This window comes from Eptesicus fuscus, chromosome 6, assembly GCF_027574615.1.
Source record: "Eptesicus fuscus isolate TK198812 chromosome 6, DD_ASM_mEF_20220401, whole genome shotgun sequence".
Classification (NCBI taxonomy): domain Eukaryota; kingdom Metazoa; phylum Chordata; class Mammalia; order Chiroptera; family Vespertilionidae; genus Eptesicus; species Eptesicus fuscus.
In genome coordinates, this window is record NC_072478.1 from 28,906,311 (window position 1) to 28,977,399 (window position 71,089).

Consider the following 71,089-nt stretch of genomic DNA (forward strand, 5'->3'; position numbering starts at 1 on the left):
TGCAAGCAGGGCTACCGTCCCACTTGTCTGGGCCTCCGGATGGTACGGGCCGGGCACTGTGGCAGAGACCACAGGGGCAGTACCCCTTGGAGGGGTCCCAGCTCCGGAGGCACCGGAAACCTGCCCCGCCCACAAAGGAACGGCCTCCGGCAGTGTCCACAGTGCTCCCGCAGGTGGAGCCTCTCACAAAGGAATGACCCGCAGCTCCCTGGGCAGAAGGCAGAGCTGTCTGGCCCAAGACTCATCAAGAGTTCTGGAGACTCACCCTTTGCACTGACCCCTGGGCAGCTTTAAAGGGATCAATCCAGTGGTTTGGACAACGGGAAGCCAAGGGGTGGATGATCGTGAGCGTGACTTGTGGGGTCAGGATGTGTGGGGACACATTTCAAGTTGCACATGAAAAAGAACAAAACAAGAAAACACCCATCAACCTCTGAGTCAAAAGACATTGTAATAGAAGTGAGACAAGTTTCATATAACTGTACAATTAAGTAAACTCAAATGTAGCAAAATGCATGCAGTACAGATGAAGGGGACATAGGGGGGTAATTGTATCTTAAGTGTTCACAGCAGTAACACAAACTAGAAATTAACACACAGGGATCCATCTTCCGGGTGAGGCACTTATAAGGAAAACCGTATTTGTAACAAAAGATTTCTGTACTGCCCTGAGTTTTCATGCACAAGCTAAGTAAAGATCTAAACATTTCCCACCTACTTTCCACTCTCCAGTGTCTCCTCAGTGATGAGGTTTTAAGGAAAAATAAATACAGTCCCGTATTCAGAGCTTCGGTCCAGTGTGGGTCCTCCCATGTCTTCGCAAGGACGCGTAATGCTTGAAGGCCTCGCCACATTTCGGACATTCGTAGGGTTTCTCCCCGGTGTGTATTCGCATGTGTCTTTGCAGGGCTGAGGGACACCGGAACGCTCTCCCACACACCTTACATTCATAGGGCTTCTCTTCACTGTGTGTTTTCACGTGCTCGCGAAGGGATGAGGAATAATCGAAGGCTTTCCCACATTCTGTACATTCATAGCGTTTCCTTTCACTGTGCATCTTCACATGTTTTCTAAAGTATTTGGGACAACGGAAGCCCCTCCCACATTCCTTACACTCGTACGGTTTCTCCCCAGTGTGCGTCCTCACATGTGATTGCAGGGATGGTAGGTGCCGGAAGGCTCTGCCACACTGCTGACATTCATAAGGTCTCTCTCCAGTGTGCATCCGCACGTGTTCTCGAAGGTAGGAGTAAAATCGAAAGGCTTTCCCACAGTGCTGACATTCATAGGGCTTCTCCCCAGTGTGCATTCTCACGTGTTCTCGTAGGTAGGAGTTACAGCTGAAGGCTTTCCCACATTCCTTACATTCGTAGGGCTTCTCTCCAGTGTGAGTTCTCACATGTCGTCTGAGGTGGCACCCAAACATAAAGGCTTTCCCACACACTTGACACGTGTGGATCTTCTGTCCACACGGACCTCTCATATGTCCCTGAAAGGATGAGTAGCAAGTGAAAGCTTTTCCACATTTCTTACACTCGGTAGAGTTTTCACCACTCGGACTCTGTGCATCTCTCTCAGATGCTGTCCCCGTATCCTGACATCGATGGGGTTTCTCCACCAGGTCTGTTTCCACCTGAGTGCTCAGACATGAGACACACCTGCAGGCTTGTCCACATTCCTCACACGGATGAGGTTTGTGTCTAGTGGGAGATCTCTGTAGATTCTTAAGAAGAGAACAACCCATGCAGGCATTCTCACGCTTAGTACACCCACAGTGCTTAACTCCAGTCGGATGTCGCTCATGCACAGGACGATCTGTGATCTGGTTCCCGGTGTCTCCACCTTGACTTCCTTCATTACTCTCACAGGGAGTCTCCAGCACATGACTTCCGTTCAAAAGAAATAGCACATAATTAGGGCTATAATAAGGGATTTCTCTATTCATAATTTATAGGTGGTTGTTAATGGTTACGGTGAGTATATATTTACCATCTTCAACAAATGGGTATGTTTTCTACGCTGTCTACACTGTGGAACAAGCTTAACGCTCTGGCTGAGCTCAGAGCAATCATTTTTAGTGTTTCTTACATCTGGGGTTTCCCTATCATTGTTTCCAAATGAATTCTGCTTAGACACTCGATATCTACATCACGTTTATGAAAATACTGCCTGGCGATTATTCTCTAAGTACACAATTGTCTACCTAGGTTTATACTTTTTCTTTAATTTCAAGTTAGTCTAACACTCTGCCTAGATCCCCCTTCTCCTGTGGGAATGGTACTCACCTCAAATACCTCTCCTGGGTTTGGTGCTCATCTATGATATTACGAAATGTCCACTTTTCTCCAAAAACAGACCAGGGATCATTTCTTGTGAGTCTAACTCTATTGTCTTCACTGGATATTTCAGTCTTCAGGTTTTTCCGTCCAGGGCTTGATCCACTGGTTTTGACTTGAGTGCAACAAGCTGCAACAATGAAAAGCACGTGGGCATATCATGTTTTACTGCACTGTGCTTGATTGTGCTATGCAAATACTGCCTTTTCTACAAATTGAAGGCAAGAACCTCCGTCAGCAAAAAGATTATGACTTGTTGAAGTCTGGGATAATGGTTAGCATTTGGTAGCAATAAAGTATTTTTAACTGAAGCATGTAGGTTTTGTGGATTTTTTTGACATAATGTCATCGCACACTCAATAGACTACAGTATAGTATAAATTTAACTTTTAAAAATCCTCACTAAAGGACATGCTCATTGATTTTAGAGAGAGAGGAAGAGAGAGAGAGAAACACTGATATGAGAAACATTGATCAGTTGCCTTCCCATATGCATCCCAACTATGAATCAAACCTGCAACCTTTTGGTGTACAGGATGATGCTTCAACAGACTGAGCCACATGTTTTTTAAAATATGTTTTTATTGATTTTAGAGAGGGGGGAGAGGGATAGAGAGATAGAAACATCTATGAGAGAGAAGCATTGATTGGCTGCCTCCTGCAGCCCCTAGGGGTATTGAGCCTGCAACCGGAGCATGTGCCTGGAATGGGAATTGAACTGGTGACCTCTTGGTCGACCTCAACCACTGACCCACCCTGGCCTGGCAATAAAAATATATTTAAAAAAGAAGTACTTCTAAAGAAATGGAGACTAGCCCTGACCAGTTTGGCTCAGTGAATAGAGCGTTGGCCTGCAGACTGAAAGGTCCCAGGTTCTATTCCGGTCAAGGGCATGTACATTGGTTGCGGGCACATCCCCAGTAGGGGGTGTGCAGGAGGCAGCTCATAGATGTTTCTCTCTCATCGATGTTTCTAACTCTCTATCCCTCTCCCTTCCTCTCTGTAAAAAAATCAATAAAACATATTTTATTTAAAAAAAGAAAGAAATGGAGACTGGATTTGAGGTAAATGTTATCAGAAAATCAAAGTAGGACCTGGAGAAAATGCACGTGCCCAATGGTCCCTTTACAAGAGGAGATACAAAAAGTCTTCCCAAGTGAGTGAGGAGGATGAAAAGTCCAACAGGGAAGCCACATGAAAGACAAATGTCACCCAACTCAAACACAGACTGAGGCATGTTTCTAAGTGATGTGTTAAATACCATACCCTCGTGTGGAATCTGTTCCTCCTGAGGGGTGTTGCTCTCCTGGTGTTCACGGACACTAAGGCCCTAGATGAAGTATTCCTCCCAGTCCCAATGCCATTGGGAGGTCGGATAGGGTGTGGCTCCTGGAGAAAAGCTCATCATGAGAGAGGATGGAGGGCAGTGCACGTTTCAGGACATGGGCCGGTGCTATGATTTTCAAGGCTTTTGGTGATGGGTGAGCATGGCTTTAATTGTAGCAAGATTACCATGTCAAACTTGTACTAACCACAGTGTAACGTCCTCAGGGTGAAAACCGTAAGGCTGCTCCCGCTGATCCAAAACAAACTGGAGAGACTATGGTCACACTTTTAAAATTATAGAACCTCAGGCTTTTATTTTTCATTTATTTTTTAAAAATATACTTTTTTATTGATTTCAGAGAAGAAAGGAGAGGGAGAGAGAGACAAAAACATCAATGATAAGAGAGAATCATTGGTCAGCTGCCTCCTACACACCCCGGACTAGGGATTGAACTCACAACCTGGGCATGTGCCATGACCAGGAATGGAACCATGACCTCCAAACTTCATTTTTTTTACAAAAAAATACTTTCATTGATTGAATAAGCACTGACATGAGCCACACTGAACAGGCAAGAACCTCAGACTTTTATTTAAGAGAAATAAAACATCCATTTAAACATGAAACTTTCTCATGGGAAAGCCATCTGACTCTCGGTAAGGTCCACGAAGGCTTGAACTGTGTCTGTCCTCCTTTCAACCTATTCTTTGGCCCCAATGAGGAATGGGTATTGTATAAAGTATCTCTTCCCTAAACTCTAGGATGATCCTTACCCACGGAGGCCAGGTTCCTGCAGGTCTCCAGCATCACTTCTCTGTAGAGCTTCCTCTGAGCGCCATCCAGCAAAGCCCACTCTTCCCCGGTGAAGTTCACAGCCACATCCGCAAAGACCACCGCGTTCTGAAACATCCCACGTGTTCTATTTCAACAAGGCACCTCTTCACCAGCATGTGCAGGAGGATGGGGGAGGCTGACAGGGAACGGAACTCCATTCCTAGGACTCCTGAGCTCACATTCTCATGAGAAAATGACAATCAGTAAACAAACAAAATGCAGTGCACTCAGTGATGATAAATGCTTGGAACCTTGAAACCAAGTGTGACAACAACTGATAGGAATTTATACACACATAATTAAAAAGAAGGATTTAAATGAGATACAGCAGATTCTGCGGTAAGCTGAAGACTGAAAAATAAAATTATCATTCAGATAAATGGAAACGAATACTGGGCTTGCTCAAAGGTGACTTCCTTGTGGCCTCCAAGACCCGAAGCCAGCATGTCAGCAAGTCATGAGCACTCGAGATTCCCAGAGCGGCTTGATCTTAACAGTTCTTGCCTTGGAAGTCAACAGCGTCAAGGAGCCTGATCTAGTCCTCTCACATCCAACAGAGGTAGAGACAAGACCCCTTCCAGGAGGAGGTGGACACTGTGGGCACTGACCTAGGCCAGGGCTCAGGGCCTGGGATACCTGTCGGGTAAGAGGCGAGCCAGGTTCCTAAAGAATCGGACAGGCCAGCGGAGCCTCGCAGATCAACAATGCAGTGCCTGAATTCAAGGCAAATGGTCATTCAAAGAAGAGTCACTGAACCCAGCCAGTGTGGCTCAGTGGTTGGGCACTGACACAGGAACCAAGAGGTCACTGGATTAGATTCCAGGTCAGGGCACATGCCCAGGTTGATTCATAATAGCCAGAAAGTGGAAACAACATTAAGTGATTCGGATAAGCAAAATGTGGAAATATTCATGCAATGGAATGTATGTGACAGTAAGAGAAATAAAGTTGTGATTCATGGCACAAAATCAATGACCCGTAAGTACATTTTTACCAGGCTTCACGAAGACCACAGACAGTGTGGTACAGAAGCCCATCTATAGAGACAGAAAATAGATGAAGCATGGGGGGACGGGGGGATGGGTTGCAGACTGGATGCGGAGTGACTGCCAGTAGACACAGGTTTCTTTATGGGGTGACAAAAATGTTTCAAAGGAGACTATGGGGGTGGGGGTGCAATTCTGTAAATGAATGAAATACTGTTATGTTAAACAGGTATACTTTATGGTATTTAAATGATATCTCAAAGCTGTTGAAAAATAGTTTTGACAAGCTAAAAATATATTCTTCTTAAATTAACAGCAATTTTTCTTCAAAAACAACAGAATTCAGGAATACAAAAGGGTGAAAGGAAACAATTCAATTCTAGTAACATTAAAAGCTCATTCACCAACACAGAATAAAGAGAATGAAAAGATAAACCACACTTGGAAAAAAATATGAACTCCACCTGCACATGAAAAGGGGATTCCTAGCCCAGAGGATCTAAGAAAACATCAGACATCAATAAACATGGAAATGAATGAAAGGCGACCACAAGACTGAAAACTGATGCACAGAAGATGAATCAGAAGACGAATCACGATATACCTCAGTGATGACCAGTAAAAACCTGTGTCACCGTAAGATTCTGGATCACACATTACATGGACAAAAATTAAGTTAGATCATTTAAGTGCTGGCAAACATGTGGAGAAAATAAACACACAGGGAGGAAAGGTGTGTGTGTGTGTGTGTGTGTGTTGTTTACTCCTCTTTAAAAGCAAAACTTAGAAAGCTTCCAGATGGCATGGTGGGAGCCTTCTCCCTATTTGCACAGCCCATGCCCGAGTGCACAATCCCTTCTCCCCCACCCCTTGGGATAATTCTTTTGAGTGAAAGTCTCTGCTTACAAAGCTTGGATTTTAAATTTTCCAGGGGCTTGACCCAGTGTTCAAATTTTCCCATCTTTTATCCAGGCTTCTGTTCTCTCAGGCCCAGACACTGCCTCCCTCCCTATCTGAACAAGCACTGACATGCAGACAAGGCTGTTGACCAGAAAGAGGCCCTTCCTGCTCACCCTCCTTCCACAGAACAGAAAGCCCTTCTCTGTCTGATTGGAGACGCGGGCACACCTGACATCTCAGACTTGTCCCTGTTGCAACAGGCTCCCCTCCACCTCCAGCCCCCAGCCCGACAGCCGGCGCTGGTGACCGTTCGCCCTCCGTCCGTCCCACAGCCAGACTCGGGTCGGGACACCGGGACTCGCACGCGGGGACGGGATTGGACGCCGGGACCCACTGCAGCCGAGGGCGGGGAGTCGGGTCGGGACCTTCCAGGGACTTGGGGAGACCCGGCCCACGCCGCTTCCCTTCGCATCGGGTCGTATGAACCAGCCCCTCCCGGAATTGGGGGCAGGACCAATGCGCTCACCATCTCGGGGCTCAGCACAGTCCAGAGAGTCCACCAGCGGCCCCGCAGGCTGGGCGGGCGGGAGCAACAGGCACGTGTAACCAGGAGCCCCGGGGAGCAGTTACCGGCAAGCGTTGCGTCACACGGAGGGAAGTCACACGAGGTCAGCGAGAGGACCTGCCCCGTGCCCTGATTGGACCATGTTTCGGGTTCCCGCTGCCTGATTGGTCGGAACTCCTGGCTCACGGAGTGGAAAGGGGGCCAGGCCTTCCTACTGTCCCCGGAGTGGGCAATTCCGAGGCCCCGCCCCCGCGCTGCCGCCCCCGCCTCTCTATTCCCTGATAGGACCGCTACGTTCTGAACCCGAATGATAGGCGGAGGCCGGGTCACGTGACCGAGCCGGGCGGAACTGCCGGTCCTGGGCCTCGGCCCTTCCCTGCCTGTCCTCTTCTGCTGACCCGGACCTGCCCGCCCTGAACATCAGTTCTCAGCGGAACGCGCTCCCGGCGGGATGAACCCTGCGTCAGCCCACAGGGCTGGTGGCCCCGCCTGAGCGCTCCTCCTGGAGCGGGGCGTCCTGACTCAGTTTCCCATGGAGCATCCCCTGCACGGAGTCGAGACTGGGCAGGACTGGGCAGACTGTCCTGCTGACCTTCGAGATCAGGGATCCGTCCAGGGGCAAGTTCACCTTGGTTCTGTGCTCTTAAAGAACAGAAACACACTAGTGACGCCAACAAGTGCAACAGAGTCCATTACAGGTTTTGATGCATGACTTTTGACACTGGGGGGCCCCCACCCTGCATCTGTACCCCTCAGTTGGGGCTTAAGGTGGATGGTGACCGTCCTTTGCCCAGTGTAAAGGGCGACCCGGCGACCCCAGTCTATGCGCAGGACTCCTCTCAGCACAGACACTGGTGTGACATGTTAGAATTCTTGTGTACATTTTGCTGCAAAGAAATTTATGTCCGATCAGGTTCTCCGTCAGCCCACAGAGAATTTTGAAATGTAAAAGGCAGTATTTCCTTATATAGATTATATAGTGATATTTCTCCAGTTTGTGATGTACAAACACCACTGAGTTTTACGCTTAAAACTGTGAATGTTAGGGTATGTGAATTAGTATATCTCCATTAAAAATTTTTAAGGCCATAATAGCCATGATAAATAACCCTACCCCCTGGCTACCACTAAAATATTTTGTCTCTTTGAATTTTTTATATAAATGGTGTGCACGAAAAGGGGCCACTTACTAAACATGACAAGCTCAGGGGAGGCCTGCATGGTGGGCTTACAAACTAAAATCAGTAAAAACATATCCTCGGGTGAGTATTAAAAAAAAAAAAAAGAAACTGTGGAGTATTGGCTTAGAGTATTGGAGATGTAGGGCGTGTCAGTAAGAACATATTATTAGGACATAGGGTTTTTGGACAGATTTGGATATATGTCCAGCATTTAAACTTGTGTTAAAGGACTTGAGTGTTAAAAAGAGTATCCTTTTACACTGGAGTAGATGCTGTGGGGATGTGAACAATTTCATGATTGAATACCTTAACTGTTCTTGTCTAAAAGCAGAGTGAAGTGTGCCTAACAGTGATTGGAAAAGAGACACCACTCACATTAGCAAGAATTGGTGCATTTTTAGTTATCGTTGTGATTTGATTCTGTTTCATATTTCATCTTTTAAAGACATGATCACAGCATGCTTTCCCTTTGCATTGCTCAGGGAATTGCCTCTGGTGATGGTGGGAAAAGTTGTTTTGATGTGAAAAAAATCCCAGCCCAGCAGTGAGGGCCAGGCCAGCTTCCAGTTATCTGAGGCTGCATTGCCGTTCTCATTACTATGTAAACACTGAGATATTTCTTACTGTGTATTAAGCACCATTTTAATATTTTATATACGGTAACTAAGTTAAGAGACAATGTTGGGCAAAAGTAGGTTTACAGTTTGTATGGAAAATACAATCTATAATAATAAAAGCATAATATGCTAATTAGACCAGACATCCTTCCGGACGACCTTCCAGATGAAGCTGGGGCTGCCAGGGAAGCCCGGGTCCCAGGTGCCAGAGGGAAGCCGGTGCCAGCAGCCAGGGAAGGAAGGCCTACTCTTGCACAGATTTTGTGCATGGGGCCTCTAGTAAATAATATAAGAAACTGTGTTTTGCATACTCACAACTGTAAAGCTATTTTTGCCACACCCTGTTTATAAATATTCCTCCTCACCAAACTCCATAACCTACATAATTTATTGTCTCCTTGGATGAGTTAACTGTTGACTATAAATATTGGTAATTCCTCAAAATAAAAATAATCCAACATGGGCCACTTTTCAAATCAAGCCTTTCTTAGAATCCACACTCACTGTCTGATGCTAACTTCTGGACATCCCTTATGTGCCTTACACTTTAGGCTCAAAACAAATGATTACTCTCCACACGTACAAGCACTGCAGGCACTTGCCCCTGGGCCCTTGCCCTCCGCTCGCTATCAGCTTGTTCACACCTGCTCCTTTGACACTCCCCCGGCATCACCCCTATTGTGCATAGAGTGCATGTCTCTCTAGGACCTCAGTGTAAACAACTGTTTTCCTGAGCCTTCCTGTGCCCGCAGGACTGGCCATACCCTAAAAGAACACAGGGCACCTGCCTATCAGTCTCCTACTTGCACAGGGACACATGCATATTCATAATCTCCAGACCCTCAGCCCTCCAAAACTTCAGATTCCGAAGAGCACTGCAGTCAAACCACCTCAGCTGCAGAAGAAAACATCCTGTGTGTGTGCACAAAAATTAACTGTGCAGGAAATGGTTAAAAGGGGGGACTTCATGGTTCTGATGTGAAAAAGCAAGAATCCCAGGAAAAGGTCACGGATGGACTCTTTTCTGCTCATGGTGGAATCCCACTGTATAAGGCTGTGATACACACCTTGCATGCTGTGAAAGTTCAGTGAGACTATACGAAGTATTAGTGTGTTGGTGTCCCTATGAATAACCATATTCATTGGTGAGTCGATGACACTAGACAGCAAGGCCCATTCTGACAAAGGGTGGAATTGCTTAGGTACAAGCTTCCACTCTGGAAAGGCTGGCTGTACAGGGATCTTTACCGAACATTTCCTCTCAAGTCCTTCAAGGACCAATCACCTTACTCCCAGGATGCACAAGGACAGAGAAGTATGACTGGAGGACATCTGACACAGACAAAAACTGAGCTTTGCGCCTTGGGAGCAGATCAAAAAAACTTAAATGAACTGAGTGACGAGAAAAGATCGGTCCATTCTTTATCCAGTGAAAATATAGAGACCATAAGTGGGCAGTAGCATTATTTAATTTTTTAACCCTCACCTGAGGATATGTTTTTAGAGAGAAGAAAGGATAGAGGAAGAGAGAGAGAGAGAGAGAGAGAGAGAGAAAGAGAGAGAGAGATGTGAAAAACATCCGATTGGTTGCCTCCCCTATGGGTCCTAACCAGGGATCAAACCCACAACCTGGGTATGTGCCCTGACCTGGAATTGAACCCACAACCTTTTGTGTAGCAGGCAATGCTCCAAACAACTGAGCCACCCAGCCAGGGCATCAGTAACATTATTAATCAATTACTATACAATATAGGAAGAATCATCCTGTCAATATTCAGCAAAACTACTAGCAACAAAACGTAAAACAGGAAGCTATTTCCATTCTATTTTTGATTTTCAATTAAGTATCTAAGAGGTATTTGAAAACACCTAGAAGTAGCATTTCAGAAATTAGGAGAGTTTCCTCAAGGCACTGACACCTATAAACTGAAAGTCCATCTCCTAACTCATTCCCACCACAACTAAGGCGCTCACCTGGCCTAGAAAACCTTTGTCCTAATTGTCCCAGAAAACTGAGGAAGACACATGTCCGGTTTCCCCTCCACTCTGTGGAGCTGCAGAAGCATGACTCCTCTTGTTCTTTGCCTGGTGACCATTGATGTAAGCAACATTTAGGTTTTCACTGTTCGGATGATTAGGTCTTGTTAGAGAAAGAAAATGGTAGCTGCATAGACATTGAGGAAAAATACACCAAAAAGAAAAATGCCAAAAGGTGTATGTCTTTAGTACTACCACACTAGAACATATACAGAATATTGACACAATTATATGAACAGTTAATCCTTCAGAATGGGATATTTGAATAGATCCTATTAAGGAAACATAATAATACTTGCAAGTATACAACTGATAGAGAAACCTACATAATTGTTTTTCAGAAACAATGTAGAAAACAACATTTAACCAAAAATGGAGATTGTTTGAATCACATTTAAAAAATGAAAGAATGGAACACTGGATAATCACATGTAAAAAATTGAATGTAATGAAACATACTGGGTTTATCATTTAGATAGCAGTCAGCTGTAGGAAAAACTTCCACTAAGTGCCAAATGTAGTCACAATGCTTATTTCAGTCCTGGAAATACCCAGAATGAAGAAATGCAGGGTCAGCGCAGCCTCTCGGCAATGCAACCTGGGAACTGAATTTGCTGCATTTATCAACATTAAATGTATCAGTGAAGCATCCATCTTAGATAAAAACTGCAAGTTTTTGTTTTCTCTTGTGAAAAACGCTGCCCCTATCCATCCTATTTCAGTTTCCAGTGCCCATGAGTAACACATTCTCTATACCTTGTAGAAAAATTACTAAGTTGTAGACTATGGATAATTTAAAATTTACAGGAAATGCCAATTGAGTGTATGAAATCATCTTCCCACCATTCCTGCATAAGTTTCTTTATTCTACATGCTTGACATTGGCATTGCTGAACTTAATTTTTGCCTTTTCTAGTACCATTTAAGACGATGAAAAAGACAAGCCACAGAACCCAAGGAACTATTCTCGAATCATATATCTGATAAAACACTGTGTCAGGAATACATGAAGACCTTTGGCAAAACAATAATGAAAAACATCCCAATAAAAAATGTGATCTTTTTTGGAAATAGGATCTTTGCAGATGTCATCAAGTTAAGATGAAGCCATTAAGGTGGGTCCTAATCCAACAGGAATTAAGTCCTTATAAGGAGAGGATCATTCCATGTGAAGGCAGATACAGAGGGAGAAGGCCAAGTGATGACAGAGGTGGAGATTGGAGTGATGCAAGCCACGCCAAGCAATGCCAAGGCTTGAGGCCCCCACCAGAGGCCAGGAGGTGGCGAGGAAGGGTTCTACCTAGAGTCCCAGAGGGAGCCCTGCTGCCACACTGATGTCAGGCATCTGGCCTCCAAAACTGTGAGAGTAAATGTAAGCCACCTCGTTCAGTGGTTTGCCTCTCATTCTGGAAATACATGCTCTCTTTTCCAGGTAACTTTTCACAAGTTATAGATGCTCCAGGTAGCCCTAGCCAGTTTGGCTCAGTGGATAGAGCGTCGGCCTGCGGACTCAAGGGTCCCGGGTTCCATTCCGGTCAAGGGCATGTACCTTGGTTGCAGGCATATCCCCAGTAGGGGGTGTGCAGGAGGCAGCTGATGATGTTTCTCTCTCATCGATGTTTCTAACTCTCTATCCTTCTCCCTTCCTTTCTGTAAAAAATCAATAAAATATATTTTTAAAAATGCTCCAGGTAATGATCATCAAAGCCATCTTACATCACAAAAGAATAAACCACCTCCTTTAAAAATATATATATATATATTTTTTATTGATTTCAGAGAGGAAGGAAGAGGGAGAGAGAGAAACATCAATGATGAGAGGTCATTGATCGGCTGCCTCCTGCATGCCCCACACTGGGGATTGAGCCCGCAACCCAGGCACGTGCCTGTCCTGGACTGGGAATTGAACCGTGACCTCCTGGTTTATAGGTTGAAGCTCAACCACTGAGTCACACCAGCTGGGGTAAATCACCTCCATTTTGAGACTTTCAGGCTGATTCAGGAAAAAGACATGAGCACAGGAGGCAGTAGCACACCTGAGCTTTTCAGGCAATACTTTGACAGGTTGGCATGTGGGGGAAGTCCCCCATCGCATGAGACTGTCCAGAGACAAAGGCAAGGGGACCACGCTACCCAAACGGGGAGGGGTGAAAGGAAACTCCTGGGGAGAAGGGAGTCAGAGAGGGGCTCACATGCTTAGGTGATGTCCCTCTGCAGCCCAGCGGGAAGTCTTTGGATCAGAGAGCTCCAAAGGGCAGCACAGCCTGGTTCTTTTATAGCTACAGGGTTTATCTTATTTATGGTTAGCAGCTGCCGGGCACAGTTCTATGGGTATGAAAAGCATGCATGCTTCAAATAGCTAAAATCTGCTCATTTGGGCTATGTCGAAAACAACTGATGTGTGGGAAATTTTGAGTTTAGCGCCAGTGGGCCTTTGAACCAATGCCTTGTGGTAAAGAATGAACCACACAGGACCAATATACAAAGGCTGTTTTTGTCTCATGCATGTAACACTTCCAGATTCTTTGTGCCTCTTGCCGGAATATACAAACAAGCTTTGGATTGTTCTCATCAAAATATCAGATCTGGATATGGTCACCCCTCCAGATGTAATTTACAATTATCTGCAAATATAGGGAACAGAAGAAAGTGTTAAATAATAGCAGGGAGATGCAACTAGAAAACCTATGAAAATTTCCTTGTGATTTATTATATTCCACAATTACATACAAAGAAAAAAAAAAGGAAACTTTTTTTAAGGAGATATAAAGGAGAGAATAAATTTAAATGTATGGATTTTATTGGATCCCAATGCAAACACTCTTAACAGCAAAAGTTTTAAAATTATGTCATCCATTAGGGAAATGGGCCACTGCCTATATATTTGAATATGTTAAGGGATCATGGTTAGGTGTGATAATAGCATTGGTTACGGTTATGTTAAGCAAACAGATATATTCCAAATATTTAAGGATAAAATTATATGCTTAAAAATGTCTCGCCGAAACCGGTTTGGCTCAGTGGATAGAGCATCAGCCTGCGGACTGAAGGGTCCCAGGTTTGATTCCGGTCAAGGGCATGTACCTTGGTTGCGGGCACATCCCCAGTATGGGGTGTGCAAGAGGCAGCTAATTGATGTTTCTAGCTCTCTATCCCTCGCCCTTCCTCTCTGTAAAAAATCAATAAAATATATATTTTAAAAAAATGTCTCAAATTATCCAGAGGGAACTGGGTGTTATAGGGAAGACAGTTGATGGAAAATGGTTGAAGGCTGGTAATAGATATTATGAGATTTTCTGAAACCATTCTACTTACACAAAGTATGAATTTTCCCAAAATAAAATATTGAAAATAAACAATGAAGAACTAACTACTTACGAATGGATCTTTAAAGTAAATTCTCTATAATGATGCTGTGTAATGCAACCTCTTTCCTAAAAGGTGATGTTGTGGATTCATTATTGATTCAAATTTTTCAATCCCCTGAGAAACAGTCTGCTCATGGCAGCAAGACCCTAATTCTTCTCCCTTTCAGTGTGAGCCATGCGACTTGCTTAAGTCAGTGCTAGGTGAGCGAATGCTATAAGGAAAAATCCTGAAATGTGCTTGTGCATTTGGCTTCCCTCTGTGCCCGAGTGACCCATCATGAGGAACCTTCCCCATGGTGCTATGGATTAAGCTTCAGCCCCAAAATGGACATACTTGGATCAGAGCCAGTTCAGCTTCCAGAATGGACTTGAAGACCCATCAGTTGGGTAACCTATCCAAGCCCATGGCCAAACTGTGAGCATGAACAGAAATGTTTATTGCAGCATGTAAGAAACAAAATTGGACTAATAGTCATTTACACAATTATAATAAATTTAACAATTACACAATCGACAAGTTAATGTCAGGCAAAACATGCCGCTTATTAAGTAGAAATTTTCTGTTTCACTCTTGCCACATAGCAGTTTCACTTGGGTGTTTTACAGAAAAACAAGATGGCATTGTATTAACTACATTACATTATATCCACTTTGGGAGCCATTCTGGTGTCATCTGTTCTTTTCCTTTAACAATTATCACAATCGAAAATATTTCATATGACAATACCATTCAGGAGTTCATCTGGTGGAACCACTGTTGGTTAGAAAACTAGAGTAAAAACGCAATATTTGGAAATAAATTAGACTGTGAGAAAAACTAGAGGTCCAAATTACTCCCAGCATATGTCATTCTGTTACCGTAAAAGTAAGCACTCTGTGAAATGTTGGAATTCATGAAAACCCACTAAAAATAACTGAAACTTTCTACTTAAAAAAATGTTTTTAAAATAGATTTGTATTGATTTCAAAGAGGAAGGGAGAGGAGAGACAGAAACATCAATGACGAGAATCATTGATCAGCTGCTTCCTGCACACCCCCTCCTGGGGATCAAACCTGCAACCCTGGCATGTGCCCTTGAATGGAATCGAACCCAGGACCCTTCCGTCCATAGGCTGACACTCTATATATCCACTGAGCCAAATCGGCTAGGGCGAAACTTTCTACTTTTTAATAATTCATCAGAATTTAATATTCTAATAACTATCTATATCTTAAAAGTTAAATACAAGTCACTTGTAAATCTCTGTGGGCTTACTGTATATTTGGGTTTCAGGAAACACACTGAGGAAATACTACAGCCCTGCAGTAAAACACAATCACAAAGGCTCCTGCCATTCAAACACCCGAACTCTAACATACACACAGGGCGACGTGACACAAACTCCGACACACTGACAAAGGTGATGTCTCCAGAGACACACAGCCAGGCCCTCTGCAGCACCCATGTGACAACTCTTACCTCCTCAGGATGAGCCAACATCATGTACTTCTCTCTCCTCCTGGAATGGGACAGGACACTTCCTGAACCTCAACAGAACAAGCCTCTCTCCATCAGAACCACAGGAGGCGGACCTGAGCGAGCAGTGTCAGGGGCCCACTGTGGCTGGGATTCGGACGTTCCAGGCTACCCCTGCAGCTTTAGGATTCTTCTAGAAATGCACTCATCATGTTGACCCTTTGTCACTCTGCTCAGTGAGGACAGTGAAGGCATCCTGCCTTGAGTCCCCTTGGCCTGCTGGTCTCATGTGCCGGCTCCATCTGCCCTGAGCGGCCCCAAATCCTCAGTGAGACAGCGGGCGGCCACTTCTGAAGCTCAGCCACAGAGGTGGCTTTCGCAGGACCCAGGGGAGGAACTGAGCTTCCCTTTTTCCCTATGCAGCCTCTTCTCTGAGTCTCTGCCCCACTGACCTACCCTGCATACTTCCAATAAGGCCGAGCCCCTAGGTATCTCTGCAGAACTTCTTAAAAGGCTGCTGGGTGTCTGCGGAGACTCTGAGATCTCCATTTCCCACAGGCCACTGGGGTTGAGACTATGCAGAGCACAGGGGTTAGAAGTGGACATGGGCAGTGGCAGGTGGCTCTGGAGCCTTGGATGGGTCATGGGGGGTTGTTGTAGAAGATGGGGTCATACTGGAGAAAGGTGGGCCCTAATCCAATAATTACAAAAACTAGGCCATCTGAAAAGACAAGCATGCACACAGGGAGAAGGCTGCCCTGTGAAGATTCGAGTGAAGCTGCCTCAAGCCAATGAATTTCCAGAAGCTGGGAAGCACTGGAACACATGCTTCCCTGGCATTTTCAGAGGAAGCTGGTCCTGCCAACACCTTGATTTTGGACTTCTGCCTACAGAACGAGGAGACAAAAGTTTCTGTTGTCCCAAGCCATCCACTTGATTTTCCTTGAAAATAAAATATACATTGTTTTTTTAAAGTAAACTCACATGAAAGAACTGCACTTAATTCTGTGTAACAGAAACCTCCCCAAAGCTACTAGATGAGGAAGGTGTTTGTTTTCACAAAGAGCTGGGTCAGCACACTTAAAAATTCAATAGATCAACAAAGCCCCGTGTTTCATTTTGCTGCAACACTCTAGTTTTTGTGGTGGAGGCAGGATCAGAGAACCACTGAAAGTATTAAGAACAGTGTTTGCTATACAAAGTAGACTTTATGAACTATGTTACCATCTAGAAAGAGGATGAATCATAGTATTAGAGTCACTTACCATGAGTTTGGATTAGTGGTCTGAACTAATCATAGTATTAGAGTCACTTATCATGAGTTTGGATTAGTGGTCTGAACTAACTAACCTGGTTCTTACAGGTTTCTGGGAAAATACAGGTCGTGAGTACCTGACTACACAAGTGTCTGGATCCTTGATACTGAGCGAGCTCATGGAGATGTCTGCGGAAGGCTGTACCTCTGAGAAGAGTGGAAGTCAAGCACTTGCGTTTCTTTTGATGATACTCTTTATCAGTCGGGCAAAGAAACCAGGGAGAGGGGCTGAAAGCTGGGATCTAGAAGTCCCTATATATCTTTCTATCACACTTTAAAGTGGCTCCAAAAAGTAATGGCTTCTTCACTTCTGCCTTCCAAATCTGATGCCAAGTTCGGCTACTGGTGAATTAGAACACGGAATCATAAAGGATTCTGGGACCTGCAGTTCCCATGGGCCACGTTGACATAGCACAATCCAACAGAACAATCTCAAACTCTCTCTCTCATGGTGATATCACAAGCGTTTCTTAAGTAAATGCCTACTGTCCAATTCCCAATCACAAGCAAGAACAACAGGGACGGGCAAAAGCTGAAAACAACAATTCATATAATTTCATAATTATAAAAACTACTTACAAGAAAAGTGGAAGACTCCTCTGGCCAAAAAGAAATAAAGACTCTCAATAAGAAAGGTAGAAAATATATGATGGTTGATATCCATATCTGCCACATTAAGTCAGTAAAAAACACCCAACAAATAACGAAGTGTAATTGTTCCAATAACCCCTTAGAGGACCATTTAAAGTCCACAAACTAAAGATAAAAGTTTTGTTTACTGAAATGTAAGAAAAAACACTACATGCAAATTTTATGTACTATAGCTAAGAGTACTTGGAGAGTTATTTTTCACCTAAATGTTTACTTGCAAAAGAACTGGAAATATACTACCTATGGGTCCATTTTAATAATGAGATACTCATAAAGGCAATACCATGTTTACAGCTTTCATAAGATTTCCCTCCTGGTGTGAATTTTCTGAAGCACTGTGCATGAATTCACTTGCAGGAGGACTTCCCACATTATATATGCAGTGTTTTTCTGTAATGTGTGTTCTCGTATGTCTTCTTAAGGATGAGGAACAACTGAAGGCTTTCCCACATTGCTTACATTCATAAGGTTTCTCTCCAGTATGCATTCTCATATGTATTGGTAATGATGATGGCCATTTGAAGACTTTCCCACATTCCTTACACTCATAAGGTTTCTCTGCAGAGTGTTTTCTCACATGCTGTTGCAAAAGTTCAGGCCAACTGAAAGCTTTCCCACATTGCTTGCATTTATAGAGTTTTTCAGCAGTGTGCCTTTTCATATGTTTTTGTAAGGATATGTGGCAATAGAAAGCTTTCCCACATAGTTTGCATTCATACGGTTTGTCTCCAGGATGCATTCTCACATGTTCTCGAAAGCAAGCAGGCAAATTGAAGGGTTTTCCACATTGTTTACATTCATAGGGCTTCTCTTTAGTGTGTGTTCTCATATGTTTTCGTAAGGATACGGGCCAGTTGAAACTTTTTCCACATAGAGTGCATTCATAAGGCTTCTCTCCAGTGTGCACTCTAATATGTCCTTGAAAGGACGAGGGATGGCTAAATGCTTTTCCACATTGGTTACATTCATAGGGTTTCTCTCCACCGTGAGTTCTTTCATGCCTTCGGAATGACTGGAGGTAAATAAAGGTTTTCCCACACTGTTGGCATTCATAGGGTTTCTCTCCAGTGTGAATCCTTTCATGTCTTCTAAAGGATTGGAGATAAATGAAGGTTTTCCCACACTGTTTACATTCATAGGGTTTCTCTCCAGTGTGTGATATCATGTGTCTTCGAAAAGCTGAGAAGTAACTGAACGCTTCTCCACATTCCTTACATTTATGTGGTGTCTCCCCAGTGTGTGATATCATGTGTCTTCGAAAAGTTGAGGAATACCTGAAAACTTCCCCACATTCCTTACATTTATAGGGCTTCTCTCCAGTGTGTGTTATCATGTGTCTTCGGAAAGTTGAGGAATAACTGAAGGCTTTCCCACATTCCTTACATTTATAGGGCTTCTCTCCAGTGTGGGATCTCAAATGACTAGTAAGACTTGAAAAATCAATGAAGGCTTTCCCACATTGCTGACATTCATAGGTTTTCTCCGCAGTATGAATCCTTATATGCCGGTTGAGGGAAGAAGTACGAGGAAAGGTTTTTCCACATAACTTACATGCATAGGGCCTCTCTCCTTTGTGGGTTCTCACATGCACTCTTAGGTCTGAAGAACAACTGTAGGCCTTCCCACATTCCTGACATTGATACGGTTTGTGTCTAGTGTGAATGGCAATGTGACTCTGTAGAGATGAATGATGCATGAAGACTTTTGCATATGCACTGCATTCATTCTGTTTTACATCAGTAAAGGTTTTCTGGTACAGATTAAGATTTGAAGTCTGACTGAAGCCTTCCACACATTGATCATTACTTTCACAGATTCTCTCCACCACATAATTTCTGTTAAAAAATGAGAAACGTGTTATCAATAGTTTGACTAATAATGATTTCTTGCCCTAGTGGGCTTTGCTCAATGGTTAGAGCATTGGCCCACAGACTGAAGGATATCAAGTTCAATTCCAGTCAAGGACACAGACCTCAGTTGCAGGCTCAAAGACTCGATTCCCAGTCCCAGTCAGGGCACGTGTGGGAGGTGACCGATCAATGTTCTCCACCCCTCCCCCCCACCCATTCCCTTCCACTCATTCTAAAAATCAATGGAAGAAATATCCTCAGATGAGGATTAACAAAACACAAAAATAAATAATAACTTATTAATATTTATTAATGTTAGAATTTCAGTAAATATGTTGTTTTCTACCCTAAGTAATTTGTTTTAAAGTGGAATGAACAGAATGGATTGCCCACAGCCATTATGAAAACAGTGTTTCCTAAACATGGGCTTTTCTCCTAATTCTTTTCAACTGTTTCTAACACGCAACATCTAAGTCATATTTAATAAAGGTGTTTCTTTTGTGTGTGAAAATCTGAATAAACAAATTTGATCTAGGCTTATGTGGGTTGTTAGTTTGTTTGCTTTTTAAATTTCAAGACATACTAAGATTCCTCCAGGAATGCAACTCACCTCAGATCTCTCCACTGGTTTGTGTGCTGATCTTCAATGCTAAGTTCTTCCCAAATTTTTCCTAAGATGGAGACCCAAGAATTTCTGGTGAACTTCGCTATTTTATCTTCCTTGGACATTTTATTCACATAAATATCCTGCTGAGAAACTGACCCATTGGACCTAAATTGAGTCTCATCATCTGAAAACGGAAAGGGAACAAATGTTAGCCAAATGTGACACTGAGGAGGTTAGCTGTGTCAGGACTTCATCAGTAACAAGTACAAGAGGTCAAAATGGCAAGCAATTTAATAAACAGTAAAATTCTCACAAAGTTACAAAAACAAACTTTACTGGGCGGCTTAATAACCCATGAAACCTATATCCACTGATAACACTTTTCTTACATGAAAAGACAAACTCAGTCTAATACACAGATTCTCATTTTCATGGAGGAGCTATTAGATTCTAGCTCTATGACAGTTATGACAGTGTCTTTCTTAATTATTAATGTATTCCCTTTCCACATTCCAAATCTGGGAACAGTCTTGATATTTAAAAAAAATGCATGTTTCCTAAGTGACTAAGGGAAGGAACACTGTCATTCTTACCCACGGAGGCCAGGTTTCTAAAGGTTTCCAGCATCACATCTCTGTAGAGCTCCCTCTGAGCAGCATCCAGCAAAGCCCACTCCTCCTGGGAGAAGTCCAAAGCCACATCCTCAAAGACCACCGAGTCCTGAAACATCCAATTTATGTGCAGGAGGATGAGTGAGACTCACAGTCCTGAGCAACTGGGCTCAATTCACCTAACATCTAGTCTATGACTCATCATCAGAACCTCATACTCCATGTCCACACTCAAGTTCTCAGAGATTTAAAGTGCCACTAACACAATAAACCTACCTCTACATTTTTACTGTGTTCACATCAAGACTTATTCTCTAACCAAAGGGTTCAGACCACATTAGGGAAATTGAAGAAATTCTATGCAAATTAAACAAATATTCACACTTTATGAACCACCAATCGCATGTGACACAAACAACTTCAGCTCCTTCCCTACTGCGTACCACATCACTCAGTACTATGTGAAGCCCAAAGTAAAACCTGGATGAGGGCTTACATTTAAAAAAAAAATAAATTTATTTTTTAATTACAGTTGACATACAATACTATATTAGTTTCAGGTGTACAGCATAGTGATTAGACATTTATATAACTTACCAAGTGATCACCCTGATAAGTACCCACCTGACAGCATACATAGTTATATTACAATATTATTGACTAAACTAGAGGCCCGGTGCATGGATTCGTGCACATTGATTAGAAGGTGGCCGGCGGGGCAGGACTGGGCGAGACAGGCCAGACATGCCCTGGAGCCAACCTCTCGCAGTCCCTCCCTGGCCAGCTGCACCTGGGGCAGCACCGAGGCTTGAAGGTCATCTGTGGAGTGAGCGGGGTCCCTCTGGCAGGTGGGGTTCCTCAGCCTGGCCTGTGGGGATCGGGCCAAAACCGCCAGTCCAACATCCCCCAAGGGGTTCCCAAGTGTGAGAGAGCACTCTGCAAAGTTGCTGTTGCTCGGCAGCTCCTGCGTTGAGCGTCTTCCCCCTGGTGGTCATTGCATGTCATAGCTATCGACCGGTTGGCTGGTTGGCCAGTCGGCCGGTCACTTAGGCTTTTATATATATAGATTCCCTACGCTATACTTTACATTCCCATGACTATTTTGTAACTACCAATTTGTACTTTTTTTAAAAAAAATTTGTTTTTGTTAATCCTCACCCAAGGATATTTTTCCATTGATTTTTTTTTATTTTTTTTTTTTAGTGGAACTGAGAGAAGAAGGGGGAGGGAGAGGAAGAGAGAGAAAGAGAGAGAGAAATATTGATAAGAGACATGTCGATCAGTTGCCTCCTGTACACACCCCAACTAGGGCTGGGGATTGAACCTGCAACCCAGGTACGTGCCCTTGACTTGGAACAGAACCCGAGACCCTTCAGTGTGTGGGCCAACACTCTAACTCAGGAGTGGGGAACCTTTTTTCTGCCACCAGCCATTTGGATATTTATAACATCACTTGTAGGCCATATAAAACTATCAACTTAAAAATTAGCCTGCTATATTTGGTCCAACATTTAATTAACTCACCCCCAATGCCTTGGCAGGGCCAGACCAAATGATTTCTTGGACCTTAAATGGCCCATGGGCCAGAAGGTCCCCACACCAGCCAGGGCCCAATTTGTACTTTATTTATTAAGGTATTACAAATGTGTCCTTATCCCCCCATTGTCATTTTGTACTTCTTAATCTCTTCCCCTTTTCACCCAACCCCCTTCCCACTTGGCAACGGTCAGTTTGTTCTTTGTATCTGTGAGTCTGTTTGCTTATTTTGTTTTTTAGATTCCACATGTAAGTGAGATCATATAGTATTTTGTCTTTCTCTGACTATTTCACTTAGCATAATACCCTCTAGGTCCATCCATATGGCCACAAATGGTAAGTTTTCATTCTTTTTATGGCTAAACAATATTCCATTGTATCTATGTACCATGTCTTTACCCATTCATCTGTCAATGGACACTTAGATTGCTTCCATATCTTGGCTACTGCAAACCATGCTGCAATGAACATAGGAGTGCATATATCATTTTGAATTAGTGTTTTGGATTTCTCATAAGAGTACTCTTGCTGACCTTGAGGGCAAGGTTAAGAGTCCCTTTTTGCCAAGGAGTTAACAGAAGTAAAAAACATCCAATGGTAAATCCGCCTTTGATTAAAAAGCAGATAAAAGATTCGCCAGTGCCTTCCTACAAAGGAAACACTTCCTCATCTCAAATTCCAGGAGAAAGCTGATTCCCTGCACAATTTAGAGGCTGCACTTCCAATGTCTCTCATTTTCATATCCCTCCCCTCTGAGCCCCAGAGTATGTCAGGCCAACCCCTAAGCTCATGAACCACTGAGCTGCACGCTTCCTTTATTTTATTTTATTTTTTTTATTTTATAATCCTCACCTGAGGAGTGAGGATATTTTTTCCCCACTGATTTTTAGAGAGATGAAGGGAAGGGGGGAGGGAGAGAGAGAGAAACACTGATGCCCCAACCAGGGGTGGGGATCAAACATGCAACCCAGGTATGTGCCCTTGACTGGCAATCGAACCCACAACCCTCCAGTGAGCAGACCAACACTCTAACCACTGAGCCATGCTGGCCAGTGCTGCACTTTCTTTAAACCCTTGTTTTTTACTTATTTATCTATTTTTTACAACATTTTTATTGATTTCAGGGAGGAAGGGAGAGAGAGAGAGAAATATCAACGATGAGAGAGTATCATTGATTGGCTGCCTCCTGCACGTCCCACACTGGGGATCAAGCTCACAACCCGGGCTTATGCCTTGACCGGGTTGGTGCCTAAGTAAATGCTCAACTACTGAGCCACGCCGGGCTTGTTATTTTAAAAAAAGGATATTAACCCACTGCCACCCATGAGCAGGAGACAGAGAAAATACTCAGTCAATTCTGCTGCCAGTACTTACCTATTCCACAGAGTAACAGCATAGTCGGACTATCCCTGTTGTTGGTACAGGGAATGACAGGAGGTCCCAGAGTCAGCTGAACTGCTGTTAGAACACCAGTTATCAGTAGTGTTTCCTCTAATCGATTCCCTTGCACACTGTGCAGAAGAAGAGGTTGACAGCTCAGGCCTGAGCTTTTTATCCTTAGAAACTACTGAGGCACAGCTGGCCTTGGCTGGTGTCTGGGACCTCAGACTCGGAGGTTTCATACCACCCGAACTGACATCCCTCACACTGTCTACACTGACTGCGCAGACAACAGCACTGATGCTGAACACCTGCTTTCCTTCCAGGAGTCTGAGCTTGGAGACACGCTAGCAGACGAAGCTCCTATCATCAGCTGCAGTAAAACTCCCAGGCACTGGGTCTCTGTGCGCCTCCCTGGTAGACAACATTTCACATGTTGTCACAACTCACTGCTGCCGGGTGCACTCCATGTGACTCCTGGGGAAGGACTCTTAACCACCCCCTGGTTTCCTCCAGCGCCCCCCGCCATGCACCTTTTCCCTTTGCTGACTTGTCCATGTCCTTTTGTGGTCACAAATCATAGTCATGAGTGCAACTATAGGCTGAGTTGGGAGACTCCTACTAACAGGGCCTGGGGGTTGTGTTTGAGACACACAAGTAGATTTGCTAGAAAACCCCAACACACTGAAATATGGCAAAAGCACTGTCTGGGGAGGAAGGATGAAGAGGGGGGATGGTACTCTGGTGCCAGCGTGGCTTTGGAGCTGTCCATGGTCTGAAAGAACGGCTGAGTTGCTGTCTGATGGGAGATAAAGTTGACAGAGGTAAACATGAGAGATCTGACTCCAGCAGGGCTGGCTCACTGGATAGGTAGGCTGCTTCTGGCCCTGCTGGCTATGTGAAAAAAAAAAAAAGATAGCCGAGACTGGTTTGGCTCAGTGGATAGAGCGTCGGCCTGCGGACTGAAAGGGTCCCAGGTTCGATTCCGGTCAAGGGCATGTACCTTGGTTGCGGGCACATCTCCAGTGGGGGGTGTGCAGGAGGCAGCTGGTCGATGTTTCTAACTCTCTATCCCTCTCTCTTCCTCACTGTAATAAATCAATAAAATATATATTTTTTAAAAAGATAGTCTTGGTGAGGCCTTTGAGTTTTGTTCTCTCCTTTAGCAAGGAAAAAAACCAAAAACCCTGAGTTCCCAAAGGTGACCTCTGGATGGGCAAAAGTGCTAAAAGTTTGCATTATATCAAGAGAGAAAAAAAGTTAAATCAGTTCCCAGAGTTGGAGCAAACTTTAGATAAAGCAAGGGGAAGGGGGTAGGAGACTCAGCCAGCTGGGGCCGCTGTAGCCTCCTGACCCACCTATGCATTCTGGCCAGGACCTTCCCTGACAGCTGTAATTTTATCCCTGCAAATGCTGAGTTTATAACTAGGGCTTTATTATGGATTGAACTATGTTCCCCCAAAAAAGATACGTTGAAATACTAATCCCTGGTACCTAACGTGGTTATACTTACAAAGCCCTTATTTAACGTGGTTATACTTACAAAGCCCTTATTTCCTTAGAAATAAGGGCTTTGTAAGTATAACCACGTTACAATAAGGTCATTACAATGGGCCCAAATCCAATGTCCTTAGAGAGGAAAATGACATAAGAGGACAGAGAAGCACAGGGGAAATGGCCACGTGAAGAGGAACCAGAGACTGGAACTGCCGCAAACCGGGAATGCCAGAAGCTGTGACAGACAAGGAATGTTCCCAGAACAAGGGTTCTGAGGGGGTGTGACACTATCAACAACTTGACGTTGGACTTGAGCCCCCAGAATTGTGAGAGAACAAATTTTAAGGCCCCCACACTGTGGGTGCTTCCTATGGCAGCCCTAGGAAACTAATAGGGGTGTCAGTGAATCTGCAATGAGAATAAAGGGGGAGGAGATTTTTTACTTAAAATGAGTGATTCCTGCACTTGCACATATGATAAAAACTGGTGCAAATGGTATATCCATATGACTTCACCAGTGCTAGTGGGATCACCCCAATCTGTACAAAGAAAAAGGTATCAGTGAGACACAACTTCCCTGCTTTTTGCCACTGTGCATGGGTTGGAATGTAAACTTTAAGTATTAGAAACGAGATTAGGTCTCCATAACTGATGACTTTTTACTGTGATTTTTACCTACGTTCAAAAAAGAAAGAATGAAAATGAAAAGATAGGCAATCACTAAATGGGAGGTAGACTTTTGGAATTTTAACACATGGCGGGCGGATCACGAGCATTCTCGTGCTTTCATATTACACAGTGTTTTACATAAATGTTAAAGGCATGCCTTAAAATTAAATACCCATTGCATTTTGAAGTTATTTATTACATGTTCTTACAAGCTAATATCAGCTAGCAATAAAACTACTGGTGCGTAATGTATTAAGTAAAAGTTTCCAGTTTGCTAAAGAATTCTTATAAAAACCTATTTCTTTTTAAAAATATATATTTTATTGATGTTTTTACAGAGAGGAAGGGAGAGGGATAGAGAGTTAGAAACATCAATGAGAGAGAAACATCAATCAGCTGCCTCCTGCACACCTCCTACTGGGGATGTGCCTGCAACCAAGGTACATGCCCTTGACCAGAATCGAACCTGGGACCCTTCGGTCCACAGGCCGACGCTCTATCCACTGAGCCAAACAGGTCAAGGCATAAAAACCTATTTCTGATGACCTGTAGAGGCTGACAATTGTCCAGCAGTCAATTTGGACTCTAAGACAGACAAAACAAAAAGGGCTTAAGACCGTCTCATTTCTACTTGCACTTGGGCTACAGCTGTCTGCCCCTGCAGTGTCTCAGCCTTCCTACTGAGAAGAAAAGGTCCTGGTGTTTGATGGCATTCTGAATTCACAACACTTGCATTTACACTTCCTGGACCTGACTGTGAGCTAAAACCCAACAGCGTCCAGGACGGGCTGTTTCGGCCTCCGTACACACTGCGCTGGCCTGAAAGCAGGTAGAAGCTCCACGAACAGGACTTCGACTCTGGAACGTGGGAGATTTCGAACAGCTCTCTGTGAGGCCCTAAACTGTGAAAACCTCATGGATGCAAGTGGGCCTGGTGGGATCCCTTACCGTTGTCTATGGCAAAGGCTTTGTTCTACAACAGGATCATCTGAGACCAAGCTGCTCCTGTCACAACTGTTAGCGTCCACACTGGCAGATCACCTTCAGATGCCCTCTGCACTGTGAGGTGGACGAACGGGTGCCGTGGCTAAACAAAACTGTCCGAAACGGACCACCTCAGCAGTCCCTCTGAAACAAGGACTAGACTGAATTATTGGGTCTGCACCGAGAACTCTGAGCATACAGTGGGGCCTGCTGACCCGGCTGGCTGCCTGAGCATCAACCCATGCACCAAGAGGTCACCAGTTCAATAGCACGTCCTGCTGGGGTGCCCTGACTACTGTGAACTCTGAGTTTCCAGGGGAGCAAGTGTGCCCTCTGGGACTGTACTTCTGGGGTGTGTGTCCCATCAGGACACTGTCTTAGCTGTGGATAAGGCGCTCAGGTCAGCTTCAGCTTACTGGCCAGAGTTGTGCGGTGCGGGAACGGACACCTGAAGCCAGGTCAAAAACAACAGAATACAGCCCTGACCGGTTTAGCTCAGTGGATAGAGCGTCGGCCTGCGGACTGAAGGGTCCCGGGTTCGATTCTGGCCAAGGGCATATAACTTGGTTGCGGGCACATCGCAGGAGGCAGCTGATCAATGTTTCTCTCTCATTGATGTTTCTAACTCTCTATCCCTCTCCCTTCCTCTCTGTAAAAAATCAATAAAAATATATATAAAAAAACAAACAAACAAAAAAAAACAACAGAATACAGATGTTTGAGGAAGACCACCGCCACCCCACGCCCAGCTTTCTAAGACCTTTACGGTTAATGGGATTTACTTGAACTGGCTCCTAAAGGGCATAACGAAAACCAATACTGCAGGTGGTTCTCACCCTACTGTAGAGGATCCTACTAATAATTTTGCTATAAAGGTATCTTGTGCAGCCGGGCTGGTGTGCCTCAGGAGTTGAGTGTCAACCCATCCACCAAGCAGTCACCGTTCATTCAATTCCCAGTCAGGGCACATGCCCAGGTTGCCTGCTCGATCCCCAGTAGGGGCGTGCAGGAGGCAGCCCATTGATGTTTCTCCCTCATTGATGTTTCTATGTCTCCCTCTCCTTTCCTCTCTCTCTAAAAATCAATAAAAATGTGTGGGTTTTTTTTTTTTTTAAAGATGCCTTGTTCAAGGGCCAAGGGAACAGACTGTGCTGAAGTGTTAGCCGAGCTGGCCTGAGAAAGTCCTCAGAAGTCCTGCTTGCGAGGTTGGGCCTGGGCGGGCATGTGAGAACTTGGATGTAGGGAGAGTTCCCAGCACCCTGATACAAGCAGCTCCCTCTGCCTTTTTATACAAACAATCAGACTTCTGCCAAAGACCTGCTCTCCTTTGACGAGTCTGAATTCTTGTTCGGGCCAGGAAGAAGCTGACTACACGACTATCCCCCAGTAAAAACCCTGTTACTGAGTCTCTCGGTAACTGTCCTGGTTGGCTTTTCAAATGTGCTGTCACCCCTGGCTGCTTTGTGATGTCACTAGAGGGGACCCTGGACCTGTTCTCCTTAGTCCTGGGCCTTGGGCACCTTTCTTCTGGGCTGCCTGTGCTTTACTCTGGCATTGCCATAAATCATGGCCATGAGCAAGACTACAGGCTGAGTCCTGGGAGTCCTCCTAGTCCTCACGAATGGAATCAGTGCCCTTGTAACAGAGACCCAAGAGAGCTTCCTGGACCCTTCCTGCTTTGAGGACACAGTGAAGAGACAGTATCTATAAACCAGGAAGCCGGCCTTCAACACACACCAAAACTGTCAGCACCTTGATCTTGGACTTCCCAGCCTCCAGAACGGCGACAAATAAATGTTTGCTGTTTATAAAACCCTAGTCTGTGGTATTTTTGTTATAGCGGCCAGCTGACTAAAACAGGAACTCCCAACACACCCTACTTGAAACCGTCGAATACTTTAACACTCTACAACATTCACTTTTAAAAAGTGCCACGGAGCATTCATTACATGCAAAAAACGTTGCAAAGAGTTTTTATACACATACATTAGCTCCTAGAGCAGTGATGGCGAACCTATGACACGCGTGTCAGCACTGACACGCGTAGCCATTTCTGATGACATGCGGCCGCATGCCGAGGATGAAACATTTGCTGCTCCTGAGGATGAAACATTTGTGACTAGAGTCTTGGAGTTAGTTTTTTCCTCAAAGTGACACACTACCCGAGTTATGCTCAGTTTTTTGGCGAAGTTTGACACACCAAGCTCAAAAGGCTGCCCATCACTGTCCTAGAGCCTTGTAATAACTCTGTAAAGCAGACATTATTAAAACTGGTTCATAATAGAGGAAACGCAGAACAGTCCATGCATAACATCACACAAACGCCTACCACGTGCATGTCTTTCACACGCACCTTACAGCTGTTTTGTTCCCAGTGTGGTAAGGAGAGAAGCTAGATTTCCCGGCACTTTGAGCCAGCAGAAGCATCCTGCTCCATGCTTACATCCTCATGGTCCTTCCCTGGTGAAGCCCTGTATCGATCCGCTGCTTTGTTTGAAGATCTGACCTCTGGCTCTTTCACTTAGTAAAGTTGATTTAGGTTACAGTGACCTAGGTCTTAGTACTTGCAGGCACTTGGGCTACAGCACTGACCAAAAAATTCTGAATCATGTGGATCTTAAATTCTTTCAGAGGAAAACAACAAATGAGCAAATCAAATATAAGCACCAAGGAAAATGTGGCCTAGTGAGGGGGTCAGGAGGAAGATATAGATCTTCACATGTTCATTTGTGTATGTGTGTATATATCAGTATCAATATAAATATGAATGACCGGCTGAAAGGTAAAGAACAGTAAAATAACCCTTTGAAATAACACTGCAGAGTGGTACCTAAATTGTTTAAAAATATATACGTATATTACATATATGTATTACATATACACACACACACATATATATATATATATATGTATCTTCATGCCAACATATTGGTTACACACATCAGAGTGAGAGAACCTGCCATTGGGGTTCATTTCAAGTGGGGTACCTGGTGTGAAAGCTTGTTCTACATTTAGGGCTGGATTTCATTTCACAGATTATTATTTTTTAATATCTGTCAACTGTACATATGTCATATACATTTTCCTACACTGATATTATCTTATACGATAGAAAACTCTAAAATCAATTCATATGATTTGCCTGTAATCATGTTAGGAACTGCTGAAAACTATTTTATAATATTCAACATTCGCCGAAACCGATTTGGCTCAGTGGATAGAGCGTCGGCCTGCGGACTGAAAGGTCCCGGGTTCGATTCCGGTCAAGGGCATGTACCTTGGTTGCGGGCACATCCCCAGTAGGGGGTGTGCAAGAGGCAGCTGATCGGTGTTTCTCTATCATCGATGTTTCTAACCCTCTATCCCTCTCCCTTCCTCTCTGTAAAAAATCAATAAAACATATTTAAAAAAATATTCAACATTCATACATCTTACCATTGGGAAATAGATGGTAATGTACATAACCTGATAAAGGAAAACTGATAAAAGAATATTTAAAAAAAAATACAAAACAAAGAAATATAAATGGTATGATGTTGTTTTCTCCAGACAATTAGGGACAAACAAGTATGCTCAGGACCTCCTTCCTGGTCAGCATACGAGGAACTCAATCCAGACCCAGAAGAAAACAAATGTACAAGAACTAAAAGAGAAAAACACCTTGTCTTTATGCCTACCTCTATCAATTGTACGTGTAGGACACCAACAGAACAAAAAAGTAATCACAGAATACGATTTTTAACAAGAATAAAAATTCAATATTAAAAAAATTTAATTAGTACTAAACAAGTCTAAAGAAGGCTATCAAAATAACCAAATGGAAAAATTTATAAACATTAAGAAAAATAACAAAGTAAAATGAAAAGATCGCACATGTTTTTAAAGTGGAGAACTCAGTGTTAGCAAAATAACCCTCTGAAAAAAGGCCTATTCAAAAAATTCCATTAAGTCCCCAAGCCAGATTTCTTTTTAGGACTTGAAAAATACTAATTTTATAAACCTAACAGGAAGAACAAAAAGAGCCAAAATGTCCTGAAGAACAAGGCAGGGGCCTGCCTATCACAAAGCGAGGATTTTAAAGCCACAGTAATGCTGACATGATGGAATTAGAAGAGGAACGGACAACTAACTCCATGGAAAGGAACAACCGGAAGCGGGCCCTTGTCTATTAACTCACAGCAGGGCAGCCACAGAACAGTGGCAGAAATTGAAAACTAATACATGAGACAGTGACAAAAAGTTATCTAAATAACAGGGATGCTTTACTCCCATCTCTTCCACAGACAGTATCAATTCACTGTAGGTGAAAGCAAAGTGTATTACCGATAACAGTAAACAACCGTGCACCTGCTGTCACAAGTTCTCCACCCGGCCCAGGAAAAGAGCTGATATTTTGGTGAATCTCTATAGTTCACCAACTCACCTACCACACCGTGTGGAAAAGTATTCATTTCCCCGCTGCCCGCTGCCATATTGGAAGGTGTTGGGCACGCTCTTGCACTCCATTATGCTCTGCTTGGGGCTCCTGCCCCTCCCCACGACTGTCCTGTTATTCCCATTCTAGGTCTCATGATTGGCGGCCTTCGCCTTCCAGTGAACCACCTCACCCAGTCCCCAGTGGACCGCCTCCACGCGGCCCCCACCTGTACCTGGTCCCCCCCCCCGTTACTCTGACTGACCCTTACAAGTGACATAATATCCTGCTCCCCCAACTCGGCCCCGCTGATGCCCTTTAGGTCTCAGCCCTCCTGCTAGCAGATGTAATAACAAATTTAAAATTCTTTACCCATTTTGGCCTCGGGCGTTCCTTTCGGAGACCCTAACAGAAGGGGTTTTCTGTTTCTCTGACAGTCATTTCCCCAGTAGGACTCTCCAGGCTAAGCCCTGGAATTCCTTTTCTTACATCACTCAAAGGAACAGAAGAAGGTTTAACAAATGAAAAGAAAGACACTCTCCCCCCCCCCGCCCCCCATGAAATTCATCTCTTAGGAAATATTAACTTCCCTGCTCTATTAATTAGAAGTATTTTATATTTTGCGGGAAAACTGAGGCTCCAATAAGTGAATACGTACATCTTTTCAAGGGGACAAGCCCAGGTAGGGGCAGTGCTGAACTGGAACATAAACATAGATGACTTCAAACTCAAGCTTTCAGTGAGCCATCCTATCACGTGGGAGACCCCTCCCGCCTGTGCTCCCTGAACAAAGGACACAGTGAGTCCCAAGTACAGGTGGCTTTGCAGGTGACTGCTACACCGCACTGGGTGAGCTTCCCCAGTCTTCGGGGTTAGTTTCTCTCCCTTCAGGGGCCCGAATCATTTCCATCTTTCTCCTAGATACCAGAGTCCTGTCCGTCCTCCAAGTTTTAATAACTGGGGTCGGGGTCAGTAGATCCGTCCTAATTTGGGGCCCACACCCAGGTCTCCCCAGACTCCCCGCCCATCCCGTTGGCTGTCCGCTGAGAGGAGCCGACCAGGGATGATATTCCCCGCCCTCCGGGGTGGATGCAGCAAAGTGCGTCTGAGTCGCCCGAAGCCCAGATTCTGAGACCCGGGACCCAGCGCAGGGGCCGGACAGGACTCCAGGGCTCCACCCCGAGCCGAAGGAGGAGACTCGGGTCGGGACCCGGGGCGTGCGGGGAGATCCGGCCCGCGGCCGCTTCCAGCCCCTCCGAGGCTCGGCCCGGCCCTACGTACTCACCATCTCCGGGCTCTCAAGGCGTCCCCTCCTGGGCCCACGCAGGTGTGAGCTACCTGGGGCTGCGCGGGGCAGGTGCGCACCAACGCCGCAATCTGCTGAGAGCGACGTCCACGCCCTCTTCCTTCCACGGGACCTCTGATTGGACCTTGTTCGGGATCCTGCGTCTCAGTGGACGGTGTTCTGGCACGCCCACACCCGTGGGCCTCTGACGAGACAGTACTCGAGACCCGCCCTGGAACCTCTGATTGGACAGTTCTCCGGGATCCGCCCCTGCCTCCTGATTGTTCCCTATGCACCGCCCTAATAGCTCTGATTGGACAGTTCTCTCAGGCCCCGCCCCCTACGTCTGAGTGACAGGCCGTCGGGACACTCTTGGCTGGCCTCAGCCCAGGACGTGGGCTCAGAGTAGCATCCTTTCCCTGTGACTCTGCCGCCGGGTCTGAGTCCTCCCCCTGGACCGGGACGTTCTAATTCAGTTTCTTCTTGGAGCGTTCTCGGTGCGGAGCTGGGACAGAACAGGAGGGTCTCATGATCTGGGGTCAGCCCAGGGCGGAGCACCGTTGATCGGTGCGCTTTGTTTAAAAACAGAGACAATAGTGACGTCTCCGAGTGCACAGCAGGGCCTCGCTAGGTTTTGACTTGTGACCTTTGACACCGGGAGACCCCGCCCTCTGCCCTCATAATGGGGCTTGAGGTCAGCAACCCGAGGCCCCGGTTCCTTGGCCCCCAAAGTGGGAAGTGGGACCCTGCGGCCCGAGCCTGCACACAGGGCTCCTCTCAGCACAGCCATAGAGGAGATGTTAGAATTCTCAGTGTGCATTTACGCTGCAAGGAAATTTCTGTCAGATCAGGTTTTCAGTGTATTCCAAGAGAATTTTGAAAATGAAAGAGCTCTGGTACTGCACAACAGTATGAATGTACTTCATATCACTAAACTGTACGCTTAAAAATGGTTGAGATGTTGAACTATATTATGTGTATTTTACCACAAATTTTAAAAAGTTTCTCTTTTTAAAAAGGCTATGCTACCCCTAAGGCAATTGAATTCCTATTTTAACTGGTATAAAACAACAAAAAAGCTTATATAACTTTGAGATAGACCTGAAAACACTTTTTTCTTTTTACTCAATGTCTCCCCATTCACAATACAGACCAAGGGCAGAGGGCCTGAGCTGAGGTGTATATGGGGTGGGTTTACTCTGCCCCCTATTTCTGTACAGTCACTGTAAGAATACAGCCTGTAAATGAAAAAAAAAAAAAAAAAAAAAGAATACAGCCTGTGGTAAGCACCAGGAGGCCGACCTGAAAACTCTTAATACACCCAATAGATGGAGGCTAATGCATTTAATATGCCTGCTCATGTTAGAAAATATTCTCTCCCTTGAGATTAAGTGGTCACCCCAATTCTGATATCACTTGTCATTTTACTTACAATTTAAAAAAATTCTTTTTTTATGGTTTCCAGAAAGGTTTGCTATTACTTTATAAAAATTAATATTCAGAGGACTAACCCATAAAAAAAGCTTTGAGTTGCCCTGGCTGGGTAGCTCAGTTGGTTGCAGCATTGCGTTGTCCTGATACCGGTTGAGGATTCTATCCCCGGCCAGGGCACATATAAGAGCAACCAATGAATGCATAAATAAGTAGAACAACAAATCAATGTTTCTCTTTCTCTCTCACTCCCTCTCTCTCTAAAATCAATTTTTTAAAATTAAAAAAAATTTTTAAAGCTTTGAGTTAAAAATATTCATTGGATTTATAAACTATTCAAAATAAAATATGGTTATATGATTTTTGTTTAATATGTATCACTAATGATTATCAAGTTTTAACAAATCAGCATGGAATTTAGAAGTCGGCCTTCAGATCGGGTCCTGGCATGGACCTCCAGCACTCCTGTCTGTTTGTCATAACATGTCCAGAGATCTCTCCTAGGTGCATCACTCTTTTTATTTTTTATTTTTTATTTTTTAAATATATTTTATTGATTTTTTACAGAGAGGAAGAGAGAGGGATAGAGAGTTAGAAACATCGACGAGAGAGAAACATCGATCAGCTGCCTCCTGCACACCCCCCACTGGGGATGTGCCCGCAACCAAGGTACATGCCCTTGACCGGAATCAAACCTGGGACCCTTGAGTCCGCAGGCCGACGCTCTATCCACTGAGCCAAACCGGTTTCAGCTGGTGCATCACTCTTAATAAACATGTCATTTCATTTATTAAGGTGGAAAATGAGGCTGGTCTCTGAGTTACTGATAAAAAGCAAGAGAAGAGAATAACAACTATAGCAATCTGAGGGGTAAAAAATGTGATTAAAGGTATTTGGACCACACTAGCATGTTACTCATGCACAGAAAAAACAAAGCCATGTTCAAACACGCAAGGAGTGAGAGGGCCAGGACAAAACAAATCCCTTCTCTCCCCCAGCCTTCCGCCCTCCCTCCAAAGCCTCCCATTAGCAGAGCCCAATGGGAAGCTGTTGGCAACACAGAAACGTGTTCTGTGGCATTTCCACCCCACGTCACAAAGCAAAGTATGAAAGGGTAAGTGTGGCCAGCAGAATAACAGCCCCCTAAAGCTGTGCACATCCTATGTCACCTCCCATGGCAAAAGGGACCTTGCAGATGGGATTGGGTTAAGAATCCTGAGATGGGGAGTGACCCTAGAATCCCTGGGGGACCCAGTATCATCACAAGGGACCTCAAAGAGGAAGGTCAGAATCAGGGATGTGGTGTGTCTAAAAGCTGGGAAAGACGAAACGATTCTCCCCCGGAGCCTCCAGAAATAACATAGCCCTACCCACACCTCGATTTTAGGCTCTCACCTCCACTGTTATGTGAATAAATGGGTTGTTTTAAGGCACTAAATGTGTGGTAATCTGTTACAGTGATAATGAGTAACTCATACCGTGGGTCTCAAGCAGAGAAACTGTAACTTAATACATGGCACAGATAACTCCTATTCCCAATCTCATCTTTCATTCTACAACTGTGAACGTTCCATATGTTCTTTCAATGCGACTCTGCTCCTAGTACAACACATCTGGGAGTGATCTGACTTTTTTCAGAGAACACCTTTGTGTCCTTGTGTCTGAAACATAGCACTTTGTGTGTATATTTTTCCTTTTTTCTTTCTCTCTTTTTTTAATATAGTACTTTTTGGATAAGATGATATTCTGAAATTTTATCCCAAACCATAAGAATCCATTTGCAAAACCTCAGGAGAGTTGATTTTGGCATTCCTCACAAAGGCATACCGTATTTTCCGGCGTATAAGACAACATTTTAACCCAGGAAAATATTTTTTTTAATATATTTTATTGATTTTTTTACAGAGAGGGATAGAGAGGGATAGAGAGTTAGAAACATCGATGAGAGAGAATCATCGACCAGCTGCCTCCTGCACACCCCCTACTGGGGATGTGCCCGCAACCAAGGTACATGCCCTTGACCGGAATCGAACCTGGGACCTTTCAGTCCGCAGGCCGATGCTCTATCCACTGAGCCAAACCAGTTTTGGCCCAGGAAAATCTTCTAGACACCCAGTCGTCTTATACGCCGGAAAATACGGTATCTATACTAATAATAGGGTAATATGCAAATTGGTCAGGATGCCATCACAGTAACGACCGATCAGCAGGCTGCGTGCTCAGCAAGCACGGGTGGGCGGGGACTTACAGCGTCGGGGACGGGGGCGGCCCCGGCCACGGGTCCATAGGTGTGTGCAGATGCCCCTCCGCCGCAGGCCCGGCACGGGGGCAGAGCCGCGGCAGAGCAGCCTCTCCGCCACAGCCCCAGCCGTGGGTCCACAGACATGCGGAGGTCCGCAGGCCTCCACCGCGGCCCTGCCCGGGGTCTGCAGGCCTCCCCTGGCTCCAGCCTACCTCTTTGGGGAAATCCATTGAGGAGCCCCAGATGGGTGGGTGGGGCCTACCTCTTTGGGGTAATGGATCCTGGGGCTCCTGCACTGTGACAGGACACAGGCCAGGTTGAGGTATGCCCCCCACCCCGAGTGCACAAATTTTGTGCACCGGGTCACTAGTATTAACAATAACTACAAGACAGCGAGAAGGGAGGGGGACACTTTTAAAACTACTATGAAACTTTTCAATCATACAAAATATGAAGGGAACAACATTTTAAATATTCAAGTATCTACTGCTAAGCTGCATGAAATCCTATCAGTTCACCATACTCTGTCAGATTTCTTGAAGGAACAAAACATTATAACCCTAATGCTCAGTGGTTAGAGTGAAGGGTCTTGGGTTTGATTTCCAGTCAAGGGCATGTACCTGGGTTGCAGGTTTGGTCCCCGGACCCAGTTGGGGCACATGTGGAAGGCAATCAATGGATGTGTCTCTCTCACATTGATGTTCCTCTCTCTCTCTCTCTCCCTCTCTTTCTACACCCCTCTCTTCCACACTGTCTAAAAATCAATGGAAAAAATATACTCAGGCAAGGATTAACAAACAAATAAACAAAAACCATGATAGAGTTGAAATGTCCTGCATACACCTCCATATTCCCAAACGTGATGTTTATTACTGCCATGCCATACACATGGATCCATAAACTATATATAACATTACTGTTTCTATATTCAAATTTTATAAATATGCTATTATCCTATACATACTCCATAATTTGACTTTCTTATCCTTCAAAATCTGGATAATGTTAAAAATTTACTGTAATGTTTAATGTAATAAAATAAAATGCCTAAAGAAATTAAAGCAGACAATACACTTTTCAAATTATCAGAAAAAAATACATTCCTCCAATACAGATAATACAGTAAAAAAAATAGAGAAACGAAACTTCAAAAATAAGAAAAATGACATAAAATATGTTAGCAGAATTAAAGACAACAACATTTATTACATTGAAATAAAAGGATCCTAAAACAAAATCCATCTGTATGTTAAGAAGAGAGATACAGGGGATTTAAAGAGTTGAAATTCAAAGGAGGTGAAAAATATTACCAAAAATAGATTAATTTTGTTTAAAAGGCAGAGGTGGTGCTATTAATTAAAGCAGACAAAGAGATCACTTCAAAATGATAAAGGATACAATTCACAATGAAGACCTGTAATGAATTATTTATCACAAATAAAACATAAAACAAAAGTTAAAAAAACAACAAAAATGAAGCAGAAAAATAACAGAAGATACTGAAGGAAATTAAGCACAATAACAATAGAAAACTATAAGTTAATTCTCTTGAGCTAATTATCTTTGAATCAGCAATCCAAAGACAATCAGTGTATCTCAAATGTAATCGAAAGAGAATGAGCATCAGTGAAATAACATGGTGTGCATGTTCAAAATACATATGACTGGGCTCTAACTCTCACGTATTAAATCTGAACCACCTGACATAAAATTTGAGAGCCATCCTATATAATGAAAGGCTAATATACAAATCGACTGAACAGCAGAATGACTCAACACAGGAGCTGCCCCCTGGGGGTGAGTGCGCTCCCACAGGGGGAGTGCTGCTCAGCCAGAAACCGGTCACATGGCTGGCAAGCGCAGCGGCACTGGCAGGAGCCTCTCTCGCCTCCACAGCAGCGCTAAGGACCCCTTGGGAGATGTCTGCCTGCCAGGGACATTTTGCTGGGGAGTGGGCCTAAGCTGGCAGGCAGACATCACCCAAGGGGTCCTGGACTGAGAGATGGCGCAGGCCGGGCTGAGGGATCCCCCCCCCCCTCAGTGCACAAATGCACAAATGTCGTGCACCGGGCCTCTCAACCAGTCGCTATGATGCACACTGACCACCAGGGGGCAGATGCTCTGACCAGTAGGTTAGCTTGCTGCTGGGGTCTGGCCAATTGGGACTGGGTGAGACTGGCTGGACATGCCCTGGAGCCCTCCCACAGTCCCTCCCTAGCCAGCCAACCTCCCGTGGTCCCTCCCCAGCCAGCCAGCCTCGATCGCCGGCCAGGCCGAGGGACCCCACTCATGCACGAATTCATGCACTGGGCCTCTGGTTGTTAAATACGATTTATTTAACAGACAATCCAGATTCTTAATCAGAAAAGCAGAGAATATAGCTGCTTCTCAATATCTATAAAATTAACCTCAATAAATTTCAAAGATTCAAAACAGTAGACATATTCTAAGACTACAGCATAATAAAAGCAGAAATTTAATTTAAAAAATAAGGATGAAGGGCCTCTATGAGAATCTTACAATTAACATCACACTCTATGATGAAAGACTGCATGCTTTTCCCTAAGGTCAGGAACAAAGCAAGGAGATCTGTTCTCAACACTCCCATTCAACATAGTACTCAAGGAGTGAGCAAGTACAATAAGACAAGAAAAAGAATTTATTTTTAAAGAGAGAGAAAGGAGATTTAAATACCCAGAAATTTAAAATATATATCCTCTCTCAAAATACTTTTTAGTCAAAGAAATCAGAACAAAACTGCAATTTTTTTTTAATGATCATAAAACCACATGTGAAAACAGAGCTAAACTTAAGCTCTCCTCTGATTAAATTCCTCATCTTGATTGCTCCAATGATTCACATCTCAACTTAAATTCAGATTCTCAGAAAGGCCCTATTTGAGGTTGGTTGCTCTCTTATTATCTACTAGTGTCCTGGTGCACAGATTCATGCACATTGAAAGGAAATTAATTAGAAGAAATATTTTAATATCACTATTTGCATCTTGCTAATGAAAAGAAAATAGGATTCTACCGAGTCTCCTATCTACCTACTCCAGGAATTCTGTGAGGATCAAATTAGACGAGGTAGACAGCCATCCAAGATGTCAGCAAGGCCTGTATGCTCACAAATTGATGCCACTCAAATCTTGTCCTTATATCACCTAATTGTTATTGATTGAATGTATATAAAATGATTTTAATATTGCTATTTATAAAAGAAAAAAGAATGTTCACCCTAGCTGGTTTGGCTCAGTGGATAGAGTGTTGGTCTGCAGATTGAAGAGTCCCTGGTTTGATTCAGGTCAAGGGCACATGCCCAGGTTGTGGGCTCAATCCCCAGTGTGGGGCATGTAGGATGCAGCCAATCAATGATTCTCTCTCATCATTGATGTTTCTATCTTTCTCCCTCTCCCTTCCTCTCTGAAATCAATAAAAATATATTTTTTAAAAAGAATGTGGCATAAGTCTACTTCTTTTCAAGTAGGACATCAGAAGGATAATGTCCAACCATGTTTATTTGGCAGAGTGCTAACAAAATGTATTTTACAGGGCAGCAAGCAAGCTCTAAAATGCAATAAAGTGGCTGCTCTTATAAAAAAGCTTTCCCACAGTCAATGATTTTATAGTGGTTTTTACTAGTGTGAGTTTTCTGGTGTGTGACAAGGGAAGAACTCTGACTGAATGCTTTTCCACATTTGTTACAGCTATACGGTTTCTCTCCAGTGTGAGTTCTCCCATGCCTAGCCAGGGAGGACCTCTGGCCGAAGGCTCTTCCACATTGATTGCATTCATAGGGGTTCTCACCAGTGTGAGTTCGCTCAAGCTGGTTAAGTGATGAGCGGTTGCTGAAGGCCTTCCCATATTCATTACATTCATAGGGCTTCTCACCAGTATGTGTTCGCTTGTGCAAGATCAGGTAAGAACTCTAGCAGAAGGATTTTCCACAGTCTTTGCCTTTATAGGGCTTTTCCCCTGTGTGAATCCTCTGATGCTGGGTAAGAGATGAAATCCTGTTGAAGGATTTCCCACATTCACTGCACACATAGGGCTTTTCTCCAGTATGAGTTCTCAAATGTCGAGTGAGGGTGGAGCTGTGTGTGAAGGTCCTCCCACATTCCTGACATTCAGATGGTCTCTCTCCTGTATGAATTCTCTGGTGTTCACTCAGTGAATGCCTCCGGTTAAACACTTTCCCACACTGGAAACATTCATAGAGTTTCTTCACCACATTAGTTTTGTTATGTATTGTAAAAGTTAGATCATGACTAAATGATTTCCCGCTCTTTGCATATATGGATGTTTCAGTTCTTTTGTGTTGCATAAGGGGACAATTTTGGCTGAGGTCTTTCCCACATTCATTACTTTCGCAGAGTCTCTGGTCTGTGTATCTCATCTGATGATGGTTTAAGTATGGACTAGCTACCAAACACTCAATATCTAGGTCACAGTCAGGGCAGTGTTTTCCTACAGAACATCCCTGTGATAAAACAAGGTCTGTGTTCAGATTACGGTTTTCCCCAAATTCATGCCAGGTAGTAGCCTTCTCTAGAGCAAATGCCTGTCATTGGATGTACACCACGTGCCTCAAAAGCCTCTGAAGGTCTTCCTGGTTCTCCCAAGGTGGCACATCCCCAGTCTTCTCTAGGGAGCTTCCTCATGTTCATACCACCAGATGGTTCTTCCCCCAAAACACCTTCTTGTAAATTGACTCTTGGCTTTTTAGTCCAATCTCCCAATCTGAAATTAATTGAGGGGACCAAAAATAAAAAGAATAAAAGAATGAAACTTCTAACTTAAGAATGGTGGGACACGCCAAAACTGGTTTGGCTCAGTGGATAGAGCGTCGGCCTGCGGACTGAACGGTCCCAGGTTCAATTCCGGTCAAGGGCATGTACCTTGGTTGCGGGCACATCTCCAGTGGGGGGTGTGCAGGAGGAGGCAGCTGGTCGATGTTTCTCTCTCATCGATGTTTCTAACTCTCTATCCCTCTCCCTTCCTCTCTGTAAAAAATCAATAAAATATATTAAAAAAAAAAAAAAAAAGCCCTGCCAAAACCGGTTTGGCTCAGTGGATAGAGCGTCGGCCTTCGGACTGAAAGGTCCCAGGTTCGATTCCGGTCAAGGGCATGTACCTTGGTTGCGGGCACAGCCCCAGTAGGGGGTGTGCAAGAGGCAGCTCATCGATGTTTCTTTCTCATCGATGTTTCTAACTCTCTATCCCTCTCTCTTCCTCTCTGTAAAAAATCAATAAAATATATTTAAAAAAAAAAAAAAAAGAAGAAGAATGGTGGGACAGAAATACCTCCAATATATACAAGGCACATGTGGATTCATGTTCGAGTATCAACTTTCAACACAGGGGAGGGACAGGAAAATGAGAGATGGATCAGTAAGCTGGTGTGCTGAGGACAGGATGCAGTGTAAAAAGTGTGACAAGAGCAGCTCCCTTGCTGCGATCTATTGAAAGTCAGCCCTCGACACAAGGGTTTGTAAAAAATAAAAAATAAAATAAAATAAAAGAAAAAAGAAAAGAAAAAATAAAAGAAAAAAATTAAAAAAAAAGTTTGACAATGATAGAAAATGGAGAAAATGTGCAAGGAATTGCTCTATAAAAAACGGGGGGAATAAGAATGTCAGAGAGAAAGAATTATTATCAAGAAAGGAGAGAGGTAAGAGATGGAACTAGAAACACAGATAGGATGGCTTCGTGAAGGAAATGGGATGTTCTTTTCTCTGCCCCCAAGAGGAGAAGGTGGTATGGGAAAGGTGAGTGTTGCTGGAGGATGAACTGAAGGCATCTGAGAGAGTGCCACCAGGGACCTAGGCCTTCTCCTGATACAATTAGGGCCTCTGTGGAGAGATCTCTGACCTACAATCCCCAAGACACTGCCTCCATCCCAATGGCTCAAGTCTGCTTGGTTCTCACCTGAACAGGAGGCTTCGGAAACATCCCCCTGTCCCCCATCAACATGGCTTCTCCTTGTTCCAAGTGAAAAGACACCTGTGGCCGAAAGAGTGAGCACCCTTTCCATAGGAAAAAGCTGGTGTCTTGAAAGATTTGTGCTGGGGGAAGTGTACCATCCTCGATGACCATATCAGGTTTTTCAAGGCTTCTGAAAGAGACAAGAGCATGCTGGAGAAGTGGCATGCTGGCCCAGCTAAAATTTTTATTTTCTAAATTAAAATATTGTGGATCTTACATTTTCCCCAAAGACCTATAAGTGGCCAACAAGCCCATGAACAGATGCTCACCATCATTAGTTGCTAGGGAAATGCAAATCAAAACAGCAATAAATCCCCACTTCCTAACATAGCTCTCAACACACAGATGCTAAATAAGTGTGACTTGCTGAGCATGGGAATGAATAACACTGTCCTTACCCAGTGAGGCCAGGTTCCTGCAGGTCTCCAGCATCACCTCTCTGCAGAGCTCCCTCTGAGCGCCATCCAGCAGCTCCCATTCCTCCTGGGAGAAGTCCATGGCCACATCCTGGAAGGTCACTAACTCCTAAAAGATCACATCAGTTCTGCTCAAGAAGCGACACCACCACCCATTTTTACAGGAGGGGGGCTGAGGATGGTGGTGCCAGGGAGTCATATGGAACAGGGTGCAAAGTCCAGAAGTCAGAGTCTATCTAGTAGCAACTTGTGGGTCCTAGTCTTTGCCTTACAATCCCAGGGATGTACAGACCTTGAGCCCACTGTTAACATGGCCAGGAGAAACATCTCCCAGGTCTGATGGAAATATTTTGCCCATTTCTTATTGAACTGGTGATTCTAAACCTGTAAGTATGACATTTCCCCTTGAGAATCATATCCTGTTTATTTTTTTTTTTTAAAAAAGAATCTGTAGGTCTGTGACTCTACCACTCCATGGTTATGGGATAATTAGGTGTATTGCTGACTTTTCCAGGAAGTGGCCTCCTCACCTGTTCAATGGGAAGAACCATTTCAACCTCACAAGGTTGTAGTGAGGGCTAATCAGTTCATGCTGGTGAGGCACCTGTTATTGGTAAAGTCAGAGACCCTAGAATTCAGTGAGGGCGAACCTCTGACACGCGTGTCAGTGCCATTTCTGATGACACGTGGACGCTGAGGCGGCCGCATGCTGAGGATGAAACATTTATGTTATTTAAACTATAAATATCACGAAATAATGTTTTTTCCTCAAAGGGACACACTACCCGAGTTATGCTCAGTTTTTTGCGAAGTTTGAAACACCAAGCTCAAAAGGTTGCCCATCGCTGCGATTCAAGCCATCCCTAGCAATCTTGTGCAATCAAGCGGACCGTCATTCCACACTTGAGTTCGGTAGAGACTGGTTCTGTCTGCAGCCATAACTTGGAGTTACACATTGCAAGGCACAGAGGGAGCAGGAAGTGGGATTTGCTAGCCCCCCAGGCTGACTCACTGAAATATGTCGAGAGCATTGTTTGGGAAAAGGAGGGGTGAAGGGGTGGGGTATGATGAATATTTAGTGCCTGGCTGGCTATTGTGGGTGCTAAAAATTACCTATGGAATTTTAAAATGTTAGATCCACCCTCCAGGAAAGTGGATGTGTTAGATGCCCTGGTTGTTTTGGGCCATTCTGACTGAAGTGGGAGGATTTAAAAAAAAAAAAAAGGTGGGAAGAGAAAAGAAAGGGCTCAAACATTCCCAAAGGTGAACTTTGAAGTAGACCCAAAATAGTGAACATTTCTGTTGCTCATTCCCCGGCCGGAGGAAAAGGGGTTAAGTTAGTCCCCAGGGTGGCATAGAAAAAGCATCCTGTTCTCAGACAGCTGCAGCTGCAGCCTCCCCCCGCTGGCCTCATTCCAGCTCGTTTCTCCCAGGTGCTTCAGTGTGAACCCCAAGTCACTCACTGCACGGTTGATAAAAGTAGATAAAAGGGGAAACATTATAACGGTGTTGTATTTTGTGGCTATTGCATGTGATGTATAATGAAATCACTATGAAGTATGACAGCGGACACAGGCATGATGACCAGGACTTTGACTCAGGGACAGTGCAGATCTAGGATGACTCTCGGGGTGGTGGTGGGCGGGGTGGGGGTCTAACTATGACAACATCCTGAATGCTGGCTGGGTCATCTGGGTCACTTACAAACCTTCTCGGGGAAGGGCTTGTTCTCCAAGGGGACCACCTGAAACCCAGCTTTCAATCCTCTGTATTTCTTCTTTAATTTACATTTTTAAATTGAATTTATTGGGGTGACATGGTTAATAAAATTATATAGGTTTCAGGAATACAATTCTATAACACATCATCTGTATATTGTATTGTGTGTTCGCCACCCTATGTCAATTCTCCTTCCATCACCATTTATCCGCCCTTTATCCTCTTCTACCTCCTTCCCCCACTCCCTACCCTCCACCCCTACCCCCACCCCCACCCCCACCCCCAGCCCCTGCTGTGCCACCGGCAGTCCCCATGCTGTTGTTTATATCTCTGCGTTGGTTTTTGTTTTGTTTTTGCTTAATCCCTTTACCCTTTTCACCCAGCCCCTAAACACCCTCCGCTCTGACAGCTCTGTATTTCTGATAAGGAGACCAATTGTGTTCCTGAACTTGTGGCTGCCCCCCAAAGCTGCAGGGGCGGGGAGGGGAGTCTGATGTCCCGATGTTTGAGAGCTGCTATTCCCCTCACCCTTCTGCTAGACATGCCTTAGTCAGGCAGTCTCACTATTAAACGCAGCTGTCCCTAGCTTTCAGAAGGCTTATTCAGCCTTAAAAAGGAAGACCACCCTAAGGCCCTGGCCCAGTAGCTCAGTTGGTTAGAGCATAACCCTGTTATGCTAAGGTTTTGGGTTCGATCCCTGGTCAGGGCACATACAAAGAATCAACCAATAAATGCATAAATGGGTGGAATAGCAAATCGATATTTCACTCTCTCTCCCTTCCTCTCCCTCTCTCTGAAATCAATGTTTTTTTTTTTTAAAAAGGAAGGAAATTCTGCCACCTGCTACAATGTAGATGAACCTTGAGGACTTTATGCTGAGTGAAATAAGTCAGATACAAAAGGGCAAAACTGTGATTCCACTCAGGGGAGGTCCCTAGAGAAGTCAGATCCATAGAGACAGGAGGTAGAATGGTGGGAGCCAGGGCCTGGGGGTGGGGAGGGAGAGCCAGCGTTTAATGGAGACAGGGTTTCAGTTTGGGAAGATAAGAAGGTTTTGGAGATGAGCGGTGGTGCTTATGCCACCACGCCATGGTTAACATGGTGAATTTTATGTTACATGTATTTTACTGCAACTAAACATTTTTTAAGTAAAGAAGATGGTGCTTTCCTGGGCAGCCTTACCCCCTCTGTAGGCAAAGGTGCCAGACCTTCAGGTCTCAGAGGCGCTCCCAGCCTAGGAATGAACACAGGTCTCCAGGGAAAGGTGAGCTGGACACAGTTCCTGTCACTCCTTGCGCTTACAGGAAGCGCGAGAAGCTGGGCCCAGGCACTCATGGGAATTCTCTCTCCTTCCCCACATAGCAAGGGGGCTCCCTTCTCTAACAAGGAACTTATTCCTGGTGTACACACTGAGTGATTAGATTATTATGATCTCTGAACGCATAATAATCTGGCCACTCAGTGTGAGTGTGTGTGTGTGTGTGTGTGTGTGTGTGTGTGTGTGTGTGTATTAGAGGCCTGGTGCATGAATTCGTGCATGGGTGGGGTCCGGCCAGCCTGGCCAGGGGGAGGGGACATGGGCGGTTGGCCGGCCTGCCTGCTGGTCGAGGAGACAATTTGCATATTAGCCTTTTATTATACAGGATACACACTGGATGGCCAGATTATTATGGGTTCAGAGGTCAGAATAATTTGGCCACTCAGCGTATGTTCCCTCCAGACACACTGGATGCCTTTCAGGGTGGGAGGAAGTTCCCACTCACCTGGGGCCAGGGGAGCAGGCACCCAGCAGCCATCCTCTCTTCTTGGCAAAAGGCAGGTTTCTGGGCAGACAGAGCTGCAGAAAGATAAGATGAAGTCCAGACCCAGGGCTGTCCCCAAACCCCAGAACCTGCCTTCCTCGCAGTCAAAAATCAGTGTGTAACTTTTGACTCCTCAAAAACTGAACAACTAATAGCCCACTGTTGACCAGAAGCCTTACTGATTAAATCAATTAATACATATTTTGTATGTTATATATATTCTGTACTGCATTCTATTAATAAAATAAGCTACAAAAAAGTGCTCTAAAATTACATTTACAGAAGTGTATGTATTTATTTTTTAAGACCCATATAAAAGTGGACCCACACAGTTCAAACCTGTGTTGCTCAAAAGTCAACTGGACAGCCCTGGCTGGTGTGCTCAATGGTTAGAGTGTTGGCCTGTGCACTGAAGGGTTGCAGGTTCGATGACCAGCCCAGGTAGGGAAGCATGCAGGAGGCAACCAATCGATGTGTCTCTCTCACATCTCTCTCTCTCTCTCTCTCTCTCCCCCCCTTTCCCTCCTTCTCTCCCTAAAAACCAATGGGAAAAATATCCTCAGGTGAGGATTAAACAAACAAACAAAAAAGAGTCAACTGGACAGTCACATTGTAGATGTGAACCTGGGGGGACACCATTCAACCCAGTGTAACCTCCTGGACCCACATTCTGAAAGGCTCCATTGTGACCCTCACAGGTGCCCCCACCCCTTGCACGTCTCAGATTCCTCTTCCCTTCCTGGCTTCTCCCTAATCTCCTCTGGACTATCTTCTGCCAAACCGCTCTGGCCCTGGGGCAGGAAGCATCCAGATGGGCTTGTACGTGTTATTTGTGAGAAACGGGAACACATGGCCCTGGGAGCCCATGGGAAATTCGAAGCTCCCCACATGCCCTGCAGGACTCACTCCCTCTCAGGGAAGAGGTGATTCTGGCACCTCTGCTCAGTGGCAGGGCTCTCTCCCTGAGCAGACTTCAGCCAGGCCCAATTTTAGGAAGAATTCTGCTCAGGTGGTTAATCAAGAATCCTTCATCTTCATATCCGATCACTCTTTTTGTTTTATAATGTACCAGAGGCCCAGTGCATGAAATTCGTGCATGGGTAGGGTCCCTAGCGGCAGCCGGCCTCCCTTCCCCTGTCACCTGCCACTGCTGCCGCCGGCCCTGTCCCCTGGTCCAACTCCTGATGGAACTCCCAGTCGAATTCCTGGTGGAGAGGACAATTTGCATATTAGGCTTTTATTATATAGTGTGGGGCGCGGCTACAGTGTTTGGACAGGTTCAAGCCTCGGACTGACGAGAGGGCACAGTCCTCTCGTGGCCACGTGCAAGTCCCAGCTTGGAGGGCAGAGCCCTCCCAGCACAATGATAGCCAACAGCTGTAGTTGTGAGCTTGAACCTATGGTCCGAACACGTGGCCCCACATGTCTAAGTGATATAGGCTGCAAGTAAACAAAGCTTGATCAGGTGCATGTAGTTGAGTAGGATCGAAACCCACGAGAATGTTGTAAACATCTTGACCACGCCCTTACTTTGCCTCGGCATCTGCTATAAAATAAAGACACGGCTTGTAGTCCGTGGCGCTGTCTCTCCATGAGGGAGCAGCATCCCACCGAGACCCAGCTTTCCTTCTCTTGTCTGTCTTTTCTAAGCCTTTCAGCCGCCCCCACTCAGGGTCACTGAACCTGGCTGAGCTGGCGCGGCACATAAGGCGCCCTGGGGCTGAGTATGCCATGGCCGTGCCGGCTCACCACAATATAGGATTTTTATTGCTTTTCAAAGAGGAAGGGAGAGGGGGAGAGGGAGAGAGAGAAAGATCAATGATGAGAGAGAATAATTGATTGGCTGCCTCCTGCTCACCCCACACTGGGGATTGAGCCTGCAACCTGGGCATGTGCCCTGACCAGGAATCTAACCGTGACTGCTGGTTTTCATGGAATGACGCTCAACCACTGAGCCACGCCAACTGGGCCATATCCAATCACTCCTGATACCTAATAGGGTTCCTCGCCCCACCTGTAGCAGGAATCCCCCTTAGCAATTTTCCATCCACGGACCCCACCTACTCATTGGCTGTAAGTCCCCCCTTGTCACACTGTACTTGGAGTTGGGCCCAGATCTACACTAAGCTTTCTTCTCCCCGTTGCAGGAGCTCCTGATTTGAATCGGTTTCTACTGCTCTGATACTGTCTGGCTCTGGTTCTGGATGGCAAAACCCCGAAACAGTCCTGCTTTGTCCTCGCTCACCATGAGCGAGCTTCCACCTGCTCTTGGTGATATAAACAGCAAACCCTCACCCAGACGCCTGAGTAATAAAGGGGGTTGTGTACTGAACACCTCCTGTGGGCGTGGTCTATATTCACAGATCACCCCCCAGCCCTAGCCGGTTTGGCTCAGTGGATAAGAGCGTTGGCCTGAGAACCGAAGGGTCCCGAGTTCAATTCCAGTCAAGGGCATGTATCTTGGTTGCAGGCTCCTCCCGGGCCCAGGCTCTGGTCAGGGCGCATGCAGGAGGCAACCATGCGATGTGTTTCTCTCACATCGATATTTCTCTCATCTTTCCCTCTCTCTTCCACTCTCTGTAAAAATCAACAGAAAAATACTCTCAGGTGAGGATTAAAAATAAATAAATCACCCCCTTAGACACAGACAATCAGCACAGGGACACCCCAGCAAGAATTCCTGCAGACAAGACGTATGGATGTGAGCTTCATGACTGGTGAGACTCCAAGGAGAAGCAGGGCATCCACAGAGCTCAAAGTCACGCCCCCAACGTATTTATTAATTACTGTCATCGTTTAAACATGTGACTGAAAATTCTTCAACACACCTTCCTCCAGGAGGTGGGTCTAACCTCCTGCCCCTTCAGGGTGGACTGACTCAGTGACTGGCTTCCAATGAACAGTGCAGATAGAGGGGAAAAGACTAACTTTGTAGTGCAGACTCTGACAGGCCCCACCTTCCCCGGGAGATCAAGGTTAATATCATCAGTGATGTTGTGAGGGCATCAGGTGTCCTATATGACATGAGGAGGAGGGCACCTCACCTCTGGAATATCTTCCCCAGAACCCAGAATCTCAGGGTAATCATAAGAAAACATCAAACTCAGTTTGAGATCCTACAAAATCCCTGACCACGGCTCTTCAAATGTGCCACGGTCATGAGAGACAAGGAAAGACAAAGGCACCCTCCAGGTTGGAGGAGCCCAAGGAGATATGACATGACGACTAAATGTTACATGGGATCCTGCATGGGCTCCCAGACCAAAGGACGAGTAGAAAACATGGTGACATCTGAATAAAGTTTGTAGTCTAGCGAATAGTAAAGAGAACCCAAGTTAATGTCTTAGTTGGTTTATTTCAACTTTATCATGATTAGAACACATACAATGAGATCTATCCTCTAACACATTGTAAGTAAACAATATATTACTGCTGACTATAGGTACAATATTACGCAGCACATCTCTGGGGCTTATTCACTGACACTTTATGCCTGCTGGTTGACAATTCCCCACCCTCTTCCCCCCAGCCCCTGGCAACCACCATTCCGGTTAACGTCTTAGTTTTGATAAATGTGCAACAGACATATGAAAACATCCTCCATGTCATTAATCATCAGAAAAATACAAATCGAAACCATCATGAGATCTCACCTCACGCCTGTCAGAATGGCTATCATCAATAAATCAACTTAACCACAAGTGTTGGCAAGGATGTGGAGAAGAGGGAACCCTTGTGCACTGTTGGTGGGATTGCAAATTGGTGGAGCCCCCATGGAAAACAGTATGGAGGTTCCTCAAAAATTAAAAATAGAAACTACCATATGACCCAGCAATTCCACTTCTGGGTATTTATCCAAAGAAACACACTAATTAAAAAAAGATATATGCACCCCTATGTCCATTGCAGCATTCTTTACAACAGCCAAGATCTGGCAGCAACCTAGGTGTCCATTAATGAGCCAACTGGATAAAGAAGATGTGATACATGTATACAATGGAATTTAATAGGTCATAAAAAGAACGAAATCTTGCCATTTTCGACAACATGAATAGACCCAGATGGTATTATGCTAAGTGAAATAAGTCACAGAAGGACAAATGCCATATGAGTTCACTTATATGTGGACTCTAAAAACAACAACAGAGAAAATGAATAAACAAAACAGAAACAGACCCATAGATATAGGTAAGCTGATGGTTGCCAAAGCAAAGGGAATAATAATAATTTTTAAAAAGGCCCGGCCAGTGTGGCTCAATGGTATGGACCAGGAGGTCACAGTTCGATTCCCAGTCAGGGCACATGCCCAGGTTGCAGGTTCAATCCCCAGTAAGGGGTGTTCAGGAGGCAGCTGATCAATGATTCTCTCTCATCATTGATGTTTTTATCTCTCTTCCTCTCCCTTCCTCTCTGAAATCAATTTAAAATTAAAAAATATATATTAGCCCAGCCAGTGTTGCTCAGTGTGTAGAGCACCGGCCTGAGCACTGAGGGGGTCTCAGGTTTAATTCCTGGTCAAGGGCATGTGCCTGGGTTGCAGATTCCATCCCCCTTGGGAAGCAATCAATCCAGGTGTCTCTCTCACATTGATGTTTCTCTCCCTCTCTTTACCCCACCCACCCTCCCTCCCTTCCACCCTCTCTAAAAATCTATAGAGAAAATAGCCTTAGGTGAGGATTAACAACAGTAACAAAGAGATATTAACATTTGGGGTTGCATTCCCAACGGGGTGCAGTCACTCTTTTTTTTTTTTTTTTAATATATTGATTTTTTACAGAGAGGAAGGAAGAGGGATAGAGTTAGAAACATCAATGAGAGAGAAACATCAATCAGCTGCCCTCTGCACACCCCCTACTGAGGATGTGCCCACAACCAAGGTACATGCCCTTGACCGGAATCGAACCTGGAACCCTTCAGTCCGAAGGCCGACGCTCTATCCACTGAGCCAAACTGGTTTCGGCACGTAGTCACTCTTAAGGTGCTATAAATGGGTTCTTGGAGGGGAGGGAAGGGGGAAAATAACTTGTTCTTTTTATGTATAAAGCACATATGTACATACAGTCCATAAGCAGTATATACATAGTGTATCTGTTGTCATGGGCTAAATAGTGCCCCCCACTCCCCTTCACATGTTGAAACCCTGACTCCCAGGATGTCAGAATTGGCTGTATTTGGCCATGGGGTCTTTATTCCCTCTTTGCCCTTGAGACTTTAAATTGCAGTTCATGGCAATGGGTCCAGGACCCCCATCCCCCTCCTAGCATTTCCAGACCAACTGTCTCACCCTGCATGGTCCAGTGGACCCTCCTCCCTCGTGGTGGATGTCAGTGGTCCCCTCCGCACACCTCATTCACCCAGGCCTGTGGTGCCTGGCTCAAGATCCATCCTTCCTTCCTTCCTTCCTTCCTTCCTTCCTTCCTTCCTTCCTTCCTTCCTTCCTTCCTTCCTTCCTTCCCTCCTTCCCTCCCTCCCACCCTCCCTCCCTCTCTCTCTCTCTCTCTCTCTCTCTCTCTCTCTTTTCTTTCTTTCTTTCTTTCTTTCTTTCTTTCTTTTCTTTCTTTCTCCCTTCCTTCCTTCCTTCCTTCCTTTCTTTCTTTTCTTTTTTTTTTTTTTTAAGGGGAATCTAATCCCCCTTTTTAAAAATAATAAAAGTAAAAATCCAGACTCAATGAAATGTTTTATTGATTTGAGAGAGAGGGGACTGGGAAGAGAAAGAAACAGCCGTGTAAGAGAGAAATATCCATCGGCGCCTCAACCGGGGTAGAACCGGCCACCGAGGTGTGTGCCCTGACCCCGGACCGAGGCTCCACCCAGCGAGCCCCGCCGCGGGCGCTCACAATCTTCCCTTTCACTGTTCAAACCACGGAAACGCACTTCCTCCACAAGACAGGCTCAATGAGGCCTTGCTCGCAGGGAAGGGGAGGCTGGTGAGCTCGGGGCCAGCTGCTTCGCATTCGGTTGCAGGCGTGTGTGGACGTCACCGAGCGGACGCTAGGTGCCCCTGGTCGCAATGCTGGAGGTGAAGCAGGGTCCCCCTCTGCCACGTGGCCAGGGAGCCAGGTCACCCGCTGAGGGTGCTGTCCCGGACAGTGTGGGTGTTGAGCAGCATCCCTGATCCCCATCACCCGATGCCAGGAGCACCCCTCAGTCATGGCAACCACAGATGCCCCCAGACATGGCCCAGGGTCCCCGGGGGGTTAGGGTCACCCTCACTTGCAAACACCTGGTCTCGCCCAAGAAATAGCCCGAGGGAGTCCCCCTCTGCCTTTGAGCGTAGAGGGTGTCCTCCACGTCCCTCTGATGTTCGACCTCCGGGGACTCACTCCCTCCCGAGCAGTTTGCCCCCGCGGGTCCGGACTCGGGTCTTTTTCTCAGGCCAGTAACTCCCGCCGCCCCCGCTGCAGCACCGGTGCGCGCGCCCAGGCACTGCGCCTGCGCACCACAGGGCCACACCAAGTCCCTCTGTGAGCAGTGGTTGGGTCACAGCGCCCTCTCCTGGGCGGAGATGTCTACGCCTGTGGCTGCGCACATCCACCGCCCCCAGCTCAAGCACCTCCTGTGCTCAAATAAGGGAGAAAACACAATGTATTTATTGAGAAACACTGGTCACCTGCCTCCCGAAGGCGCCCCCACCGGGAATCAAACCTCCAGTCTGGGCATGTGACCTGACCCGAATGGAAACCTTCACCCATTTGGTGCCACTCCAACCAGGCGAGCCACACCGGCCAGGGCAAAACACAATATATTTAGCAAGATGCCTGAGACATAAAGATTTGCCATTAAAACAATAATCATTATTATTACAATTTATTTGAAAGTTATCAAAAGGTATAATCCATGTCGGTAAATTGTTTTAATGGTTTTATCAATATATTAATCTATGTTAATATTCTGTTAAAATAATAAAACTACCATAATTGGTTTATTAATATATTATATATTACTAATTATACTAATATTATATAATTAAATATAATATATAATAAAATGTAATCATCTAATAAGATAAAATAATTTATTGATAAACTATATAAATATATAATAATTACATATTATTATCATTGATCCAAACCATGATGTGTTCTCTCTCTCCATTTTTCTCTTATAGGGATGGGTAACGGTAGGTTTATAGTTGTATGTGAAAGTTTATTCTTGTACTATTATTTATTAATTATTGTATTATTTATTTGTATTAGAGCTGTAAACCTACTGTTGCCAACCCCTGTATGCACAGTTTAGTATATGCAGTAGCGCAAGCCCTCTGCTGCATGTTTTCTAGTAGAGAAGAAATGGGGTCCCTCTGAAAATTGGGAGATGCTGACAATGCTTCCTCCATCATAACAGATGATCTCTTGGCACTTGACGGTGCTTTATATGAGATATAATTATAAACATGATTGTGACTTTGTCCTATGATCAACAGGTGCTCAGGCAGAATAGGTTAGGACCCTTTCTCAGTTACCTCTTACTTGTTACAAGCCTAGCTTAGACATTTTGTCCTCAAGGGACTCTGGTTTAAACAGAATAAACATCAGGCAAAAGGCTCTGAAGGTTGGATGAATTTGTGTACCCTATGGCGTAAGCCAACTCAATAATAAGCATAATGCGTGTTGTGGGATGAATGTCTGTGTTCCCCCAAATTCATAACTTGAACTCCTAATCTCCCATGTGATTATGTTAAAAGGGAGTTTTGGGGGATGTGATTAGATCATGAGGGTGGAGCCCCCGTGATGAGATTAATGCCCTCATAACATGGGCCCCAGAGAGCCCCTCTCCCGGTCCACCGTGTGAGGAGGACACTGTGAGAAGTCAGCTGTCTGCAACCTGGAAGAAGTTTCCCACCAGAACCTGACCATCTGGTACTCGGATTTCAGACTTCCAGCCTCCAGAATTGTGAGCTACAAATTGTGTTGTTTAAGCCACCTAGTCTATGACAATTTGTTATAACAGCCCAAAGAGACTACAATGTGTTGATTTTCCAACATAACTTTTTTTGGTCGGATTTTTCCAGTCCCAGCTCATGATGTGGAAGATGCACAGCGCTGCCCAGATTCCTCCTTCAGGACTAAAGGACCCATTTCCCTTCCTGGAAATGCTGCTCTCAGCCTTGCTCAAACAAACATGATAGCAAAAAGATTTTGGCACCCCTATGTTCATTGCAGCATTATTTACAATTGCCAAGATATGGGAGCAATCTAAGAATTCATCAATAGATGGTTGGGTAAAGAATATGTAGCACACACGGGTGTCCCCCAAAAATGTATACATACTTTACCAGCTGATTCTATTACATTTTGAAAATGAAATGTATTTTAATAAACACTGCCTTTATAATTATTCATAGAATGTATACATTTTTGAAACACCCTGTATATACAATCAAATCCTATATAATAAAGAGCTAATATGCAAATTGACCCCCATGCCCTCACAAGATGGCCACACCATATCATCATAAGATGGCTGCCCCACATCACAAGATGGCCACCACAAGATGGCTGCCCCCACATTGTCACAAGATGGCCATCAGGGGAGGGCAGTTGGGGAGGACCAGGCCTGCAGGGGAGGATAGTTGGGGGTGGGGGGACCAGGCTTGCAGGGGAGGACAGTTGGGGGCTACCGGGCCTGCAGGGAAGGGCAGTTGGGGGCGATCAGGCCAGCAGGGGAGGGCAGTTGGGGGCAATCGGGCTGGCAGGGGAGCAGTTAGGTGTCAATCTGGCCGGCAGGGGAGCAGTTAAGGGGTGATCAGGCTGGCAGGCAGAAGCGGGTTAGGGGCAATCAGGCAGGTAGGCAGGTGAGTGGTTAGGATCTAGCAGTCCCGGATTGTGAGGGGGATGTTGGACTGCCGGTTTAGGACATCCGGCAGTCGGACATCCCCCAAGGGGTCCCAGACTGGAGAGGGTGCAGGCTGGGCTGAGGGACAACCCCTCCCCGCCAAGTGCATGAATTTCATGCACCAGGCCTCTAGTATTTTTATGTTCTTTATTGATTAAGATATTACATATGTGTCCTTATCTCCCCATTACCCCCCCACCCCTCCATTCATGCCTTCACCCCCCTGGTGTCTGTGTCCATTGGTTATGCTTATATGCATGTATACAAGTCCTTTGGTTGATCTCTCCCCCTTACCCCCAACCCTCTCCTACCTTCCCTCTGAGATTTGACTGTCTGATTGATGTTTCTCTGTCTCTGGATCTGTTTTTGTTCATCAGTTTATGTTGTTCATTATATTCCACAAATGAGTGAGATCATGTGATATTTATCTTTCCCTGAATGACTTATTTCGCTTTGCATAATGCTCTCCAGGTCCATCCATGCTGTTGCAAATGGTAGGAATTCCTTCCTTTTTACAGCAGCATAGTATTCCATTGTGTAGATGTACTAGATTTTTAATCCACTCATCTGCTGGTGGGCACTTAGGCTGTTTCCAAATCTTAGCTATTTATACAATCAAATATTACTTGGCCATAAAAAATAGTGAAATCGTACCATTTGTAACAACATGAATGGACCAAAGGGTATCATACTAAATGAAATAAGTCAGACAGAGAAAGATAAATAACATATGATTTTGCTTATATGTGGAATCTAAAGAACAAAACAAACAAACAAAACAGAAACAGGCTCATAGATACAGAGAACAAACTGATGGTTGCCAGATGGGAGGGGTGTTAGGGGACTGGGGGAAAAAGGCGAAGGGATTAAGAAGTACAAATTGGCAGTTACAAAATAGTCACAGGGAATTAGTCAATAATATTCTTTTTAAAAATATATATTTTTTATTGATTTGAGAGAGGAAGGGAGAGGGAGAGAGAGATAGAAACATCCTGGGGGAAGGTCAATGGGGGAGAAAAAGGAGATAAATGTACTACTATATGTAATACTTTAAACAATAAAAAAAAAGAGAGAGAGAGAGATAGAAACAATGATGAGAATCATTAATCGGCTGCCTCCTGCACGCCCCCTACTGGGGATCAAGCCTGCAGCCCCGGCATGTTCCCTTGACTGGAATCGAGCCTGGGACCGTTCAGTCCTCAGACGGATGCTTTATCCACTGGGCCAGACCAAACAGGTAGTCAGTAATATTCTAATAACTATGGTACCAGGTGGGTATGTACTTACCAGGGATCACCTCTTATGTCATATAAATGTCTAATCACTATGCTGTGTACTAGAAACTAATGTAATACTGAATGTCAACTGTAATTGAAAAAAATTAATTTCAAGAAAAGTAAAAATATAATAGTGTATTGAGGTTTCATAATAAATGTAAGAGTAAAAGGCATGGCAACAACAGCCTGAAGGCTAGGAGGGGAGGCATGGACATGTAGTATTGTAAGGTTCATTCACACGGAGTCCGTAACAACACATGAAGGTAGGCTGTGACAAGTTACATGTATGCTAGTCTCCATTACATAATCTCTAATGTAGCTAACAAACTAGATAACAAACGTAAGAGTAATAGCTAATAAATCAACAAGGAAATAGAATCATAAAATATACTCAGTTACTCCAAAGAAAGGCAGAAAAGGAAGGAAACTGGAGTGAATAGAATACAAACTTAACCCTACTAAAAATCACATTAAATGTTTCATTTCGTTTGATTTTGCGTAAATTTTAAAAATATTTATGTACACCAAAGAGAGAGGGGAGGGGAAGGGGAGTGGTAAGAATCTGAACTAAACCAATAGCCAAGGTCTTAAACACATTCCCCTACATTTGTTTCTAAAGCTCCAGTGTTTTGCCTTTCACGTTTGATGTATGACCCACTGAAATGGCTTTTTGTGTATGTGGTGTGAGGCCGGGCTCCAGAGTCAGTGTTTTCCAGGGACAGGTCTATTCGCTGAAGAGGTAATTCCGCACCATTTGCAGTGATGCCTTTGGTGCAAATCTTCCACGTGTGGGTCCGTTTCTGAGCATCTGTTTCTTTTGCCCCATCCTTGCACCAAAACCACGCTTGCTTACTTACTGCAGCTTTCCAAAAGTCTGGCTGTCTAATAGTGTTTGTCCTCCAAATGTACTGTTATTCAAGATAGTCTTGGCTATTCTAGCTTCTGGGTATTTTAACATAAATTTTAGAATCATCTAGTCAATTTCTACAAAAAAAGAAAGTATGCTGAGGTTTTCATTGGGGTTGCACTGAAGATATAGGTTCATTTTGGGAGGAGCGGACACCTTATGACCCTTCCAGCTCCATGAGCACATTCCATCCCTCCATTCACTCACCTCTTCTTCGATTTCCTGCAACAATATTTTGAGTTTCAATGTAGAGCAGCTGTACATCTCTTGTCCAACGTATTCCCAGGTGTTTGATGCTTTTGACGCTGCTATAAATGGTATCTTTTAAACATATAGATATTTCCTTTCCTAAGTACTTACAGCTAATATATAGAAACTAGAGGCCCGATGCACAAAATTTGTGCAAGGGACTTGGCCCCCGTCACTGCAGTGGCTGCCTCAGCCCCCACTGCCATGTTAGTCGCCTCTGCCTTGGCCCCTGCCATGGCGGCTGGGGGCCTCTGCTGCCTCTGCCTCTTCTGCCTCAGCCACTGCCTGCCGCAGCTTCATCCGGAAGGACATCCAGACGGACGTCCAGTCTAATTAGCATATTATGCTTTTATTATTATAGATTATTATAGATGGGTAAGAGTGTTGGACACTTCACCAAAAAGACATGGATGGCAAATAAACACATGAGAATTTGCTCAACATCACTTGTCATTAGGAAAAGGCAAAGCAAGGCCACAATGAGAGCTTACTTCCCATCTATTGCAGCAGCTCAAATCCACGTACAGAATCTACCCAAGAAAGGCGACAGCGTGTGGCCACCCAAAGGTCCACAACAATTTTATTCATATTAGTCCCAAACTGCAACCAGCCCCAAGGCAACCCAGATGAGTGAATAAACACACATATCTGTGTAAGTCACCGGGAAAAAGAAATCCACATGAACGCATCTCAGAATAATTATCCCCAGCACAAGAAGCCAGACCAAATCAATAAGTAAAGAGGCCACCCTGTGTGATTTCATTTCTGTAAAGACAGAAAATTCAAATAAGTCTATAGAGACCTGGGTGAAGAGGTGCTTGTGGGGAGAGGACTGCAGACAGGCACGGGGAAACGGGGGGTGACACGCGTATCACCCTAATTGTGCTGAAGGTTCCATGAGTACTAGTATACAGAATGTCAAAGCTTATCGCATTGTCTCTGTTAAGAATGTCATTTGCCGAAACCGGTTTGGCTCAGTGGATAGAGCGTCGGCCTGCGGACTGAAGGGTCCCAGGTTCACATTCCGGTCAGGGGCATGTACCTTGGTTGCGGGCACATCCCCAGTGGGGAGTGTGCAGGAGGCGGCTGATCCACGTTTCTAACTCTCTATCCCTCTCTCTTCCTCTCTGTAAAAAATCAATAAAATATATTTAAAAAAAAAAAAGAATGTCATTTATCTTATGGAGAATTTACTTCCATATGGCTATTTGAAAACATCTGCATCCCCCCTTCCAGACCTGACCACGGTCCTGAGATCATTTGGCTCAGCCTAGATGAGAAGTCAGGAGTCCGGGTTCCCAGCCCGGCCATGTTTCTGATTGCCACAGTCACGGTGAGTCCTGCCCCTCGGTCCCCTCTCCCGCTCTCTCCCCTGGCTGAGGGGAGGGGAGGGCGGTCTGCTAGGTCCCTCCCAGACCAGAACAGACACAACTCTCCCAGGTACTCCTGCACTGCCCCTCCAGCCCTGATTACCTCACCATTGCAGATCTGAGAGACAGCCACGGGGGAGGGAGAGGGAGTAAAGGGGGGAATGGGGAGGATGGTTCTAAAAGGTTCCAAGAGGGCAGTCTGCCCTGACAAGTCCAGCTTCAGCTTCTGCCTATCTCACGGCAGGGACAAGGTCAAGGACAGAACTCTGGGTTGCCACTCAGTCTTAAGCACGAACGGGAATTCATTTGGCCCTAACAGTGACCTTCGGGGGTCGAGATCAGGCAGATGCACGGATGGCATCCTGGGGAGACCCCTCACCGCTCTAGTTTCCTCCGGGCTGCTGGCCTCTCTTCGAGTGGCTGTGTTTGCCCAACAGCTTATGTTTACCCAGCTTCAAACTTATGTTTCAGCAAGTCACCGTCCCAGCCCTAGTGCACTGTTTGTCCACCCATGATCTAACTGAACTCTGTGGGCGGGAGATGGCCCACACCGAGGAGGTGGCCTTACCCTGGACAAGTAATCTCAGGTGGGCTGTGGGCCCTGGCCTCATGGGCTGCAGAGGGCGGGCCGGCAGGCCCACAGGAAGACTGGAATGTGAGGATGAGAGAATGGCATTGGCCTGTGACCCGGCACAGCTACGGTGAACTTGGCGCCCTGGAAGCCATGTGGGCCCCGTCCGTGCTGGCAGCCCACCCAGGGCCACACTCACCCAACAGTCCACTCTGAGACTTGAACCCAGACCCCTGCTGCCCAGGTCAGGCTGGACCCCCTCCCTGCACCCCTGACAACCTCAGGGTTGAGCGCAAATGTCACGAGGTGCCTTTGCTTGTGCAGGGACAGAGCCGTCCTCACCGGGAAGGCCCTGCAGAGCCATCCCTTGCTGGCTGCTGGCTCCGGCAGGCACTGTGGGGTGAGGACTTGGCAGGAGTGGATGCCGGCCCTGATCCTGAGCTGGCCCTCCTGTGACGGCCTGCGGGGAGGAGGATGAAACGGTGTGTGCAGACCCCAAGTGCTGGCACACCTGCTGAGTCCCACTGGCACCATCTGCCCCTTTCAGGGGTGAAAGGAGGGAAGCTACTCGAGGGCACCAGCGTCCTGAGTGCGACAGGCGACAGGGCTGGAGAGAACCCGCTGAAGGGTCAAAGCTGAGTGGACATGAAGGCCGGCGTGCGGGCAGGACTGGCATGGACGGGGCAGAGATGGGAGGCCAGCAGCCTTAATACCTGATCCCCTGGAGCAGCGATTTTCAACCTTCCTCATCTCATGGCACACATAAACTAACTACGAAAATTCGAAAATTCGCGGCACGCCAAAATTGTTTTGCTGATCTGACAAAAAAAAAAAAGATGTAATTTTGTTTCATTCACACTGGATGGCTATTGTGTTGGCTGCTGCATTTTTTAACTTGGCAATCTAAGGGAAAAGAGGTGAGTGCCCTGACTAAATAGTCAGGTACTGCATGTTTAAAAACTCCTGTGGCACACCAGTTGGAAATTGCTGCCCTGTTGGCTGAAGGCCATCCACCAGGGCTACTCGGGTGCCTTGCCCCTTTGCACTCAGGTTTCATCAGATCCCAACCAGCGAGTCTGTATAAAAATGTTACAAACATATCCAAACACAAAACCTCAGTCCTTTTATTTTTTTAATCCTCACCCGAGGTCACGTTCATTGGTTATTTTAGAGAGAGCAACATCGATCCGTTGCCTCCTGCACACACCCCAACTGGGGCTGGGGTATTAAACCCGAAACCTCGGTATGTGCCCTGGCCGGGAATCACGCCCACAACCCTTTACAGGGACAACGCTCCAACCAAGTCACCCTGGCCAGGCTTTCTACATGTTCCAGGTAACCTCCACCTTCCCGGCACAGCCCTCTTGGCCACACGGTGCTACCAGCTCTGGACAAGCCCGGCCAGGAGAACACTTGTCCCATTGCCCCAGAGTTTAAGACACAGATGTGGGTTCAGGGAGCTCTGTGCTAGGTCTACATAAGGGGGGACCCCACAGCAGGGCTGGTGAGGGCGGTCGGGTGAGGGGCAGGCAGCTGTCCCCACTAACAACAGGCCACCTGGGCCTTGGGGGGAAGGGTCAGGGTGCTGCCTGACCCCTCGCTCCACTGACTGGTCCTCTTTGCAGAGGGTGGGCGGGATGGGGGTGGGGGGGGCAAAAACTGGAGGGAGCAATTCAATGGCAAAAGGCGGGACCCCTTAGTCCAGGGGAGAAAATGGACTTTTCAGATCAGATGAAGAGGAGGCAGCCGCCCATCCTGCTCAGTGATGAAGGACCCTTTCCAAATCCCTACCGCAGCCCACATGGCCACAGGGCATTTCTGAAGAACTACTCGAGAGCCCAGGAGGCCACCTTCCTCGTGGTCCAGACCTGGCCACATTGCTAATGGCCAGACCGAGTGGCAAGTAGGACAGGGCACACCTGCCTTTCAGTCCTCAGGGTCATGTGGACACGAAAGGGCTTCCAGCAGCTGTGTCCTAACAGAGACTAGCTCCTGTCAAACTGCAAACCCGCACTGGCCACCGGGCCAGAAAAGAAGTCCAGCACGGACTTACCACGGGCCGAGGGCAGACGGCGGCTGCTGCGCACAGGTGGGCAGCCTCAGCCCACATTGCCCAGCGCTGCACGGGGACCAGGACTTTCCCAGAATCGTGCTAGGTGAGAGGTTGGCAGGAAAAACACCTCCTGGTGAGCCACCCTGGCACCCCAGCTCCACACTCCCCACCCCCCTGCTGCAGTCACTCCAACAGCTCAGCGGTCTCCCAGTGACCCACACGGGTCACAATCCAGAATGCTCCACACCGACAGGGCCGCCTGCAACTGCCCATGCCCCCCAGGGCTGATCGCCAGGTCAGGGCTCAATGGGAACTCTTCCTAGGGACCAACGGCGATCACGTGTGAAAACCAACGTTCCCCTCTTCTGTGGCAGAAAGGACAGGACCAGCAGTCTCTTTTTTCCTTTTTTTTAATGGATGAATTTCAAAGAACCCATTCCTTTCCTAGGACAAATTACCAGGAAGGGGCTATATTAGTGCAACAAAGAGGAAGGCTTGACCGGACACAAGCGCTCCCCAGTCATCTTGAGGACAAGCTCTCTTCAGCCCAGGCTGGCCACTGAGTGGGGGTCATGGACACTGGCTATGAGAAATGACCAGAGAGAATGGCCCCTCTCCCACCCTCCCTGGGACGCTGAGGTGGAGGCCACCGTCTCCCACCCTGTTTCCAGGCTGGGAGCTAAGGCACCAGGGCAGGGGGAGCTAGAGCCCCCATCCAGGACTGGCAGGACCCCCCGGGCGCATCAGCAGGCCAGCAGCTCGCTGCCCTCCACCTGCAGGCCTTTGCTCAGGAGAAAGGCGTCCTGCTTGGGGTCACGACCCAGGAAGAGCTTCAGCATGATGCTGGCGTCCTTGGAGCCACCCGGTCTCAGGATGCAGCTTCTGTAGTCCAAGCCGACCTGCAGGGGGGAAGAGGGGCGGGGCTGGTCGCGGGTCCTCCAGCATCCCTCCCCGGCTCCCAGGGGGCCTATGGGCGCCCACATCAACAACACAAGGAAGTGTGTGCTGACACTTGGATGGGGATCTCAGAACAAGTGTGCAAGTGTGTGTGTAAGACTGCATGTGCACACACGTGTGCATGCAGGAACCCTGTCCTTCAGGAGAGGAGCGGCGGAGCCTCTGCTGTGACGACACAGAGGGCTGGAAGACTGGCCGAGCCCCCAGCCCTAGAGGGTCGCAGGGGGAGCCCTGAAGAGCCAAAGGCGGCCCACTCTGCCCGGTGCCCTGCCTGCCAGGGCCGGCTGCACAGGCTCGCAGGCCCGAGGCCAAGGACAACTGCTCTTGGTCCTAGGCCTGGGGAGCATCACCGGAAGCCCCCCTCACCTTGCCATTGAGGACGCCCTCCTGCTTGAAGCGTGTGTGGAACATGTCCATGGAGTACACCTCGCTCCACAGGTAGCCGTAGTACTGGGCGTCGTAGCCGCCCGCCAGGTGGCCGAAGGTCGCAGGCATGTTGGTCCCTGGGAAGACACATGAGGCTATTGCTGTGCCCCGGGCTGGCCCCCGACTCCCCTAGTAAGAGGGGGTTTCAGGGCAGCCACATCAGAGATACTCGCACCTGGGAGGGGGAACTGCCCTGACACTTCCAGAAAGCAGGGCCGGGTGACTTGGCCAGAGGGCTCACCTGCAAGCTGCCGCCGCCCAGGGTTCAATGTGGGGAGACCCTGGGATAAGTCAAGGCTCGCCCACACAACAGAGAACATGTGTCGAGTAAAACACTTTTGAAGGGTTTTTAAATGCTCAAGAAACAGTAAACCAATGCAACACTACCTACATTAAATCTCAATTACCTTCATGTATGTTTACTGAATGTGCTGATATGTACATATGTACAGGGAGACACAGGCACACGGAGGATACACATCAAAACCTTGTCTACTGCCCTAACCGGTGAGGCTCAGTGGATAGAGCGTTGGCCTGCGGACTGAAGGGTCCCAGGTTTGATTCCGGTCAAGGGCATGTACCTTGGTTGCAGGCACATCCCCAGTAGGGGGCGTGCAGGAGGCAGCTGGTGGATGTTTCTCTCTCATCGATTTTTCTAACTCTCTATTCCTCTCCCTTCCTCTTTGTAAAAAATCAATAAAATATATTTTTAAAAAGCAAAAACAAACAAACAAACAAAAAAAACCACCTTGTCTACCGTCATCCCCAGGGTATGAGATCACTCATATTGCCTGCACCTCCCAGGCTTTTCACAAGCCATGTGTGGGAGGTCGCCCCGAGGGAGCGCAGGAAGGCACTGTGGACGTGGAAGGGACACATAACCAGGGAGGAAGGATGGAGTCACCCACACCAACTGCCCATCAGGCTCCACACTGGAGCCAAGGACCCAGGAACGCAAAGCAGAGGGGAGGCCATGGGCCGCCTGCTTCACTCGGGTCAGCTGGACCTATAAACTGTCCCCACTCCCTTCACGCAGCGCTAGGTCTTTTCTGACCCAGAGGACAGAGACCCCCTAACCTCTAAGGTGGGCCAGGCCCACGGGCAGCTACCTGGCGTGGCTGGGACCCCAAGGATCTCCTGGCAGAGGCGGGAATACTCGTCGGCCGGCTCGGCGGCCTTCTGTGTGTGCAGGGCCTGGTCCACCTTGGCCAGGACGATCTGGCGCAGGTTGAAGAGACCTAGTCAGGAGGAAGGAGGTGGGAGGCTGGCACCGTGCTCTGCCCAGCCCTCCAGTCGGGGCGGCCCAGAAATCCCCGCGGGCATCCCCGGGCCTCGCAGGCTGCAGCCTGGGCACAAGAACTCCCCTTCCCCCCTGGCCTCGGGGCTGAAGGTGGTCCCAGGGCTGGCCGGGGCCTCAGAGGCGGGGCGCGTTAGGACGCACCTGTGTTGGCCTGCCGGGACTTGATGAGCTTCTCGAGCAGCTCCTGGGGGATGGCGCTGCCCGTCCTGTAATGCTGCGACATGCGGAGCAGGGGCTCCTTCTCCCAGACCCAGTTCTCCAGCATCTGAGAAGGCGCCTCCACAAAGTCCCGCTCCACATGCGTCCCGCTGAACATGGCAAACTCCGCCTGTGGGACGAGGCAGAGAGCCCGGAATGCCATACCCTGCTGGGCCCGCTCCCATCCACCTGGCTTATCCGGGCACACAGGTACACGGCACACCTGGGTGGGTGGATAACACCCTAGACGGGGCCTTTCCTCCCCCACACTGTGCGGCGTGGCCGAGGATGGGGACTACCGAGTTTCCCCGGGCAGCTGCTGGCTGACCTGTCTCAGCCAGGGACACAGGGAGGCAGAGAGCACCCATGTTCCCTGCTGGTCACCCAGCTTCCCTCCCACCCACGAAGCCAACACTCTCAAAAAGCCTGTACCCCAAAAGGCCAAAGCCTGGGAACAGTGGAATCTGATGATAGATGTTGGAAGGTACACTGTATTTTTGTCCACTTTTTGTGTGTCTGAAATTCTTCCTGAAAAATAGCACTTGATCCAGTGCAGCCAAAACCTGGGTCTGGCAGCTAATCAGCCAAACAAGCTGCTGAGAGATTTAACCAGTTAAGTGCCACGATATTTTGAATTTAATTAGAAAAGGTCCGTCGCTTGCGTCTATAGACGCTTATGGCAGGTAACTGGTTAAGGAGCCCTATCCTGGCCCTCGGTGAGGCAGGGAACCTGGGAGAGGAGGACACATGGTCATCTTCATAGTGGTCCATCCACACACGGAGTGTTACTCAGCCATGAAAAGGAGCGAGGCACTGACACTCGCTACAACATGGATGGACCTTGAACACATGATGCTCATTGAGAGAAGCCAGACACACAAGACCACATAGTGTGGGAGTCCATCAGTGTGGTATGTCCCGAACAGGCACATCCAGAGAGAGAGAATGGATTAATGGTTGCCAGGGGCTGGGGAGGGCGTGGACAGAGTGGGGAGTGACCGCTAATGGGCTAGGAGGATCTTTTGGGGGTGATGGAATATTACAGAACTGGACAGTGATGATGGCTGCACAGCTTGGTGAATTGACTAAAAATCACTGAGCACCCAGTTCCCACACACTCCCATTTAGCCCCTAAGCACACTTTTGCTATCAGGAGAAAGGGATGACTGTGTGAGAGGGGCCAGAGGACAAATGCCATGCGCATAGCTGGGTCCCGTGGCCTGGACACCAGGCTGGGGTCCCAGAATACCCAGGTGAGTCCTGTCTCTGCCACTGAGGGTCTCTATGGGAAAGTTGCTTCAACTTCTAAGGCTCCATGTCTGCCCCTTGCCCTCCTCACTGGGCTCAGTGAGTGTGCACTGCATCTAGAGCCAGCTCTCACTGGGCTCAGTGAGTGTGCACTGCATCTAGAGCCACTTCTCACTGGGCTCAGTGAGTGTGCACTGCATCCAGAGCCGGCTCTCACTGGGCTCAGTGAGTGTGCACGGCATCCAGAGCCGGCTCTCACTGGGCTCAGTGAGTGTGCACGGCATCCAGAGCCGGCTCTCACTGGGCTCAGTGAGTGTGCACGGAATCCAGAGCCACCTCTCACTGGGCTCAGTGAGTGTGCACTGAATCCAGAGCTGGCTCTGTGTCTGGGTCCTGCAGCATGTGCTCTGGCTATCATTGCTGGCTTTCACAGGATCATGCAATGCTCCTTAATGTGAGCTAGCAGGTGATAAGGCTGGCATGAACACTACATTAAGCATGTTACATATGTATACTATCTTCACTAACCTAACAGTTCTCTGAGAGCTATTATGGGCTGACTGTGTCTCTCCAAAATTCATATACTGGAATCCTGACCTTCAAGACCTCAGAATATGACTATGATTGGAGATGGGATCTTTAAGAGGTGGCTAAATGAGGTCACTAGGATAGGCCCTAATCCAATGTGACCACTGTCTTATAAGACAAGATCAGGACACAGACACATTCAGAGGGACAATCATGTGAGGACATGTGGAAAAGCTGGCATCTACACACCAAGGAGAGAGAGCTCACCAACCCTGCCCACCCACTGACCTCGGACTTCTAGCCTCCGCACCAGGACACCAGACATTTCTGTTGTTTAAGCCACCCGTGGGGCTTTGTGATGGAAATGAACACAACAGGGTATTACCCTCTCCGTGGTAATGCCACATGAAGAATCCAACACGGAGAAAACCGCCTCTAGAGACCCACTAACCACCAGGCGCAGATGGGGCACCCCTGCCCTTCTTCCCTGCCAGCCCCTGACCCCACCCCCCCAGCCAGCCCCTGGCCCCACACCCACCTGAGAGCAGAGCTGGTGCATCACGTGCCCAAACTCATGGAAGTAGGTCTCCACCTCATCATGCTGCAGCAAGGAGGGGGCATCCGGGGTGGGCTTGGTGAAGTTGGCCACCATGGCCGCGACGGCGATCTGGCGGCTCCCGTCCTGTCGCAGACAGCCGGGCTGCAGGCCAAAGCAGGCTGCGTGCCCATACTTGCCTTCCCTGGGGTTCATGGGGGGGAGGGAGAGGGCAGGGTCAGGCCTGGCTGGGGGTCTGCTCTGCTTGCTACCTAGCCCAGAGGGGTAGTAACCCCAGGCTGGTCCCCAATTCTGCCACTCCCTGACCCTGCATCCCTCCATCAACCCACCTGCCAGCTGAGGCTAACAGACACACTGAAGGGCTCCCAGCAGAGGAGGGAGTGCACACATCCCCAAAGGTATGAACGCTCCTGGCCCCCGACCCTTCCGCCCTAGCTCACACGCACCGGGGGTAGAGGTCCAGGTAGAATTTCCCGATGACCGTTCCCGAGGCCGTGTCCCTCACTGAGTACAGCTTCACGTCTTCGTGCCACACAGCGGCGTGCTCCTCCAGGTCAAAGGTCAGCCCCAGCAGCTCCTGGTAGATGCCCAGCAGCCCCTTGGTGACCACCTGCATGGGGAAGTACTCCTTGAGCAGGTTCTGGTCCACGCTGTAGCACGTCTCCTCCACCTGGTTCATGTAGTAGCGCATGTCCCAGGCATTGATCCGCCCATCGAAGTCCAGGCCCCGCTTCTCACACTCGGCCTTCTTCAGCTCCAGGATCACCGCCCGCTCCTGCTCCCCAAGGGGCTTCAGCTTCTGTGCCAGCTCGTCTGGGGGTACAGAGGGGAAAGGCAAGGCTACCTCCCTGCAGCGGGCACACCAAAGCTGCCCATTCTCACCCCCACCACGGCCAACTCCCAACTTGCTGGCCTTGGCTTTCTCCAGCTGTCCGGGCCCTGGCGCCCCACGTGGGAAGGATGGGCCGGAGACAAAAGCTTGACTGAGGCCAGCACCATATCAGCCCCAGCAGCCCCAGGAGAGAGCAGAGGTCTCGCTTTCACAGGGGGAAACAACAGCCACACGTGAGCCGCTTATCCAGAGCCTCACACCCCGAAGGGCAGAGCAGGGCAGCTGCAGGCCTCGCCTCAGAGCCCCAGTGCTCAGCCGTGAGATTAGGACCCCTCAGGTCAAATACAGGGGCCAGAGGAGTCAGTGGGACGCCCACCGCAGGGTGGACAGGATGGGCTCTCAGAAGCACCATTTCGTCACGGTCAAGAACAGCACACGGGCGGCGGGGGAAGGCCGGTTACCTAGGAAAGTGGCCACCGTCTGGCTGGTCTTGGCCATGTTCATCTCCAGGACGTAGTCGGCGTGCGTGCTGAAGCCCAGCAGGCTGGACTTCTGGGCCCGCAGGGTCACCAGCTCCCTGAGGATGGCACAGTTCTCCTGGAACCAACAGGTGAGCGGGCCTGTGGGTGCCGCTCCCGCCTGTGGGGGTCCCAGGCCAGCCCCCCGCTTCCCTAACGGGTCTCAGCAGCTGCAGGGCTTCTCGGGCCCTGGCTGGCTCAGCTCCGCACCGGCTTTCCCTCCTCCTGCCCTCGGCCTGGCTCTCCACAGACTCGTTTCTGTCCTGGCACACGAGCTATGGGCCCTCGGCTCCTTTTGGAAACACGAAGGGTGTGAACCATGAAGGGTTCTGAAGCCGAGTGGGAATGTGGGGCCGGGGCCTCCAGGAGGCGCTGTGCCCCCACCAAGGGCCTGGTCCAGGGCTCAAGGCTGCACCACATCTCTACCGGCACCTCTGGGCAGCCAACCCAGCCAACCCAGCTCATGGGCCAACACAAAATGAAACCCGTCTGATTCACTTGCAAGGAGAGACAGAAGTCCGTTCAGAACAGAATCCTCCCACTGGCACGGCTGGTACACAGCAAAATAAATTACGACTGGGAGGTTGAGTGGAGAGCTTCCAGTCACATGAGGGGACTCAAGGCTGGTGGCCAGTAGTGTCAGTCAGCATGCCACGTCCCCTGGGACCTGGAACTCTGCCTATTCCTCCTCCCTCCCCGCCACCTGACAACTCCCCCCCCCTCCCTGCTCTGCCTCTCAGGTCAAGTCTGGGGGCCAGGATGGGAATGAAAACAAGGGGGTGCTAACCCCTATCCAGTCCTGAGCTGGCAACACTCTAAATTAGGTGGGAACATGGGGGACAGCTGAAGAAAAGAGGGCACCGGTGAGAGAAGCCAGGTATTTATGTGGGAGCAGATACACGACAGAAGCAGGATGAGCTCGGGACAGACGCTCTAAGCCCTGCTCTGAGCAGACAGAACAGGCCCAGCGCCTCCCAGTTCAGACACGACTGTTCCAAGGACAGAGCCCTGAGGCGGATCCCCACAGCCAGGCCCTGGCACTGCCTTCTCACCTCCTTGCATCGACAGTTGAAGGCTTCCTCCACCTTCCTTCTGGTCTCAGGTACATGGCATTTCTTCAGGAGAGGAAAATAGTGAGGGTACTTGAGGGTGACTTTGAACTTCTCATCCTCAGTCTTTTCCAGAGAGTTCAGGAAGTCCTCAGGAAGCCCTCCTGTGAACCAAATTGGGGGGGGTGCTTTTAAAGACCCGTGCAGACACGATAGGAGGGCTGAGCTAGGAATGGGACCCAGCAGCCCTGACTATGCCCCCTCTAGGCAGCAACACCCCCTTCCCAGTGGCCTACACTGCTGCGACAGCCCCACTCCTGACCTGTCCTTCCATGTCAGAGAACTGGGTGCAAGGCCCTTGGCTGGGCACCTCCAGGGTTCCCACCTCACGGGAAAGGACGGAATGAGCCTAGAACATCTTGGGTCAAAAAGAAGGTGCTCATGCCCAGCTGGTGTAGCTCAGTGGTTGAGCACTGACCTATGAACCAGGAGGTCAGGGCACATGCTCAGGTTTCGGGCTTGATCCCTAGTGTGGGGCGTGCAGGAGGCAGCCAATCAATGATTCTCTCTCATCACTGATGTTTCTATCTCTCTATCCCTCTTCCTTCCTCTCTATCTAAAAAATCAATAAAATATGTTAATTAAAAAAAAAAGGTGCTCAAAGACTAACAGGGATATGGCATGCTTAAACTGGCCCCTTAAGGTCATACTAGGACAATCTTAGCATCAACATAAATAATGACAGCAGTAGATCATAACCCATTGAATAAAATAGGATCTACAGTCCACACTGATAGAGATAAATCAATCAATCAATGGGGGATAAGGGAAAGCTCTGACTTATGAGAAAATCAACTAACAAATGTACAAAGACTGATGGAGTTAGAAAGTCACCCATGGGTGCTACAACTGGTGGGTGAAATGTGATGGGCAGTGGTCTCAAAGCTTCTCTTGAGAAATGATTGATCATGAAGGGAAAGCTGGTAATTTTACAATGGCAACATCTGGCAGACAATCACCTAATCAAGTAATTAAGGTTCATGGGCAGGGAGGGAGCAGTGGGGGGAGAGGAAAGGATACATATAGAAAGAGATACGTTGTCTGTATTTTGGTAAAATAACACCAAGTATCCCTTTTGCAAACAGAAAAAAATAAACAAGTGCCACAATCTTGCTCAGCCAGACCTGCAGACAGGGCCAGACCCTGCCAAGCTGGCCAGACATGTCCCGGCCACTGCCACCGGCCCCACCCCGCGAGACATGGTCTCTGAGGCCAGGCAGGGCGAACAATCATCTGCTCCACATGCTGGGAGTCACGCTGCCCACACAGGAGGCCAGAGGCCAGCCTGACACAGCGAGGCCCTCAGGCTGGACAAACAGACAGCAAGGCAGTCCCGTGAACAGTGAGGCTGAGTAGATTCGTTCCTGAATTCCAGAGACCCGGGATTACCCTTTGGCCAGGACACACGGCGGCTTTCCTAAATGCCAGGAGCCACATAGTGGGACTTGTTGTCCGGGACACAGGGGGCACTGAATGAGGATGAGGGGAGGCAGAGCGTAGTGGTGATCAGTCTGTAAGACCTTGTTCCGGGAATGCGTGTCCATGGGTCTCTGTGTAGTGCAGCCACCCTCAGTGAGGACTCTGCACCCTGGCCACCTCCAAGGCAAAGGCTACTGGACTCACAGAGCCGGATCTTACATAACATGACGCCACCCTGCACGACACACAGCTGGTTAGGGTACACGGCCTCGTCAGAGGCTCTCACAGGCGGCAGCACCGCCACTGGCCTGGTTTTCAAAACTGTCAATGTTGGGCCCTGATCTGTTTGGCTCAGTGGATAGAGCATCGGCCTGCGGACTGAAGGGTCCCAGGTTCGATTCCGGTCAAGGGCATGTACTTTGGTTGCGGGCACATCCCCAGTGGGGAGTGTGTAGGGGGCAGCTGAATCAATGTTTCTCTCTCATTGATGTTTCTGACTCTCTATCCCTCTCCCTCTCCATTCCTCTCTGTAAAAAATCAATAAAAATATATTTATGAAAAAGCAAAAACAGAAACCAAAAAAACCTGTCAATGTTGGGAAAGATGGGGGAAATGGCAAAAGGCTGAGGAACTGTTCGACAGGAAAGGACCTGACAGGACACAAAGCTAAGCGGATCCCGGATGGGAGAGAGAGCACCCTGCGGAGAGCTGACGTGGGAACCTGTCTGCACTCTG

General features: G+C 47.0%; 4 protein-coding genes, 1 long non-coding RNA gene and 1 pseudogene across 6 annotated transcripts in view; 1 reads left to right on the forward strand and 5 right to left on the reverse strand.

Annotated features, from left to right (window-relative positions):
- Positions 1-426: 426 nt before the first annotated feature.
- Positions 427-1,945, reverse strand: LOC103294409 (zinc finger protein 77-like). The gene has a single exon (XM_008150803.3). The coding sequence runs from the start codon at positions 1,943-1,945 to the stop codon at positions 782-784; it is 1,164 nt and encodes a 387-aa protein (XP_008149025.3). The 3' UTR covers positions 427-781.
- A 15,588-nt stretch (positions 1,946-17,533) lies between these two features.
- Positions 17,534-32,570, reverse strand: LOC103294410 (zinc finger protein 555-like). The gene is made up of 4 exons (XM_028159265.2): positions 32,408-32,570; positions 20,625-20,751; positions 20,035-20,215; positions 17,534-19,409 (listed from the first exon to the last, which is right to left on the reverse strand). The coding sequence occupies exons 1-4, from the start codon at positions 32,408-32,410 to the stop codon at positions 17,843-17,845; spliced, it is 1,878 nt and encodes a 625-aa protein (XP_028015066.2). The 5' UTR covers positions 32,411-32,570; the 3' UTR covers positions 17,534-17,842.
- A 963-nt stretch (positions 32,571-33,533) lies between these two features.
- Positions 33,534-33,706, reverse strand: LOC114234873 (small nucleolar RNA SNORA51; annotated as a pseudogene).
- A 5,965-nt stretch (positions 33,707-39,671) lies between these two features.
- ZNF554 (zinc finger protein 554) lies at positions 39,672-42,562 on the reverse strand. Its single transcript, XM_054718363.1, is given in 3 exon segments — positions 39,672-40,301; positions 42,160-42,194; positions 42,463-42,562. Coding segments are annotated over 3 exon segments (765 nt in total).
- A 9,342-nt stretch (positions 42,563-51,904) lies between these two features.
- Positions 51,905-54,137, forward strand: LOC114234854 (uncharacterized). 2 transcript variants are annotated; one of them, XR_003621042.2, is made up of 3 exons: positions 51,905-52,020; positions 53,686-53,894; positions 54,013-54,137. It is a non-coding gene; the product is annotated as an uncharacterized LOC114234854 (long non-coding RNA). The 2 variants fall into 2 exon arrangements; XR_008556228.1 differs by lacking the exon at positions 53,686-53,894 and having other exon boundaries at positions 51,905-52,829.
- A 7,548-nt stretch (positions 54,138-61,685) lies between these two features.
- Positions 61,686-71,089, reverse strand: part of THOP1 (thimet oligopeptidase 1) — a 21,484-nt gene continuing 12,080 nt past the window's right edge. Inside the window, exons 6-13 of the mRNA XM_008150652.3 lie at positions 68,879-69,039; positions 67,770-67,905; positions 66,923-67,289; positions 66,459-66,660; positions 64,088-64,274; positions 63,756-63,884; positions 62,587-62,723; positions 61,686-62,162 (exon numbers count right to left, since the gene is read on the reverse strand). Of these exons, the coding sequence (XP_008148874.1) occupies positions 62,007-62,162; positions 62,587-62,723; positions 63,756-63,884; positions 64,088-64,274; positions 66,459-66,660; positions 66,923-67,289; positions 67,770-67,905; positions 68,879-69,039 (1,475 nt within the window). The 3' untranslated portion in view covers positions 61,686-62,006. The remainder of the gene's footprint in view (positions 62,163-62,586; positions 62,724-63,755; positions 63,885-64,087; positions 64,275-66,458; positions 66,661-66,922; positions 67,290-67,769; positions 67,906-68,878; positions 69,040-71,089) is intronic.

Coding starts and splice junctions, on each gene's coding strand:
- LOC103294409 (XM_008150803.3), bottom strand. CDS start 1,945: ATGAATAGAGAAATCCCTTATTATAGCCCTAATTATGTGCTATTTCTT.
- LOC103294410 (XM_028159265.2), bottom strand. Junction 20,216..20,624: donor TAGAAACCTGGCCTCCGTGG/GTAAGAATGACA, acceptor TTCCGTTTTCAG/ATGATGAGACTCAATTTAGG. Junction 19,410..20,034: donor AACCAGTGGAGAGATCTGAG/GTGAGTTGCATT, acceptor ATTTTTTAACAG/AAATTATGTGGTGGAGAGAA.